At 45.2% G+C, this 72,089-nt stretch overlaps 1 protein-coding gene and 1 long non-coding RNA gene across 6 annotated transcripts; both read left to right on the top strand.

Annotated features, from left to right (window-relative positions):
* The first annotated feature begins 42,191 nt into the window (after positions 1 to 42,191).
* LOC109777223 (uncharacterized) lies at positions 42,192 to 43,163 on the top strand. Its single transcript, XM_020335864.4, has one exon. The coding sequence runs from the start codon at positions 42,351 to 42,353 to the stop codon at positions 42,798 to 42,800; it is 450 nt and encodes a 149-aa protein (XP_020191453.1). The 5' UTR covers positions 42,192 to 42,350; the 3' UTR covers positions 42,801 to 43,163.
* A 5,547-nt stretch (positions 43,164 to 48,710) lies between these two features.
* Positions 48,711 to 51,891, top strand: LOC109777224 (uncharacterized). 5 transcript variants are annotated; one of them, XR_002236248.4, is made up of 6 exons: positions 48,711 to 49,279; positions 49,466 to 49,577; positions 50,285 to 50,469; positions 50,597 to 50,670; positions 51,326 to 51,383; positions 51,546 to 51,891. It is a non-coding gene; the product is annotated as an uncharacterized lncRNA (long non-coding RNA). The 5 variants fall into 5 exon arrangements; XR_002236245.4 differs by having other exon boundaries at positions 48,724 to 49,279; positions 49,469 to 49,577; XR_002236244.4 differs by having other exon boundaries at positions 48,729 to 49,279; positions 49,419 to 49,577.
* Positions 51,892 to 72,089: the final 20,198 nt, after the last annotated feature.

Raw genomic sequence — 72,089 nt, 5'->3', positions numbered from 1 at the left:
TCCTATGGGGTTCAAATGGGGTTTTTTCCGGAAAAAGAATGAGAACAATGAGGTGGTGAGATATAAAACAAGGCTTGTGGAACATGGATTCACGCAGAGACCTGACATTGATTTCAACGAGACATGTTCTCATGTAATGAGTGGAATCACTTTTTTATACCTTATATCTTTGGCAGTGTAAAGTCGTCTAACTATGCAGTTGATGGATCTTGTGACCACATATCTTTATGGGTCACTAGATTAGGAGATATACACATGAAGGTTCCTGACGGACTCTATGTTATGAATGCAAGCGCAAAATGCAACATGTATTGTGTAAACTGAATAAGTCATTATATGACTTAAAGTAGTTGGGATGGGTGTGGTACAACCGACTCGGCGAGTTCCTTGTTCGGAAAGGTTACTCCAACAATGATGATCCCCCACGTGTCTTATCAAAAAGTCTTTTACATGATTTTGCATCATTTTAGTACACGTCAATGACCTCAACATCATTGGCAAAACACAAGACGTTGATGAAGTACACAATCACCTAAAGATGGAATTTGAGATGAAGGATTTGAACAAAGACAAATTTTGCTCAGGTCTTCAACTTGAGCACCTTTCCTGGGGAATCATGGTACACCAAGTTACCTATGTCCAGAAAATATTTGAGAAATTCAATATGGAAAAATCATATCCATCTAAAACTCCCATGATGGTTCATTTTTAGACGTAGAGAAAGATCTATTCGGGCCAAGGGATGATGGAGAAGAGATGTTGAGACCCGAGGTTCCATATTCAAGTGTCATTGGAGTGCTCATGTATCTTGCAAATTGCACAAGACCCGACCTTGCATTTGCAGTAAATCTAATTGCTAGATACACGTAGCTCCCACCAAACAGCATAGGTCATGAGTGAAGAAATTTTTTCATATCTCCAAGGCACATATGATCATGGCCTATTTTCTAGTTCTAGATAAATTAAGACTCTAATATGATTGGATTCACAGATGTTCACTATTAATTTGATCCCCATAATGGTTGATCATAGACCGACTTTGTGGTCCTACATGGTGGGACTACCATAGCATGGGAATTTTTCGAAACAAGTGGCAAAATATACCAATCATTTTGAAACAATTTCATTATATGAGGCATCACGCGAATGTGTGTGGCTTCAAAGAATGATAAACCACATACAATAGTCATGTGAAGAATCACTTGCCATTATCTATGAAGATAGTGTGGCTTGTGTTGCATAGATGCAAATAAGTTACATCAAGAGCAATATCACTAAGAATAATGCTCCTAAGTTGTTCCCCCCATGAACTCCAGAAAAGCGGGGAAATAAGAATCTTGCAAGTTAAATCATCCGAAAATCTTCCTGATTTATTTACCAAGTCTCTATCAACTTCTATATTCCAGAAATATGTTCATGGAATTTGTATACAACGACTTCGGGACTTGCAAGAATTGGAGCGAGTATCTTCCTGAACTATGTCTGTTCAAAGCATCATATTACACTCTTTCTCTTTGTGAGTTTATATTTCAGGTCCTCATCAAGGATTTGAATTGAAGAACTTTTGAAGGAGAATCCTCTTGAGGTGATGGTACAACAATGGACAATCTTTCAAGATGATGGTACTACTTGAAAAGTCGTGTGAACATGGACAAGCATATATTAGGGTTAGTGTTGTGATTAATTAGCACATACTCCTTAATCAGATGGAAATCTCCCCTTGCCCAGCCGTCATTCGGTTGCCATCCGCAACCGACACATCTTTCTATCCTCTCTCAGTCTTCGGCAACCAACGTCTCTCTGGATCGTCGTGTTCGTTCCATCCACAACGATGAAACTTTTATTGATTAGTTTCATGTTTTTTGTTTTCATTTTTTTAGTTTCGTTTATACTTTCAAAATATTGAAAATGCATATATTACAAAAGACACATTACATAAATTTTTTGAAAAAAATGCTAACCAAGCATTTGAAGTTGTTAAATGTGCATAAAGAAAATATTTCTCATGTATATGAAAAATATACAATATGTGTGAAAGAAGTTGATCATGTGTTTAAAAATTTTAGTCAACACTTGAAAAAATGTTAATCACACATTTGAAAAATGTGTATAGAAAAGGGTTGACCACGTATTAAAAAGAATGTCAAACTTGTATTTGAAAAATGTAAATCAAGCATTGTAAGCTTTCAAAATATGTATAGAAAACAATATTGACCATGTATTAAAAAATGTTACTCATTTGAAAAATGTTTAAAATGTGTATAAAAATGTTGACATTATATTAAAACATGTTAACGAGCATTTTGAAAAAAAAGTTAAATGTGTATAAAGAAAATGTTCCTGTATACCAAAAATACTTTATACAAAAAATATACAATATGTGTAATTTGATCATGTATTTAGAAAATGTTAATCAAGCATTTGAATAAATAAATAAATGTGTATTTTAAAAATATTAATCAAGCATTTGAAAAATGTTAAATGTGTATAGAAAAAGTGTTGACCATGCATTAAAAATTATTAATCTTATATATGGAAAATGCTAAGTGTGTATAGAAAAAAATGTTAACCATGTATTAAAAAATGTTAATCTTGTATGTGAAAAATATTTGTCAAGCAATTGAAAAATGTTTAAAATGAGTATAGAAAAAATGTTGACCATGTATTAAAAAATGTTAATCTTCTATTTGAAAATGTTAAATACTCCCTCTTTCCATAATTTAAGACATTTTTTGACACTACACTAGTGTCAGAAAACATCTTATATTATGGGATGGAGGGAGTATGTATTAGAAAAATATGATTAACATATATGAAAAGTGTAGAATGAAAACCAAAAGAAACAAAAGAAATAAAAACAATGAAAACCAAAAAAGAAACAAAAGAAATCAAAGAAAAAGGAAATGAAAAAAAATGAAGAAACAAGTGCAAAATGAATGGAAAACGGAAAGAAACAAAATAAAACCCAGAAGGAAAAAGTAAAACCATTGAAAAAAATTGTTGTAAAAAAGACATATTAAACTGGCCAGCCCAGAAACAACAGAGGAAAAACCTTCAACCAGATGAGAGCTATTCTCACCGTAAGCGAGATGTAGCTCTCACGTTGGTGCAGGTACATACATTAAACATTAGTAGAAGAAAAGACTTTGAAAACCCAATTCGGTGCCCAGGCTCATCTGCACCCGGTAAAAATAATATCAAAATAAATAAATAAATGTTTTCTGTGTGATAGACAAGTTTATGCATGAGGCTCGCTCAAAATTTGTACTTATTTGGACATCTAAGCAGCTCTCAGCGAAAAAACAAATTAGGTTGGAACAGTGTGTGAACAGTAAACTTTTTTACATACCCTGAATTTATATTTTTTGCTGAGAGTTGCACAAATGTCCAAATGAGTTGAAACTTGGAGCGCACCTCACACATAAACTTATCTACCACACAAAAAAAATTGGAATCTTTTGAATTTTTTTAGTATTTGTTTTGATTTTTTTCTTCAGGGTGGGTGCAGATGAGCTCGCGAGCAGAAACGCCACACCCGGTAGCCTTCGGCTAATATGAACATTGGGCTGGCCTGGATACCTTGTGCCAGATAACAGGCTTGATTTAACCCATGACCTCAAATTTGGACACACCCCGCACCTAAAAAGCAAAACCACCGCTCAAGAAAAAAGGGAGCTCCTGATCGGCGCCTTCTATGCCGATTAGGAGAAGTTGTGCCTGCAGCAAGGACTTGTAGGCTGCTTCTACTTTGGCCCAACTTACGACTGGTTCTGGAAGCGTTTTAGCGAATCGTTTTTTCCTTCGTTAAAGCGAGGTCTCGATTCGTTACTGTTTTCACGAACTGTTTTCAAGCTGGATTCTAAAGTAGATGGCAGAGAAAAAACAATTAGAATCAAAAGTAAAAAAGCTAGTGAACTAAATTGTTAATTTTGAACGAATATCATCTACAAAATATATCCTCTGAAACAATACTTGACGAGAAAAAAGCTCACAAATTTACGATAAAGTTCATTTCGAAAAAAGTTCACAAATTTGAAAAAGTTCACCGATTTGATCAAAAAGTTCACTAGTTATAAAAAGTTCATCGATTTTGAAGATAAAATCATCAAATTTGAAAAATAGTTTACAGATTTTAAAAAAAGTTCGTCGATTTAGAAAAAAGTTCATCAAACTTGAAAAAAAAGTTCATCAAAATTGGAAAAAATGTTCATTGAATTGAATAAAAAGTTCATCAATTTTGAAGAAAAAGTTCATCGAAATTGAAAAAAGTTCATCGAATTTGAAGAAGTCCTTAGAATTTAAAAAGGACTTCATCTATTTGAAGAAAACATTCACATTTGCAAACAGTTCATCTACCCGGAAGAAGAAAAGAGAAAAACAGAAAACGAAAAGGGAAAAAGGAAAAGAAAGATAAAACTAAACTGTAAGCGCCAAATAGGATCCACCGCCTAAAAGCTATATCATTGGTACTACTTATTCTGTCCCATAATATAAGAATGTTTTTTACACTATAAAATAAAATGTCCAGTTTCCAGTGGTTACAAAGTTCCATGAGAGGAACATCAATTATTTAACCGCCGAAATGAACATCAATTTGTCTTTTGACTGTGACATGAACACCAAATTAGTTGCACACGAAGTCATGATATCCCGCAGCCTCTAGAAGGTCAGGCATATTAAACAAACCATCTAGTTTCCAGGACTCTTTCGGATATGACGGTGATGGATTAGGTTGGGTTCTAGTTTATGCCGTCGTCCAAAGCTGGCATATTTTTTCATTGGAAGGCTAGCTTAGTTAATCACACGTACCAAGGGTGACCACATAATTAATTTGCCCTTCTCGGAGTATAAAATAGCGAGATAGAGAGATAGGGCGGGGGACAATAATGAAGTATGCTGCTTCCATTGCTTGAGTCGTAGGCAGTTGACGAAAATCTGGTCAGGGGAGACATTTTCCATCGGTCCGAAACTTTGAACAGTCCTTGACCAACCATGGACTAGGGACCGGGTTTGCCGCGCTGCTAAGTACTCCCTCCGTAAACTAATATAAAAGTGTTTAGAATACTAAAGTAGTGATCTAAACGCTTACAGGGGAGTACTACGTAGTAGGAGTACGTGCCACCAAGCTGGATCTGGCACCGTTTCGCGCTTCAGATTGACAAAAAGGATGTGCTCTGGCCACTTTGATTTCTCTGTCTTAGCTTGTGCGCGTACTGATCTGTGGCTGAAGGTCCTTTGTGGAAACGCATTGTTTACTGTTTACTCGGTTCCTTGCAATTCCAAGAAAAACACGCTGCTGAGCTGGGTCTCTGGAGTTTTCCCCCTTTCTTTCTCTTCAAGGTACCGATGAGTTGAGCGACTATTTTTAAGTGCTGGTTGTGGAAACGCATTGTTTCTAGGGGATCAAAAAGTTAGCTCTCAAACGCAACAATGGTTGACCTATTTGTTACTTCCTCTGTCCCATAGTATAAGAACGTTTTTCACGAAAATTGGCAATGACTCCTAGGTGCATATGTACTCATTTTCTAAATACACATTTTGAAAAGTTGAAAAATTTCAAACAAAAATCCCACGTGTATATCCAGACATTCTATATACGTGCACAAAGTTTTCGGTGAAAAACAAGGTTTTTTTGGCTTGTGTAAAAACGACAATTTCTGATGCTTCATTACAACTATTCATTTTGCATTTCTTTATCTTTTTTATAAAAAACGTTGTTTTTCACCGAAACTTTGTGCATGAATGTAGAATGTCCGGATATACCCGTGGAATTTTTGTTCCGAATTTTTCAACTTTTCAAAATATGTATTTGGACAATGGGTGCATAAGCTAACATAGTTTGAAAAATGTTCTTATATTATGGGACAGAGGGAGTAACAAATTGGAGAGGCTGAACGCGACAGACTTGGTCCAGCAAGCCAGGCAATGCATGCATGCATGTATTGTTAACCGATCAAGCTGGTTGACATGATTGCCGGGCGTTGGCTGCTGTAATCAGTGACATGATCAAACCTCACTAGGTGACAGTAGCTACATACTTAACTAGTAGGTGCGGTTGTGTTCAAATGTAAACGTGATGTTAATCAAGAACTAATCTGACCAAGCTGCACTTGTCAATATGCCAGTATTGTTTGAAGCTATCAATTCATCAGGGAACAACTTTCAGAGACTGAGTTCTTTCAGTTACGTTAAGAGCATCTTCAGTCGTTGGCCCCTCCAGGACGCATAAAAATCGCCCCCTGGGGGCGAGCCGGCGATTCGTTCGGCGCTGGGGCGGTTTTGCGCCCAGTCGTCGTCCCCAGTCGCTGACTTTGGCCCACATTTGAAGCCCCATTTCGGCGAGAAAGGCCCATATGGGCGAGAATAGGCCCATATTCGGCGTGGTTCGTCGTGGCTCGGCGTTCAATTATCAACATAAATATTTTTTTATCACATATTTCATCACAGAAAATTCAAATACTTCAACAAAATAGTTCAACAACAAATAGTTCAATACAAATTATATAATTCAACAAATAAAAACTCATATTTCATCACACGTCGCGCCCGGTGTCGCCCTTAAGCCTCCATAGGTGCTCTATCAGATCTTGCTGCAGTTGATGATGCACCTGTGGGTCTCGGATCTCCTGACGCATACTGAGGTAGGCAGTCCAGGTTGCCGGTAGCTGGTGATCAACTTCGGCAAGAGGACCCTGCCTGTGGTATGGTTCAGTGTCAAACACTGACTCTTCCTGCTCGCTCTCAATGATCATGTTGTGCAAGATGACACAGCAGGTCATGATCTCCCACATTTGATCTTTCGACCAGGTCTGAGCGGGGTACCGAACAACATCAAATCGAGATTGGAGCACACCAAATGCCCGCTCGACATCCTTCCTGCAAGCCTCCTGAATCTTCGCAAACCAGACGTTCTTACCTCCAGGCACAGGGTTTTTGATGGTCTTCACAAATGTCGACCATCTCGGATAGATGCCATCAGCTAGATAGTACCCCTTGTTGTAGTGCCGCCCATTGATCTCGAAGTTCACCGGAGGAGAATGACCTTCAACAAGCTTGGCAAAGACAGGAGAGCACTGCAGCACGTTGATGTTATTGTGAGTTCCTGGCATACCAAAGAAGGAGTGCCAAATTCAGAGGTCCTGTGTGGCCACCGCCTCAAGTACCACACTGCAACCGCCTTTGGCGCCTTTGTACATCACCTGCCAAGCAAATGGGCAATTCTTCCATTTCCAATGCATGCAGTCGATACTTCCAAGCATCCCAGGAAATCCTCTTGCTGCATTCTGTGCTAGGATCCGAGCAGTGTCTTCCGCATTTGGTGTTCTCAAGTATTGCGGTCCAAACACTGCCACCACTACCCGACAGAACTTGTAGAAACACTCTATGCTGGTGGACTCGGCCATGCGCCCATAGTCGTCATGTGAGTCACCGGGAGCTCCGTATGCAAGCATCCTCATCGCTGTCGTGCATTTCTGGATGGAGGTGAATCCAAGTTTGCCGGTGCAATCCATCTTGCATTTGAAGTAGTTGTCGAACTCCCGAATGGAATTCATAATCCTGAGGAAAAGCTTTCTGCTCATCCGATAACGGCGCCGAAATGTTCTGTCGCCGTGAAGTGGAGCATCGGCGAAGTAGTCGGAGTAGAGCATGCAGTAGCCTTCGAGACGATGCCGGTTCTTTGCTTTCACCCGCCCCGGCGCCGAGCCACCTCGCCGCGGCTTTTCATTGCTCGCCAGCAGCTGGGCGAGGGCGGCGAGCACCATGAGATGCTCTTCTTCCTGGACGTCGGCCTCGGCTTCCTCCTCCAGCAGCGCGGCGAGCACTTCCTCGTCATCCGAGTCCATCGCCGAGGCAGGCAAATCGCCGAACACCTTGCGCGCAGTAGGCGTGCACCCGCCGCTAAACTGCCCCTCCGCGGCCGGAAACGGCGGCCGGAAACGCCCAGCTGGTGTCGGAGGCGCTGCCGCGGCGAACCTCTGCTATTTTTCCGGCGGGGAATGGCTATCTACCGGTGAAGGGCGGCGGGGCGGCGCCGGGATATACCTAGTGACGGCCGAGAGCGCGGGGGGTGGGAGGCGAGTCGGGAAAGAAAATCTTGACTTTTCACCTGACGGCGTGGGCCAGCCGCGCTTTTCCCTTGTGCCGGAGCCCCCAAGCGCCCCCAGTGCGCCGGGTTCGGCCTGCGGCCGCTAGGCGGAAAAAAGGACTGAACCGACGCTTTTCGTCGTCCTGGAGACGCGACTGGGCCGTTTTTTGGCGCCGACGCCGAAAAAATCGTCTGAAGGGGCCTGTTGGGGGCGCGGCTGGAGATGCTCTAAGGCCCCGATGAGTTTGTTAATTAAGGGCCAAAACATCAATCAGCTTACATAGTCGTGGAAATTTTTGTATTTTACAGCAAGACATTGGTGACTGGAATCAATGCAACGGTTTAATAAACTTTTGCAGGAAACGTTCTTCCTGTGAAATTCTCGTGTCCCAAAGGATAGATTACGTAATGGGCCGATGTCAACTTTTTCAAGGGAAAAGCGGTTAAATAAACTAACTAATTAAAATCACTCTCTGACTAGACTAGCTAGCTACTTGACCGAGCGACGTGCAATGCAAAGAGTTGATTCCATATTGTTAAACAAAGTTTAAAACGCCACGTCATATCCTAACGATGTAGCTGATTGAGGATACATTTGACCCTCGATAAAAATGTCAAGTCGGGGCATTTTGTCTACTTCTCCACGTTATGCTTGGCACGTGGTCCACGATCGACCCTCCTGCATATCGCAAAATTTCAACTATGAATCTGGTAACTGGAAAAAGCGACGGGTGTTAGATCATCTACAACCGGACATAGCAAATATGATCCCTTATATGTCTGCGGACGCGCCCGATCAGTGATTGGGCGGGTTTATTTTGACCCCTCATTTATCTGTACACGCAGCCACACTACCGTTTTTCTCCTCGTATATCCGGTCACTTGCACGTGATTGGTGAAGACGAAAAAAGAGAAATAAAAAAAGAATAAAGAAAGAGAAAAGGTGATCCAGGGTGGGTCCGCGTCCTATGGCGGATTGTCCGGTGCGCCCGGGCACGTCCGTACACCCTCATATCCTCCTCATATTTGAGATGGATATGAGGATTTACGGACATGCTGAATTTATATGGATGATACGAGAAATTCAGTTAGATCATATTTTTCTTTCTCTCTCCACGGACCGAAAGCGTCCGCGATGTATAAGAGATGGTTTGAGGCGTCCGGCTGTAGATGCTCTTACACCTTACACTTGCACGCAAGAAGATTACAATCATACACATACAGACAAAGAAGGATACATGTGCATGGGGCGCTGTGTTCCTGGATACCTTGATGGCGGTCGGGCTGACAGGGACCTACAGCGCACCTTGACTAAGGGTGGAATTTCGGTGAGATCGCTGCCGCGAGGAAACTTCACCCGGCCTGGTCCTGGACGTCGACGAAGATCACACTGTTCCGACCAAAATGGCTGGTGGTTATTCTCCCCTGTCCATCTCCGTAGTTCCCTGTTGGGCCTTGGCGTCCGTGTCGCGCCATTGGGATCTACTCCCTCCATTTTAAAATAGATGACTCAATTTTATACTAACATCTAGAACGGAGGGAGTAGGGGTATGTAACGGCCGTCTTCTTCCCGTGCCTTCCTCCGATTCACCCCGCCCCGGTGCTCATCACTCTCTGCCTGCCTTGAGAAATGACGGGAACACGCAGGCGTCATCGATCGCGCAACACGTACGTAAGCCCGGGTGTTCAACTTCAAGTGAAAAAACTAACCGATCCGGCGATTCACTGTCTCACTGACACGCGAGTTCTACGAGTAGAAGCGTGCATTGTTGTACGTCTTCCACAAGCAATCATCCAGACACGTATCATGTTCTCCGTTGGAAGTACAAGGCCGGCGAGCTTGGGCTTTGACCACGCATCCTGCTCGTTCAGCTGATAGAAGAAGCACGCGTCTCATCAGAGATCCTATAAGTACACGGAGACAAAATCTTGGACCGGGAAAAAAATTAGTTAACCAAAATCGACAAGGACTCGACAATTTTTAGTTGGATATATACTACTCCCTCCGTCTCAAAACATTTGTCGGAAAAATAAATAAAAATAGATGTATTTACAACTAAAATACATCTAGATACATCCATTTGTCCGGTAAATATTTCCGGACGGAGGGAGTACTACTTGGATTCTTTCCACGACAGGTAGGTTAGGTGGGTTGAGCATGAGAAACCGACCAATTAGCTACTCTATGTTTTTCGAACCCAAACCGTATTGCTCCATCTAGTTAACTAGTGGCCGCTCTGCAAATTAGAACCAATTAGTAGTTCCTTACTAGTACTTGTTGAATATATTATACATGTATATTATGTCTTGGACCCACGACCTACTTTTCCTGTATAGTTGAGGTTGTGACCCTCATCCTATACATCATATATACGTGCCCAGTGCACTGATCAATGCAATTGTGTCGCACGGCCTAAACATTATCTTCTACATGGCATCTATCGCAAGTCGGTCCTAACCCTAGCCGCCGCCGCTACCTCCTCCCGCCGCTGCCACCCGCCGCCGCCAGCGCCGGCGCCGGCTCCTCTCTCGCCGCTGCTGGTCGCCACCGCCACCATCTCCCAACGCCGCCGCCGCCACGCCCTCCTCGTGCCACCGCCGCCGCCGGTCGCTGCCGCCACCCACCTCCCGCTTCCGCTCTCCTTCCCCTCCCAACCCGCACCGCCCCACCTCCACCGGCGCGCGGCCTCCCTCCCATCAGGCGTTTTACACCGCGCTGCAGCCCTATGCGGCGCCCTACGGGCCCCTCTCCTACGGACAACCGCCACAACCAGGAGGGATACTGCCGCTGCCCCTGACGGCCCCGTCCCAGTAGCCCGCGCTCCCACATGTGATGTGGGACCCGGCTCTCTTGGCGGCCCTGCACTCAGCTCCCTCTCCGTCGACCTACACCGGCGGCGGCAATTGGTATATGGACACTGGAGCTACCGCGCATATGGCTGCTCATCCCGGTAACCTCCACACCTCATATCACGTCCACACCTCCGCTCGCATCACCGTTGGTGACAGTTCCTCACTTCCCATTACTCACATAGGACATGCATCTTTTCCGCCTACTTCTACTCCATTGTCATTATCTAACATCTTAGTTTCTCCTAATCTTATTAAAAATCTTGTCTCTGTTCGTTCTTTTACACATGAAAATCATGTTACCGTTGAGTTTGACGAGTGTGATTTTTCTGTTAAGGACGCTCGCACCCGTATGGTACTCCACCGATGTGACAGCCCTGACGAGCTCTACCCGGTCCACTCCACCGCCTCCACCACCTCCGCCGACCACTTTGCCCTCGCCACCGGTGTGGATCTTTGGCATTCTTTCTTGGGTCATCCCAACCCCGCCACCCTTCGTCATATACTTCGGAGTTTTTCTTTCACGTGTAATAAGATCAACGATCACTCTTGTCATGCTTGTCGCCTCGGCAAACATGCTCATCTTCCTTTTAGGGCGTCTTCTCAAGTTGCATCGTACCCGTTTGAGTTAATTCATAGTGATGTTTGGACCTCTCCAGTTGCGAGTAATACGGGATACCTTTATTATTTTGTTATTCTTAATGATTTTTCGCACTATGTGTGGACCTTCCCGTTGTGGCGTAAGTCCGATATTATATCCACTCTGGCTGCATTCTACTCCTATGTTTTCACGCAGTTTGGCCGTCTCATTCTTGCGTTTCAAACAGATAACGGGAAGGAGTTCGACAACTTAGTTGTACGCACTCTCCTCATCACACATGGCACGACTTTTTGTCTCACATGCCCGTACAATTCGCAACAAAACGGTCGCGCTGAGCGCGTTCTTCGTACTCTTAATGACTGTGTTCGGACGCTTCTCTTCCATGCCAATGTGCCTCCGCGCTTTTGGCCTGACGCTCTTGCCACCGCATCACTCCTCATTAACATCCGCCCCTGTCGTACTCGCAGGAACTTTGCACCCCATCATTTTCTCTTCGGTGCACCACCCTCTTATGATGAGCTTCACATTTTTGGTTGTCTTTGCTATCCTAGCATCGCCGCCACTGCGCCTCATAAGCTTGCACCCTGCTCCATCGCTTGCATCTTCCTTGGCTACCCACCTAACACTAAAGGCTACCGCTGCTACGAGCCTGTCTCACATCGTGTATTCACCTCCCGACACGTTTACTTTGATGATAAGGTGTTTCCCTTTCAGCAGCAGGTAACTCTCGTCACCTCGTCGCCGCCGGTCACCGGCGGCCCTTCGGCGACCCCGTCAGGTGGACAGCCCCGCTCGGCTCATGGACCGCCTCCGGGCTTCGGTGGTCCTCGCGTCGTGCGACGAGCCTCGCCTCGCGCCCCCACACCTGAAGGAAATATGCCCTAGAGGCAATAATAAAGTTGTTATTTATATTTCCTTATATCATGATAAATATTTATCATTCATGCTAGAATTGTATTAACCGAAAACTTGATACATGTGTGAATACATAGACAAAACAAAGTGTCCCTAGTATGCCTCTACTTGACTAGCTCGTTAATCAAAGATGGTTAAGTTTCCTGACCATAGACATGTGTTGTCATTTGATGAACGGGATCACATCATTAGGAGAATGATGTGATGGAGAAGACCCACCTGTTAGCTTAGCATAATGATCGTTAAGTTTTATTGCTATTGCTTTCTTCATGACTTATACATATGCCTTTGACTATGAGATTATGCAACTCCTGAATACAGGAGGAATACCTTGTGTGTTATCAAACGTCACAACGTAACTGGGTGATCATAAAGATGCTCTACATCTATCTCTGAAGGTGTTTGATGGGTTGGCATAGATCGAGATTAGGATTTGTCACTCCGAGTATCGGAGAGGTATCTCTGGGCCCTCTCGGTAATGCACATCATGTTAAGCCTTGCAAGCAATGTGACTAATGAGTTAGTTGCAGGATGATGCATTACAGAACGAGTAAAGAGACTTGCCGGTAAGGAGATTGAACTACGTATAAAGATACCGACGACCGAATCTCGCGCAAGCAACATACCGATGGCAAAGGGAATGACGTATGTTGTCATTACGGTTTGACCGATAAAGATCTTCGTAGAATATGTAGGAACCAATATGAGCATCCAGGTTCCGTTGTTGGTTATTCATCGGAGATGTGTCTCGTTCATGTCTACATAGTTCTCGAACCCGTAGGGTCCGCACGCTTAACGTTCGATGACGATTTGTATTATGAGTGATGTGTTTTGGTGAGCGAAGATTGTTCGGAGTCTCGGATGAGATCACTGACATGACGAGTGAAAGGACATGCGGTGCCCCCATGTGTGGTTTTGGTAATTGATGACATTCTCTATGGACTAATGGTTGCATTGAGTTATATTTGAAGGAATTATCCATTGGAATTGTTTGAAGTCCATGTGTTGGTTTCAAGGAGTTTATGTGTTGACCAAGGTGCTATTAAGGAATTATCCAAGGATTGGTCATGTGCGAGTTGAGCTTATTGCAAGCATGTCTTGAAGAAGAAGATTGTGTGATAATTCATGCTAACCTTCAAGGCATCATCCAAATGAAGAGAGTTGGAAATGTTCAAGGTTGATCAAGACTAAGTCAAGAGTGAATCAAGTTGATCAACTCACAAAGCGTAGAAGATGTACTGAGAGGGATCAAGTGATCCCATCGCATGGTAAGCATTGTCCATTACGCTTTGTGTACTAACCCGGGATCTATGTGTGAGTTCTATGTGGGTTAGGTTTGTTTCCATGGGTTTGCATCAAGAGGAAGATCTCATACAACCCATGGAGGATGGCATCAAGTGGTGATCGTCATCAAGTTTGCGGTGTGCAAGTTCAAGTGGAGCATCACGAAGAGATCATCCTTGAAGCTTGCCGCTCATTGTGGTGTCAATGGACTTGTGAAGGTGTGCCGAAGAGTGACTCACCCATAGTGGAGTATGGGGGAGCAATCAACTAGCCTTCATCGAGCCAACGCAATCACAAAAGGTGGTCCAACTTGAGGGAGTCAAGATCGTCATCATCTAGCTCAAGTGGACTTCGTGCAAGGCAAATGTTTTCCCTTGATAGGTTCTCTATTTTACCGGTCTCATGATGGAGACCGGGTTATAGGGTCGATTGCCATACTATCAAGGGGGGCTCTCAAGTGAGTAGCTTGATCGGATCGTTTGTGGAGAGCTCAAACCATTCCATGCTTGCATCATCTTTCTTGGTTCTTGTTTGGTTTTCTCCTTGTGATATTTGGAGCTTATGGTCATCTTCTTGGCAAGCTCGAGTTCACCGAAAAAGGAGTTCACATGCTTCTTCTGTTGCGTTTTCGACGTTGGAGGTTTTACCAGTCTTATTCAAGGAAGGGCTCTCACCATTTTCTTATGGGCCTTTTCTAATTTACTTCTTATTTTTATTTCTGTCAAGATTGTGTTAGCCCTTGTCGCTAGCTTTCCAACAAACTTGGTTTCGCTGAATTCGGAGTCCGTTTGCAGAAGTTGTGCCAGTTTTGGTGTCCTTAAAAAGGCTGCAGCGGTACTACCGCTCATGGGAGCGGTACTACCGCTTGGAGGGGATGTAATTTTTTACTACCGCTCTTGGGGCTGTACTACCGCGGCTACTTCCATGGCTACTTCCGCTCCGGACCAAAAACTCGTCTTAAGTCTAGCGGTGGTAGGCACAGACGTATTTTTTTAGTACCGCTGCAGATTCCTTTGCCGTCAGCCGGCGGACGGCAAACTGTCCGTCTGAACACGTGCCAGCAAAGGCCTTCTTTGTCGTCCGCTTTGCAGAAACGGACGGCAAAGGATTGTGCCGTCCGCCATCCGAGGCCAACAGACGACAAAGAGAACGGACGACAGTGGTGTGGGGTGAGAGCCGTTAGGGGGTTAACGACGCTCTTTGCCGTCCGGTAACAGACGACAAAGAGCTTAGCTAGGCCAGCACTGGGAAGCTTCCACGTGGCCAGCTATACCGTCTGCCAGCAGACGACATAGATGGCCCTGTTTGCCAGGCCTATTTGGTCACTTTGCCGTCCGCTAGCAGACGGCAAATGACCAAATAGGCAGCCAGTGTTCCTGGTTTGCACAGGTGACTGCCACGTGTCCTCTTTGCCGTCTGCTAGCGGACGGCAAAGAGGCTATATATCCCCTGTTTTTATTTCAATCCAATTAATTAGACATGGTTTCAAACACAGATATACATGCATACATATCCAACATATCCAACAGCATGTCCAACAACATATTTCATCAAATCCAACAACATAATTCAACAAAGTCCAACATATCCATATATACATAACCAGAAACAAGTTTCCAACAACATATCCATATAGACATACATATCCAAACAAGTTTTCATAAACAACAAGGAAGCACCAGAAGAATAGTACACTCCATGAATCCAAGCTTCCTCATGTAAAGCAAATCTGCAAATTGGGAAAGATGAAAGTTAGAAGAAGAAGAAGAAGAAGACTAGTTAGAAGAAGAAGAAGTTTTTTTTTCTCTTTCTTTTTCTCCTCTCCTCTTCTTTAGCTTCTTTTTCTTCTAACTAAGGTAGGTAAAAATGCCATTTTATTGCTAAGCTAGGTAAAAATTCTAAGTATAGGTCATTTTAGAGCTAAGCTAGGTAAATAGGTCATTTTGAAGCTTAGTAAGGTTATTATGTCATTTTCGAGGAAAATAAGCTAAGTCTATATCATTTTGGAAGTAACAAAGATTATCATGCCATTTTGACCTAAGTATGCTAAGTATGTCATAAATGAACTGAATAAGCTAAGTATAGCTCATTTTTTAATCTAACTTAGGTAATTATGCCATTTAGGAGGAACATAAGCTAAGTATCCATTTGTAAAGCAAAACACTAGGGAAAACTTACCCTCATCACAACAAATGTGATGAAGATCGCAACTAAGGTAACCAACGGCATAATGGTACCAAGCCTCATTATCAATGGCATATTTTCTAATCTTCTTAAGCTTCAGGGCATTGCATCCATCTTCAAGTGAATCGCATTCATCTTCATCTTGTGATCATCGATGACATCGGCAACATACAACTCCAATGTCATCTTCTCTTCTTCAATTCTTTTAATTTTTTCTTTCAAATACTCATTTTCTTTTTCAACTAAATTTAACTTCTCGACAAGAGGGTCGGTTTCGAATTCCGGTTCACATACCTCCTAGATTAAAATATCTCTGTGTCAACTTGATGGCCATAATTGTCATAAATGCGAAAATGCAACAAATAGTTATGAAAGAGAATTTACCACATCCGAATCATAAAGCGGGCGAGGGCTGACGGGGACGGACATCAAGACCATGGCACTATGTATAAGAAACAATCATACAAAGTAAGAAAATTATACATACCAACTATATAAATCATACAATCATAGAAAATAACTATATAAATCAAGTGCAACATAAAAATTTGAATACCTAATAATCACTATCGGTAATGACGTGCTCATCATCATCATTAATAAATGCATCATCATCATCACTATCGGTAATGACGTGCTCATCGTCATCATTAATAAATGCATCATCATGTGGAAGGCCACCTTTACGTAATCGTTCAAGCATTGACAGGTCATTTGCAGCAGTAACTTCTTCTTCCGGCTCTTCTTGTTCCGGCTCAGGGGTGAAGTCGGATTCACTATCGTTGTCTACTTCAATGTTCTGGGGTGGAGTAGAGCGGTTCTTGAAACATTTTTTGTAAAGACGTGTTTCTTGGAAGAATTCTCCTTCGTCATATATGTCTTGGTTAATGTGAGGTTCATAATCCTCTTCATTGGGGGGAGGTGGTCTAACACATGGCGGCACTTCATAAGCGACATCCCAACCACTGAGATTTGGATCACTTTGACAGTCCCACGGTAGATAGAAAACTTGGGTTGCCTGTTGAGTCATAATATAGACATCGGGAACATCCAAATGGGTGCTTTATTTGATTTCGACTAGCCCTATATGTTCATGAGTCCTTCTAGTCTCCCTCAGCTGGAACCAATAACATCTGAAAACTACGACGTTTGGTGGGTTTTCACCATAGAATTGAAGTTCATAAATTGCTTCAACTCTTCCATAATACTCGATACCTCCTCCGCCGATAGGAGAGACACAACAATTTGTAGACTTTCGGTCGGCCATAGATAGCTCTTTGCCATAGGTACGAAAGTGATACCCGTTGATGTCGTATTTGTCAAATGAACGGACCTTATAGTCAAAACCATTAGCTACTTGTCTCAATTCGGCATCCATAATCTCTGAATTAGCCTACAAGTTTAATACGAAAGGATTGTTGCATTAGTCTCAAATTAGCCAAATAAATGAAAGCGTCTAATGGAAATTACCGTTTTTTTGAACCAAGAGATGAAACCGGGATATTCGGCTCCTTGCTTTGCCAGAAGCTCATACTCTTCGACGGAATCCTTTTGGATCACCGCTCTATACGAGAATATGGCGACGTATCGACTGCATCAAATATCCAGGAATAAGAGCAGTTCAAAGGAATTAGAAGTTGTGAAACAATGTACCGAGATCTTACCCGATGTATGGCCGCACTTCTGTTAGGTTGTTGAAGAGATACAACGAAATGGTCCACCATTCTTCAACATCCAACGATACTGGTTTCCAACCACTGGCTGGTGCGAGATTCCCTTTGAATAGGCTGAGGTTGGATTGACCCTTTTTAGGGTCGTCAGCATTGTACCAAGGCTTCGGATTATGCAAATGACGGTTTTTCGCTTCGCAGTGTGCTGTCACGAAGTTTGCCGCCTCCTCAGTGATGAATGCCTCCGCCATCAATGCTTCTATTCTACGTTTATTTTTACATTTTGCTCGAAGCGTCTTCTGCATCCTCTCAGTTGAGTACCACCAACGATTTTGCACGGGCCCCCCCAATGATGCCTCGGTCGGGAGATGCAAAATCAAGTGTTGCATTGGATTAAAGAAGCTTGGCGGAAAGATCATCTCTAACTTGCAGATCAACGCCGGCGCCAACTGTTCCATTTCTTCTAGGAGGCCAGGCGATAGTTCTTTCGCACAAATAACACGGAAGAAATAGCTCAGCTCTGCCAGTACTAGCCATTCATCCTCAGGGATGAAGCCACGCAACATCACCGGCATTATCCGCTCAATCCATATGTGCCAATCATGACTTTTTAGGACAAATATTTTCAATTTTTGAAGACTCGCTCCCCTCTTTAGATTAGCTGCATACCCATCGGGGAACATCAACTGCATTTTCACCCACAAAATAATTTCCTTCATAGCTGGCCTTCCAAGATTGAACCATGCCTTTCGCTTCGTCCAGTTCCCCTTTCCTTTCGGTTCTTTCATGTTTTGTAATGGTCTATCACATAGATCCTCTTGATCGACTCTAGCCTTAGTCTTATCCTTTGATTTCCCCTCTATGCCGAAGCCGATGGCTTCGGCGATATTCTTTTTAGTGTGCATCACGTCGATGTTGTGTGGGCAAAGGAGGTCTTTGAAGTAAGGCAGATCCCAGAAGCATGTCTTGTGAGTCCAGGCGTGTTCCTTATTATATCCCTTGAAATACCCTGGACGCTCTGGATCTGGCTCGAGAGCGTTTAACTAATCTAGGGTCTGTTGGCCTGTCAACGCAAGTGGCGCAGAGTGTTTAACAACTCTACCTTTGACGAAGTTCTTCTTGTATTTCCTGAACTTATGGCGAGGATGTAGAAACGGTCTATGCAAGTCGAAGCAACTATACTTGTGCCCTGCCGTCAGCCAACGAAACTCAAGAGCTCCCTTGCATGTGGGGCACGGGAACCTTCCATGCACACACCAGCCAACGAATAGCGCATACGCTGGCAAGTCATGCGTCGAGTACATGTACCAGGCACGCATTATGAAGTTCTCTTTGCTAAAGGCGTCGTATGTCTTGAACCCATTATCCCAAGCTTCTTGCAATTCGTCCTTAAGAGGCTGCATATACACATTCATATTCTTCCCCGGATAGTTGGGCCCTGGAATTACCAACGTCGGAAAAATGTTCTTTCTTTGCATAATCTGCCCGGGGGGGAGATTGAGTGGAATGACAAACACGGGCCAACAGTTGTATGGGGCTGCCATCTGACCAAACACACTGAACCCATCTGTGCCGACAGCGACTCGAGGATGCCTTGGATCTACCATTTTTTCCTTATGTAATGCACGAAGCGCTTCCACGCTTCACCATCCAATGTCTGCACCATCATCACATTCCCATCTGCATCTAGTTCGCTTCTTTTGCCCGTTTTGTGCCATGTCATCTGTCTGGCCATCTCTTCGACCATGAAAAGATGTTAAAGTCTTGGTACGATTGGCATATACTGAAGAACATTAACGGGTATTACTGTCTGCGTCTTCTCAGCCATACCGTTGTCTACCACAACATACCTGGAAGAATTGCAAATGGGACAATAGTTCAAGTCCTCATACTGAAGCCTAAATAAGACACATCCTTTCTCATAGGCATGTATCTTCTCATAGGGCATCTTAAGAGCATGGAGGATTTTGTCTGACTGGTACAGGTTTGGAGGTAGCACATGGCCTTTGGGTAGAAATCGTCCAAATACTGTCATCATCGCGTCGTAGCATTCTCTGCCCAAGTTGAATTGAGCCTTCAAAGCCATTATTCGTGAGATGGCATCCAGCTGACAAAGCTCAGTGTGCTCGTGGAGAGGACGTTTTGAGGACTCCAACATTTCAGTGAAGGCCTTTGCAGATTCCTCCATCTCCTCGTCCGAGTCCCGAGCATCGTCAGAGTCTTGCACCATGTCTGCGGTCTCGGTACCATGGTCGTCGGTGCGACGACGAACCACCTCGGCTCTGGCACGTTGGGCAGACTCACCATGTAATGTCCAGACCGTGTAATCAGGCGTAAAACCAAACTTCTGCAGGTCTTTACTCATTTCAAGCTCGTCCCTCTTTTTATAGTTGTCGCACCGGGCAAAGGGGCACCAGCTTAATTCCTGGCCATTTGCAAATGCGGCTCTAACAAACCCCTTGGTTTTTGTTAACCATTCCTCGGTCCAAACTTTCTGACTAGTGTAACCGGTGTACATCCACGCACGATCACTCATATTGACTTCCTACTGGACACACAAGAAATATATACATAATTAAGCAAACCATATCCATCAGTTAATGGAGTTTGTCAGTTTTATTACGTCCATGCAACCTACACGCTAATAGGTAAAGATAGGTCCTAATCCCACCCGAGTATGTGTAGATTGGGTTCGTTTTCCCATGCTCTGCTCCGAATCCGACGCAAAATTTTGGCAGCACCTCCCCGCTGTTCTCCTGATACACGTCTCGGCAATAAGCAGAGAGGATGTGTGCCCGGAGAACAATAGGGAGGCACTGACGAAATTCTGCATCGGATCCGGAGCAGGGCATATGGGAAAACGAACCCAATCTACACATACTCGGGCTGTCCATGGATAACGTTGGACAATTCGAAAGAATCACGATTATAAATATGCAAATGCATGCATAATTATAGATGTAACCCTTTCGAACGGGAGACGCATAGTGGTTATGCATACTGATGATTGACACCTATAGCTAGCAAGTTTCATTAGCACGAAGACCGGAACATAGCAAATGAAGGGGGAGGAGGAGATGTCATTTGTGCTCACCAACGAACGCAGGGGCGGAGCTCGTCGAACACTAGGCCCTCGCAGCGACAAAATAACTGCACATTTAAATCGAAAGATGAGTAACATAGCAACCCCCTAACCCGCCCGTCCCTGGGTAAACTAAATAGCAACTACCATCGGTGCAAGTTACATGAGGCGGTCGGCGTTGAACACTAGATCCACATCCCGCAAGTGAAGTCGGCGCCTGGCATCCCGCAACAATAGTTCTGGTGGCCGATGACGGTCGAACACCTTGGTGAATTTGTCTGGCAGCCTCTGCGATGAGGATTAAAGCCAAGTTTTGAAATTTCAAACAACCAAACCGACTTGAGTTAGTTTGGGTGTTTCAAGTTTCAACACTTAGATTTCAATCGTCATCTCTGAGGCTGCCAGACAAATTCGCAATGGTGTTCGACCGCCACCGACACCGAGAACTGTTGCTGCTGGACGCAGGACCCCTGTGTCACTTGTGGGATGTGGATGTAGTATTCGACACTGACGGCCACATGTACCTCGCACTGACGATACATGCTATTTAGGGTACCATCGACACCGAGGAACCCCCTAACCCGCTCGTCCCCGGGTAAACTAAATAGCAACTACCATCGGTGCAAGTTACATGAGGCGGTCGGTGTTGAACACTAGATCCACATCCCACAAATGAAGCCGGCGCCCGGCGTCCCGCAACAATAGTTCTGGTGGCCGATGACGGTCGAACACCTTGGCGAATTTAGGGTGTTCGACCGCCATTGACGCCGAGAACAGTTGCTTTGGGACGCCGGACGTCGGCGTCACTTGTGGGACGTGGATGTAGTGCTCGACTCCGACGGCCACATGTATCTCGCACCGACGATACTTGTTATTTAGGGTTCCATCGACATCGAGGAACCCCCTAACCCGCTCGTCCCCGGGCACCCTCAGGTATGGCGACGCACGGTCAGCGGGTCAGCACTCGGACCGGGGGGTTCTCGGCATGGGCGTTGGGACCGGCGGGACCCACTGGCTCCACCATCTATCCCCTCGGCAACCCTCTTCCCTTTTCCCTTTTTCCTCTTCTTCTACTTATTCTTCTTTTTTCCAAAAATTTTCTTCTTCTAATTATCTAAACCTAAATCTGGCAGTAACCTAATCCTACCACTCTAACCTAAACCTAAACACAAATAACAGTAGAAAAAAAACCTTGGCTCCGGCGGTGGTGGAGGAGGCGGCGGGCGCCGGGACAAGGCGGCTGCCGGGGCGGCGGGGGCGGGGCGCCGCCGGGGCAGCGGGGGCGGGCGCAGGGGCGGCGGGCCGATGGGACGGGGCGGCGGGGGTGGCGGCGGGGCGGTGGGGCGGCGGGGCGATGGGGCGGCGGGGTGGCAGTGGGGCGATGGGACGGGGCGGCGTGGCGGGGGGCGAGGTGGCTGGGCGGAGCGGCGGTCGAGGGCGGCGGCGCGGGTGGTGAAGGAGATCTAGAGAGAGGGGTGGGGGCGCGGGTGCGGCCCCTTTTCTGCTAGTAGGTCATAGCTCTTTGCCCCGTGTGCTAGCAGATGGCAAAGAGCGTACCTAGTGGGGTGGGGCCGGGGGAAACGTCTGTTAAAACGGCCGTTTGCTTTGCCATCCACTGGGGGACGGCAAAAAATTGTTGTCGTCCGCCAGCAGACGGCAAGGAAAATGACCGTTAGGTCGTCCTCGTAGGCCGCCACCCACCCTCTTTGCCGTCCGCTAGCGGACAGCAAAGATAGGCTGATAGCAAAGCCTTCCGTTGCCGTCTGCTGCCTCTTTGTCGTCCGTTTTCTGGTGGCTGATAGCAAAGCCTTTCTTTGCCGTCCGCTAGCAGACGGCAAATCTGCTGATTCCAGTAGTGGCAAGCAGTAGTACCGCTACACTTTAAGGTGTACCGCTACCCCTAGCGGTAGTACCGTGAGGTCGAGCGGTACTACCGCTCTATGCGGGGTGTGAGCATAACGGTTGGATTTTTCCCACCTATAAAAGGGGGTCTTCTTCCCCAATGTACCTTATCCTTTGAGCTCGTGTTCTTCCCCCATTGTTGACCTTCTTCGAGCTTGTTATCTCTCAATCCCTCCATGGATTCTTGCTAGTTTTTGGGAGATAAGAGAGAGGAGATCTAGATCTACGTTTCCACCAATCAATTTCTCCTCTAAGTGAGGGGAAACCCTTGGATCTAGATCTTGGAGTTCTTCGTGTTCTCTTCTTTGTTCTTCCTCTCATTTTCCTCCCTAGCATTAGTTGCTTTGGTGGGATTTGGGAGAGAAGGACTTGGGCACTCCATGTGCCCTTGCCATTGCATTTGGTGCATTGGTTTGAGTTCTCCACGGTGACACGTGGAAGTTACAAGTTGAGAAGCTTATTACTCTTGGGTGCTTGGTACCCTTGAGCTTGTTCATCTTGGGTGCCTTGGTGCCCTAGACGGTTGGTGGTGTTCGGAGCTCAATTATTGTGGTGTAAAGCTCCGGGCAAGCGTCGAGGTCTCCAATTAGGTTGTGGAGATCGCCCCGAGCAATTTGACGGGTTCCGGTGACCGTCCCCAAGGGTTGCCAAAGTGTATGGGTTCGGTGACCGCCCCCAAGGGTTGCTATTTGTACGGGTTTGGTGACCGCCCTTAAGGGTCCCTTAGTGGAATCACGACATCTTGCATTTTGCGAGGGCGTGAGGAGATTACGGTGGCCCTAGTGGCTTCTTGGGGAGCATTGTGCCTCCACACCACTCCAAACAGAGATTAGCATCTACAAGGGTGTGGACTTCGGGATACATCGTTGTCTCCGCGTGCCTCGGTTATCTCTTACCCGAGCCCTTTACTTTTGCACTTTACTTTGTGATAGCCATATTGTTTCTTGTTATATATCTTGCTATCACTTAGTTGTTTATCTTGCTTAGCAGAAGTTGTTGGTGCACATAGGTGAGCCTAGTGGTTGTAGGTTTTGTGCTTGACAAATTAACCGCCAGGTTTATTCCGCATTTGTTCAAGCCTAAATCGTAATTATTTTAAAGATCCTATTCACCCCCCCTCTAGGCGACATCCTCGATCTTTCAATTGGTATCAGAGCCTCGTCTCTCTTTGTTAGGCTTAACCGCCTAGAGAGTAAATATGTCGACTAGGGGATTAGGATTCTCTGACACTCTTAGTTTCGATGGCACAAATTTTGATATTTGGGTAATTCGCATGCTTAATCTCTTTAGGGTCATGGACCCAAATTTAGGGCGAATCCTCCAAAGGATCCCCAAAGATTATCTTTAGAGGATGAGAAAAACTCTTATCTCAATGCTCAAGCTTCTAATGTGCTTTTCGATGCTTTGAGCAATGTAGTTATATTTCAACTCATGTCATTCTGGGATGCTCATGTTGTGGATAAAGCTTCAAGATAAATATGGTGTGTCCAAGATTTGTGAGGATGATTGTTCTCCCTCCACCTCTGGCCGTGTTGCCTTCTCAACTTCTTCTTCTTCACCTACATGTGGATTGCCATAATGTAATGTTATGGTGAGTAGTGTTGGTCATTGCAATGATGATAGTGTGCTTATCGTTGATGACTCTTCATCACTATCTTGTTGCAATGCTCCATCTTTGGACTTTAACACTTCGTGCACCTTACATGTTTGTCATGCTTGTGTTGATAGTCCATGCATATCATGTAGAAATTGCTTGACTAAATCTCATGATGATATGCTTGCTATATCTTGTTGCCATGATAAAAATGCATGTATCTCCTCGATTTGTTATGCTAACAATGTAGAGGAAACCCAACACTCCATGGAACAAGATGTGGTCTTGAACGTTGTTTCAAGGGATCCTACATCATCATCTATTGCTTTTTGCCTTATGGCTAAGGCTTCAAAGGTATCTCCCACTTTGAACCCCAATGTGTCTCTTGATGATGATGTTAATGCTAATGATGATGAGGATAATGATGAAGGGAATGATAATGTTGCTTCCTTAAAAATTAAGGGAGAAATGATATTTAAAGATCTTCATAAGAATAAAATTGCTCGTTCAAACTTCATGGAAATCATGTCTATTTCCATTGAGGCCAAGAAATACATTGAGGAGTTGGAATCTCATCTCGAGGAGCATGAGGTCACCACTGATAAAATGGAAGGTCATGAGTGTGATTACGCTAATGAGATCACGGACCTCTCTCAAGCTCTTGAACTTGAACAAACCACCAAGGAATCTCTTGAGGAGACCTTTGCTCTAGAATTATCTAGAATGAAGGAATCTCATGATAGAGAATTTGAGGTGGCCAATGATTTCAAAACTAAAAATGCTAAGCTTGAAGTTGCTCATGCTAAACTCCTTGAGGATTTTGAGCACCTCGAAAATGGCTCAAAGGGTCATCAAGGGTGAGCTCATCAAACTCACTGAGTCTCATGCTCAACTTGAAGCTTATTATTTAAAAGAGCTTGCCAAGTTATCCTCTCCTATTGTTGTTAATGATGATGCTTGTGCTACTAACTCTATTACTTGTGAAGCATCCATTTTGAAGGAGAATGTTGAGCTACGGGCTCAACTTGAGTTGCTATCTAGCAATTATGGGAATTTGGAAGAAAGCCATGAAAAGCTCTCAAGCTCTCGTGATGATCTTCTAGTATCCCATAATGTGCTAAAGATAGCTCATGAGGCCATGATTGCTAAGGTAACATCTAGTGAGCCTCGTGTGGATACTAGCACTACTTTTAGTCAAAATGCTATATTGCCTTGTGCTAGTCCTCGTAATTCATCCATGCATAACATTGGTACATCTTGTGATGAATTGTTTTCCTTACCTTGTTGCTCTAACGATGAAGCTTATACTTCCTCTCGTGCTTGTGTTGAGACTAACCATGTAGAGGAAATCAAAGAGCTCAAGGCCCAAGTCGCTTCTTTGAAGAAATACTTGGAAAAGTGTCATGAAGGGAAGGCCACACTCAACAATATCTTGAGTGTGCAAAAATCCCCCAATGACAAAGTTGGACTTGGATTCAACTCCAATAAGAAGAAGAAGTCCAAGAGCAACAAGAAGAAGGGCCAAAAACAAGTCAAGAATTCGGCCAAGATCATTTGCTTCAAGTGCAAAATTGAAGAGCATCATGTTAGATCTTGCCCTTTGAAGAAGAAGAACATTAGTGAAAAACAAGAAGGGAAGCGGCCACAAGTTCATTCTCATGCTCAACCTCAAGTTTAAGAAAGACCTCTTCCCAAGAAAACTCAAGCTAATGCTTCTCAAGTTGAGAAATCAAGTGAGAAGAAAGTAAAGAGTAGACGTTGCTACCTATGTCGTGAGAAAGGTCACCTTGCTTCCTCATGCACTAGTGGTAACTTATCCAACCCAATTATTATTGATGATATCTATTCTCTTGGTAAGGATAAGGTTGGCAATGTGTTTGCCAAGTTTCTTGGTACTCAAAGTGGTTTCAAGCAAAGAACCATTTGGGTTGCCAAGCCTATTGTGACTATCCTCTTAGGACCCAACTTGGTTGGGGACCAACAAGTTCAAACTTGATCAATAGGTGTTGTTGGAGAGCATCGGAGACTTGGCTACATTATGAAGAATTAAGGGGACTTCATCATTCTTATTGTCTCAAGCCAAGTCAATTGGGTTATCAAGTTTCTATACTATATCCAATGTGCCTCCTTCCGGTAATTGTACTTAAATTGTTTACATTGAAAGTTACTTTCCCCTTTGCATGTTTTGGTTTTGTTCCTTGCATGTGTTTGTATATGTTGTGTCCCCAAATTGCTTATGTTAGTTTGCACATCATGTACATGTGTGTCGTATGTTGAGCCTTTGTGCATCTTATTTGTATCTTAGTTGGCTCTTGTGAGAGATTAATGGAATATCCCATTATGGGGGAGTGATGTGCTTTGTGCACCTCACAATCCTATAAATGTGTGTACGTGAGGAATACCATCTAGTATTGATATTACAAGATTATCTAGTCGCTATGTGGTATGTCTTCTCATGAGAAAGTCAAATTCTAAATAGTCCATTAATTATCTCTTGTTGGATCCTCTTATTGCCTCTTGTTAAGTTTTTATTGGTACCACATTATGGGGGAGTAATATGCTATGTGCATATTACAAGCCTAGAAAATGTGTACATTTGAGATATTGTCACCTAGAATTGATATTGTAAATTATCTTGTTCCTAGGTGGCATGTTAGTGCTACGAGTTGCAATTTGCTTGTGTTTGGTGTGAAGATGATGTTGGATATCCTTGCTATCTACCAACGGGAATTTTTTCCAAATACTTCTTGTCTTTTGACAATTTGTACTCACTTATGTGTGCTAGAAATTATTGATCATCTTTACATTGGCCTTTGATTTTATTTGCCTTATCTCTTGCCTAGGATTGTGTCAACTCCCATTGTATTCCATACCACTTGTGGATCTTGTTATTTCCTCGAGCTTGTCTAGTGTTTGTATAGATATAGTGAAAGTGGTGATCCCATCTTGTGCCTTTTGTATTCAAATGCAAATTCTCTATAATGCACAATGCATGGGTGAGCTATCCTATTTTTCTTAGAACGCTCACCTTGTGATCCTTATCAAGTGTGTGTTGGTGGAATGCAAACCGTTTCTTTTTGGTACTTTGTGCCATCAGGAAACTTTGTAGAGCACTTGGTTTGTTTGGAACCATTCTCTCTTTTGGGAGTTTGACATCTTTCTTTTTGCGTGTATCAATGGATATCTCATTCCTTGATGTATCTTTCAGTTGATATCCTCCAAGTGTTGATTTATTCATTTGGTATCTTTTCTTCACTTGGTATTTCTTTGTCAATTGGTATCGGTTCTTGAAAGTATTGAGCATGCATATTAACTTCATGTAGTCTCTTTGACATGCTTTCTTTCTTTCTTTGACCCAATATATAGGGGAAACCCCACCAAGTCTCAAATTGGATGAGATGTGCATGAAATTCATTTTCATATCTATATGCACATATTTATGTGGAGTTTGTCCTATGTATTGTTGGTTCTCTAACTCTTTGGTCCCAATGAGTTTGGGTACCATTTTGTTTGTGTTGTTGTTCTAGGAACAATTGGAGAAACATTGGATGCTCGGCTCACTCACAAGGAAGGTGGTGTCACCATGTGCTTATTGGAGTCAAGCTAGGATGTTTAATGAACTACTATCTAATACCTTCAATTGGTATCTTCTGCATCCTTCCAATGCTATCTTGGTAACAAGTATTTATTCATGGTTTCCTCTCTTGCATTCAACCTTGTGTAGGTTGCATCTTGGCATGATATTCATTTCATATCTTGTGATACTTGTTTCCTTTCTCAAATCATCCCAACGATGATCTCTTGTTGCTAGTTGTGATGTCTTTGATAGATGTGTGGTTGTACTTCATTTATAATAAGACCATATCTAGCCAAGTGCTATGCTTTCAAGCAAATATCTTATTGGTATATTTATGACTTCCTTGTCGATATCTTGTTCTTTCCTTTTTGTAACTATTTCGTGTGTACATCCTTATTTGTGGATTGATATCATCATGATCTTCATCTACCTAGAATCTTATACACTTGAGATAAGTTGCATATCTAGTTGATATCCCTTTCTTTCACGTCCACCATTTCTTTCTCATGTTATTTCTTTGGTGGCTCCGTGAAAGTGTGTGCCTTGAGTGTGGGTCATATCTCGTTGACCTTGATGCACTCTTGTGTGGTGAAGATCATTTTCCTCATGCTTGTCTTGACAAGGCTTTTTGCCATCTTAATTGGTATCCCTCGTCTTGATGAGGTTTTCGCTTTCTATCTTCACCATGGGTTGTCACAAGCTTGGTTGTTATTTCGCTTTTTAGTAAGCTTGTGTATCCATTTGATTGTTGTGTGTGTGTGGGAAGGACATGTCTTGCACCTTGTATCTCATTTATCCAAGACTATGTTGATGCTTAATGCTCATCCTTATATTAGTCTTCTCAAGTGCTTTGCCATGACTCACACACATCTTTTTGGTTGAGCCTATTCTTAAGTTGCCTCTTTTACATGTTGATCAACCATGTCTTTGTTGCAAGTGCTAGGCTTTCTTTCCTATATGCTCACTTGCACTTGTTGTAAGTTTCTATTGATTTTGGGGGAGCTATGATCCTATTTTGTGCACTTTGTATCCAAATAAAAAAATTATTATGTGTGCACAAATCATGGGGAGCTTCTATAGTTTCTTTAGAACACTCCTTTGCTCATATCGTAATATCTTTTATTCATGTGGCTCATAGGATCTTTGGTCTAGTTGGTTCAATTCATATCGTTTGATTGCTTGCTTCAATTGGTATCTTTTGATTGCTTGTGTCTCTCTTTGTTATGTCTTTGTGATATATCATTCTTTAGCAATGTTTGTGCCTCAATATAGTTTGTGTTCCTACAAGTATTTACCTTTGGATATGTGTATTTCATTCCACTCTCTTGTTGAGAAATACACAATTTATGGAGGACCACAATTTATATTGGCCTTCTAAGCTTTTCGCCCATTTTGGCAATCGATGCCAATGGGGGAGAAGTTTCAGAGAGTTTTATGGAGAATTTAAGAGAGTTATTTCTTCTTGCTTTGGTTTTTGTCTCCTTAGCATTTGCATCTCATATGCATGCATTATTGGTTGTTGCATTGCATGGTGATGCATAATTCCTTATATAAACTCTCTTGAAGTGATTGTCATCAATTACCAAAATGGGGAAGATTGAAAGGACATGCGGTGCCCCCATGTGTGGTTTTGGTAATTGATGACATTCTCTATGGACTAATGGTTGCATTGAGTTATATTTGAAGGATTTGTCCATAGGCATTTCTTGAAGTCCATGTGTTGGTTTCAAGGAGTTTATGTGTTGACCAAGGTGCTATTAAGGAATTATCCAAAGATTGGTCATGTGAGAGTTGAGCTTATTGCAAGCATGTCTTGAAGAAGAAGATTGTGTGATCATTCATGCTAACCTTCAAGGCATCATCCAAATGAAGAGAGTTGAAAAGGTTCAAGGTTGATCAAGACTAAGTCAACAGTGAATCAAGTTGATCAAGTCACAAAGCGTAGAAGATGTATCGAGAGGGATCAAGTGATCGCATGGTATGGTAAGCATTGTCCATTACGCTTTGTGTACTAACCCATGATCTACGTGTGAGTTCTATGTGGGGTTAGGTTTGTTTCCATGGGTTTGCATCAAGAGGAAGATCTCATACAACCCATGGAGGATGGCATCAAGTGGTGATCATCATCAAGTTTGCGGTGTTCAAGTTCAAGTGGAGCGTCACGAAGAGATCATCCTTTAAGCTTTCCTCCCATTGTGGTGTCAATGGACTTGTGAAGGTGTGACGAAGAGTGACTCACCCATAGTGGAGTATGGGGGAGCAATCAACTAGCCTTCATCGAGCCAACGCAATCACGAAAGGTGGTCCAACTTGAGGGAGTCAATATCGTCATCATCTAGCTCAAGTGGACTTCGTGCAAGGCAAAGGTTTGCCCTTGATAGGTTCTCTATTTTACCGGTCTCATGATGGAGACCGGGTTATAGGATCGATTGCCGTACTATCAAGGGGGGCTCTCAAGTGAGTAGCTTGATCGTATCGTTTGTAGAGAGCTCAAACCATTGCATGCTTGCATCATCTTTCTTGGTTCTTGTTTGGTTTTCTCCTTGTGATATTTGGAGCTTATGGTCATCTTCTTGAGAAGCTCGAGTTCATTGAAAACGGAGTTCACATGCTTCTTCTATTGCGTTTTCGGTGTTGGAGGTTTTACCAGTCTTATTCGAGGAAGGGCTCTCACCATTTTCTTATGGGCCTTTTCTAATTTACTTCTTATTGTTATTTCTATCGAGATTGTGTTAGCCCTTGTCTGTAGCTTTCCAACAAACTTGGTTTCGTTGAATTCAGAGTCCGTTTGCAGAAGTTGTGTCAGTTTTGGTGTCCTTAAAAAGGCTGCAGCGGTACTACCGCTCATGGGAGCGGTACTACCGCTTGGAGGGGATGTAATTTTTTACTATCGCTCTTGGAGCGGTACTACCGCTTGGAGCGGTACTACCACTTGGAGCGGTACTACCGCGGCTACTTCCGCTCCAGACCAAAAACTCGTCTTAAGTCCAACGGTGGTAGGCACGGATGTATTTTTTTTAGTACCGCTCGCAAGCAGTAGTACCGCTACCCTTTGAGGTAGAACCGCTACCTCTAGCGGTAGTACCGTGAGGAGCGGTAGTATCGCTCTGTGCGGGCTGTGAGCATAACGGTTGAATTTTTTCCCACCTATAAAAGGGGTTCTTCTTCCCCAATGAACCTTATCCTTTGAGCTCATGTTCTTCCCCCATTGTTGACCTTCTTCGAGCTTGCTATCTCTCAATCCCTCCATGGATTCTTTCTAGTTTTTTTGGGGGGGGGGGAGAGAGAGGAGATCTAGATCTACATTTCCACCAATCACTTTCTCCTCTAAGTGAGGGGAACCCCTTGGATCTAGATCTTGGAGTTCTTCGTGTTCTCTTGTTCGTTCTTCCTCTCATTTTCCTCCCTAGCATTAGTTGCTTTGGTGGGATTTGGGAGAGAAGGACTTGGGAACCCTGTGTGCCCTTTCCATTGCATTTGGTGCATCGGTTTGAGTTCTCCACGGTGATACGTGGAAGTTACAAGTTGAGAAGCTTATTACTCTTGGGTGCTTGGTACCCTTGAGCTTGTTCATCTTGGGTGCCTTGGTGCCCTAGACGGTTGGTGGTGTTTAGAGCTCAATCATTGTGGTGTAAAGCTCGGGCAAGCGTCGGGGTCTCCAATTAGGTTGTGTAGATCGCCCCGAGCAATTTGACGGGTTCCGGTGACCGCCCCCAAGGGTTGCCAAAGTGTACGGGTTCGATGACCGCCCCCAAGGGTTGCCATTTGTACGGGTTCAGTGACCGCCCTCAAGGGTCCCTTAGTGGAATCATGGCATCTTGAATTGTGGGAGGGCGTGAGGAGATTACGGTGGCCCTAGTGGCTTCTTGGGGAGCATTGTGCCTCCACACCTCTCCGAACGGAGATTAGCATCCGCAAGGGTGTGAACTTCGGGATACATTGTCGTCTCCGCGTGTCTCGATTATCTCTTACCCGAGCCCTTTACTTATGCACTTTACTTTGTGATAGCCATATTATTTCTTGTCATATATCTTGCTATCACTTAGTTTTTATCTTGCTTAGCATAAGTTGTTGGTGCACATAGGTGAGCTTAGTTGTTGTAGGTTTTGACCTTGACAAATTAACCGCTAGGTTTATTCCGCATTTGTTCAAGCCTAAACCGTAATTATTTTAAAGCGCCTATTCACCCTCCTCTAGGCGACATCCTCGATCTTTCAACGAGGAGTCTCGAAATGGTCGAGAGGTATTGATATATTGGACGATAGTATTCGGACACCGGAATGGTTTCAGAGTGTTTCAGGTATTTATCGGAGTACCGAGGGGTTACCGGAACCCCCCGGGGAAAGTAGTGGGCCTCATGGGCCATAGGGGAGAGAGAGGGCAGCCCACAAGGGGGTGGCGCGCCCCCCATGGGGAGTCCAAATTGGACAAGGGGAGGGGGCGCGACCCCCCTTTCCTTCTCCCTCTCCCTCTCCTTCCCCCTTTCCCCCTCCGAAAGAAGGAAGGGGGGCGAATAGGACTAGGAGTCCAAGTGGGATTCCTCCCCACTTGGCGCGCTCTAGGCCGGCCTCCTCCCCTCTCCCTCCTTTATATACGGGGGCAGGGGGCACCTCTAAGGACATCAATTGTTTCTTAGCCGTATGCGGTGCCCCCTCCACCGTTTACTCCTTCGGTCATATTGTCGTAGTGCTTAGGCGAAGCCCTGCGCGGATCACATCACTATCACCGTCACCACGCCATCGTGCTAACGAAACTCTCCCTCAACACTTTGCTGGATCAAGAGTTCGAGGGACGTCATCGAGCTGAACATGTGCAGAACTCAGAGGTGCCGTACGTTCGGTGCTTGATCGGTTGAATTGAGAAGACGTTCGACTACATCAACCGCGTTAAGCTCACGCTTCCGCTTCGGTCTACGAGGGTACGTGGACACACTCTCCCCCTCTCGTTGCTATGCATCTCCTGGATAGATCTTGCGTGGGCGTAGGAAAATTATTGTAATTGCATGCTACGTGTGGAATCCGAGCCAGGTCTATGCGTACATGATATGCACAAGTAGAACACAAAGAGTTGTGGGCGATCATAGTCATACTTCTTACCACCAACGTCTTATTTTAATTCGGCGGTATTGTTGGATGAAGCGGCCCGGACCAACCTTACATGACCACGTTCATGAGACCGGTTCCACCGACAGACATGCAACTTGTTTTGCATAAAGGTGGCTGGCGAGTGTCTATTTCTCCAACTTTAGTTGAACCGACTTTGACTATGGTCGGTCCTTGATGAAGGTTAAAATAGCAAACTTGACGAAACATCGTTGTGGTTTTGATGCATAGGTAAGAATGGTTCTTACTAGAAGCCCGTAGCAGCCACGTAAAACTTGCAACAACAAAGTAGAGGACGTCTAACTTGTTTTTGCAGGGCATGTTATGATGTGATATGGTCAAGACATGATGTGATATACATTATTGTATGAGATGATCATGTTCTGTAAAATTTATCGGCAACTGGCTGGAGCCTTATGGTTGTCGCTTTATTGTATGAAATGCAATCGCCATGTAATTGCTTTACTTTATCACTATGCGTTAGCGATAGTTGTAGAAGCAATAGTTGGCAAGACGACAACGACGCTACGATGGAGATCAAGGTTTCAAGCGGTGACGATGGAGATCATGACAGTGCTTTGGAGATGGAGATCAAAGGCACAAGATGATCATGGTCATATCATGTCACATATTTTGATTGCATGTGATGTTTATCTTTTATGCATCCTATTTTGCTTAGTACGGCGGTAGCATTATAAGATGATCCCTCACTAAAATTTCAAGGTATAAGTGTTCTCCCTGAGTATGCACCGTTGTGACAGTTCGTCGTGTCGAGACACCACGTGATGATCGGGTGTGATAAGCTCTACGCTCACATACAACGGATGCAAGACAATTTTGCACGTGCGGAATACTCGGGTTAAACTTGACGAGCCTAGCATGTACAGACATGGCCTCGGAACACTGAGACCGAAAGGTCGAACATGAATCATATAGTAGATATGATCAACATAGAGATGTTCACCATTGAAAACTACTCCATCTCACGTGATGATCGGACATGGTTTAGTTGATATGGATCACGTGATCATTTTGATGACTCGAGGGATGTCTATCTAAGTGGGAGTTCTTAAGTAATATGATTAATTGAACTTAAATTTATCATGAACTTAGTACTGATAGTTTTTGCATATCTATGTTGTAGATCAATGTCCCGTGCTACAGTTCCCTTGAATTTTAATGTGTTCCTAGAGAAAGCTAAGTTGAAATATGATGGTAGCAATGATGCGGACTTGGTCCATGATCTGAGGATTATCCTCATTGCTGCACAAAAGAATTATGTCCTTGATGCACCGCTATGTGACAGACCTGTTGCAGGAGCAGATGCAGACGTTATGAACATTTGGCAAGCTCGATATGATGACTACTTGATAGTTTAGTGCGCCATGCTTGACGGCTTAGAACCGGTACTTCAAAAACGTTTTGAACGCCACAGAGCATATGAGATGTTCCAAGAGCTAAAATTGGTATTTCAGATTCATGCCCGTGTTGAGAGGTATGAGACCTCTGACAAGTAATTTGCCTACAAGATGGAGGAGAATAGCTCAGCCAGTGAGCATGTACTCAGAATGTCTGGGTACTACAATCGCTTGATTCAAGTGGGAGTTAATCTTCCAGATAAGATGGTGATTGACAGAGTTCTCTAGTTACTATCACCAAGCTACTAGAACTTCGTGATGAACTATAATATGCAAGGGATGACGAAAACGATTTCCAAGCTCTTCGCGATGCTGAAATCGGTGAAGGTAGAAATCAAGAAAAAGCATCAAGTGTTGATGGTTGAGAAGACCACTAGTTTTAAGTAAAAGGCGAGGGAAAGAAAGGGAACTTCAAGAAGAATGGCAAGCAAGTTGCCACTCCCATGAAAAAGCCCAAAGCTAGACCCAAGCCTGAAACTGAGTGCTTCTACCACAAAGGAAATGGTCACTGGAACCGGAACTGCCCCAAATACTTGGCGGATAAGAAGGATGGCAAAGTGAACAAAAGGTATATAGGATATACATGTTATTTATGTGTAATTTACTAGTGTTGATAGCAACTCCTGGGTATTTGATACCGGATAAGTTGCTGAGATTAGTAACTCAAAACAGGAGTTGCAGAATGAACAGGGATTAGTTAAGAGCGAAGTGACGATGTGTGTTGGAAGTGATTCCAAGGTTGATACGATCATCATCGCACACTGCCTCTACCTTTGGGATTAGTGTTGAACCTAAAATAAATGTTATTTGGTGTTTGCGTTAAGCATGAATATGATTAGATCGTGTTTATTGCAATACGGTTATTCATTTAAGTCAGAGAATAATTGTTGTTCTATTTACATGAATAAAACCTTCTGTGATCATATACCCAAGGTGAATGGTTTATTGAATCTCGATCGTAGTGATACACATATTCATTATATTGATGCCAAAAGATGCAAAATTGATAATGATAGTGCAACATATTTATGGCACTGCCGTTTAGGGCATATTGGTGTAAAGCGCATGAAGAAACTCTATGCAGATGGACTTTTGGAATCACTTGATTATGAATCATTTGATACTTGCGAACCATGCGTCATAGGCAAGATGACTAAAACTCCGTTCTCCGGAACAATGGAGCGAGCTAATGACTTATTGGAAATAATACATACCGATGTATGCGGTCCGATGAGTGTTGAAGCTCACGGCGGGTATCGTTATTTTGTGACCTTCACAGATGATTTGAGAAGATATGGTATATCTACTTGATGAAACATATGTCTGAAACATTTGAAAAGTTCAAAGAATTTCAGAGTGAAGTGGAGAATCATCGTAACAAGAAAATAAAGTTTCTACGATCTGATCGCAGAGGCGAATATTTGAGTTACGAGTTTTTCCTTCATTTAAAACAATGTGGAATATTTCACAACTCATGCCACCTGGAACATCATAGCGTAATGGTGTGTCCGAACGGCGTAACCGTACTTTATTAGATATGGTGCGATCTATGATGTCTCTTACCGATTTACCACTATCGTTTTGGGGTTATGCATTAGAGACAGCTGCATTCACGTTAAATAGGGCACTGTCTAAATCCGTTCAGACGACACTGTATGAACTATAGTTTGGCAAGAAACCTAAGTTGTCGTTTCTTAAAGTTTGGGGTTGTGATACTTATGTAAAAAAGCTTCAGCCTGATAAGCTCGAACCCAAATCGGAGAAGTGCGTCTTCATAGGACACCCAAAAGAAACTGTTGGGTACACCTTCTATCACATATCCGAAGGCAAGATATTTGTTGCTAAGAATGGATCCTTTCTAGAGAAGGAGTTTCTCTCGAAAGAAGTGAGTGGGAGAAAGGTATAACTTGATGAGGTAATTGTACCTTCTCTTGAATTCGAAAGTAGTTCATCACAAAAAATTGTTCCCGTGATGCCTACAACAATTAGCTAATGATGATGATCATGAAACTTCAGATCAAGTTACTAAAGAACCTCGTAGGTCAACCAGGGTACGTTCCGCACCAGAGTGGTACGGTAATCCTGTTCTGGAAGTCATGTTACTAGACCATGACGAACCTACGAACTATGAGGAAGTGATGATGAGCCCAGATTTTATTGCGAAATGGCTTGAGGCCATGAAATCTGAGAAGGGATCCATGTATGAGAACAAAGTATGGACTTTGGTTGACTTGCCCGATGATCGGCAAGCCATAGAGAATAAATGGATCTTCAAGAAGACTGACGCTGATGGTAATGTTACTGTCTACAAAGCTGGACTTGTTGCGAAAGGTTTTCGACAAGTTCAAGGAGTTGACTACGATGAGACCTTCTCACCCGTAGATATGCTTAAGTCTGTCCGAATCATGGTAGCAATTGCCACATTTTACTATTTTGAAATTTGGCAAATGGACGTCAAAACTGTTGGAAATATGCCCTAGAGGCAATAATAAATTGGTTATTATTATATTTCCTTGTTCATGATAATCGTTTATTATCCATGCTAGAATTGTATTGATAGGAAACTCAGATACATGTGTGGATACATAGACAACACCATGTCCCTAGTAAGCCTCTAGTTGACTAGCTCGTTGATCAATAGATGGTTACGGTTTCCTGACCATGGACATTGGATGTCGTTGATAACGGGATCACATCATTAGGGGAATGATGTGATGGACAAGACCCAATCCTAAGCCTAGCACAAGATCGTGTAGTTCGTTTGCTCAGAGCTTTTCTAATGTCAAGTATCATTTCCTTAGACCATGAGATTGTGCAACTCCCGGATACCGTAGGAATGCTTTGGGTGTGCCAAACGTCACAACGTAACTGGGTGGCTATAAAGGTGCACTACGGGTATCTCCGAAAGTGTCTGTTGGGTTGGCACGAATCGAGACTGGGATTTGTCACTCCGTGTAAACGGAGAGGTATCTCTGGGCCCACTCGGTAGGACATCATCATAATGTGCACAATGTGACCAAGGAGTTGATCACGGGATGATGTGAGTTACGGAACGAGTAAAGAGACTTGCCGGTAACGAGATTGAACAAGGTATCGGGATACCGACGATCGAATCTCGGGCAAGTAACATACCGATAGACAAAGGGAATTGTATACGGGATTGATTGAATCCCCGACATCGTGGTTCATCCGATGAGATCATCGTGGAACATGTGGGAGCCAACATGGGTATCCAGATCCCGCTGTTGGTTATTGACCGGAGAACGTCTCGGTCATGTCTGCATGGTTCCCGAACCCGTAGGGTCTACACGCTTAAGGTTCGATGACGCTAGGGTTATAGGGAAAGTATGTACGTGGTTACCGAATGTTGTTCGGAGTCCCGGATGAGATCCCGGACGTCACGAGGAGTTCCGGAATGGTCCAGAGGTAAAGATTTATATATGGGAAGTCCTGTTTTGGTCACCGGAAAAGTTTCGGGTGAAATCGGTAATGTACCGGGACCACCGGGAGGGTCCCGGGGGTCCACCAAGTGGGGCCACCAGCCCCAGAAGGCTGCGTGGGCCAAGTGTGGGAGGGGACCAGCCCCAGGTGGGCTGGTGCTCCCCCCCACCAAGGCCCAAGGCGCATGGGAGAGTGGGAGGGGGCAAACCCTAGGTCCAGATGGGCCTTAGGGCCCATCTAGTGGGGCGCCCCCCTCTCCTCCCCTTAGCATAATGTTTGTTAAGTTTTATTGATATTGCTTTCTTTATGACTTATACATATTCCTTTGACTATGAGATTATGCAACTCTCGAATACCGGAGGAATACCTTGTGTGCTATCAAACGTCACAATGTAACTGGGTGATCATAAAAATGCTCTACAGGTATCTCCAAAGGTGTTTGTTGGGTTGGCATAGATCGAGATTAGGATTTGTCACTCCAAGTATCGGAGAGGTATCTCTGGGCCCTCTCGGTAATGCACATCATGTTAAGCCTTGCAAGTAATGTGACTAATGAGTTAGTTGCGGGATGATGCATTACGGAACGAGTAAAGAGACTTGCCGGTAACGAGATTGAACTAGGTATAAAGATACCGACGATCGAATCTCGGGCAAGTAACATACCGATGACAAAGGGAATGACGTATGTTGTCATTACAGTTTGACCGATAAAGATCTTCGTAGAATATGTAGGAACCAATATGAGTATCCAGGTTCCGCAGTTGGTTATTGATCGAAGATGTGTCTCGGTCATGTCTACATAGTTCTCGAACCCGTAGGGTCCGCATGCTTAACGTTCGATGACGATTTGTATTATGAGTGATGTGTTTTGGTGAACGGAGATGGTTCAGAGTCTCGGATGAGATCATGGACATGACGAGGAGTCTCGAAATGATCGAGAGGTAAAGATTGATATATTGGACGATAGTATTCGGACACCGGAATGGTTTCGGAGTGTTTCGGGTATTTATCGGAGTACCGAGGGGTTAACGGAACTCCCCGGGGAAAGTAATGGGCCTCATGGGCCATAGGGAGAGAGAGGGCAGCCCACAAAGGAGTGGCGCCCCCCCATGGGGAGTCCGAATTGGACAAGGTGAGGGGGGGCGACCCCCCTTTCCTTCTCCCTCTCCCTCTCCTTCCCCCTTTCCCCCTCCAAAAGAAGGAAGGGGGGCGAATAGGACTAGGAGTCCAAGTCGGATTCCTCCCCACTTGGCACACCCTAGGCCGGCCTCCTCCCCTCTCCCTCCTTTATATACGGGGGCAGGGGGCAGCTCTAAAGACATCATTTGTTTCTTAGCCGTGTGCGGTGCCTCCCTTCATCGTTTACTCCTCCGGTCATATTGTCATAGTGCTTAGGCGAAGCACTGCGCCGATCACATCACCATCACCGTCACCACGCTGTCATGCTGACGAAACTCTCCCTCGACCCTTTGCTGGATCAAGATTTCGAGGGACGTCATCGAGTTGAACGTGTGCAGAACTTGGAGGTGCCGTACGTTTGGTGCTTGATCGGTTGAATCGAGAAGGCGTTCGGCTACATCAACCGCGTTAAGCTAACGCTTCCGCTTTCGGTCTACGAGGGTACGTGGACACACTCTCCCCTCCCGTTGCTATGCATCTTTTAGATAGATCTTGCGTGGGCGTAGGAAATTTTTTGTAATTGCATGCTACGTTCCCCAACTACACCGCCCTCCCCGTCACCGTCGCCCTCGCCAGTGCATTCGCCGGCGGCCTCGCCGGCCGCCTCGCTAGCTGACTCACCGGCCGCCTCACCGGCGCCCTCCTGGGCTGCCTCGGGCGCGGCTCCTTCGCCGGCCGCCTCGCCGGCCTCGGCCGTCCCGGAGTTGCTGTCTTGCCCCCTCACTCGGGCCCGAGCCGGCGTTCACCGCCCGAGCCTGCGGTACTCCAGCAATGAGTATCTCCTCACTGCCTCCACCATAGAGTCGTCCCCGATTCCTGCGTCTGCCAGAGTAGCCCTAGGTGATCCTCACTGGCTTGCTACGATGCAGAAAGAGTTTGACGCTCTTCTGCGGAACCGTACCTGGACACTGGTTCCCAGGCCTCCTCGCGCCAACGTCATCAACGGCAAGTGGTTTTTTTTGTCATAAGACCCACTCGGATTGCACACTTGAGCGCTACAAGGCTCGCTGGGTGGTCTGTGGGTTTCGGCAGCGTCCTAGCGTTGACTTCACTGAGACGTTTGCACCGGTTGTCAAACCGGAACGATCCGCACCGTCCTTCAGCTGGCGGTCTCCCGTGGCTGGCCGGTTAATCAGATGGATGTCTCCAATGCCTTCCTTCATGGCCAACTTGAGGAGCAGGTTTACTGTGAGTAGCCCACCGATTTCGTCGACGCCTCTCATACTGGCCATGTGTGCTTGCTGTCCCGGTCTCTCTACGGTCTCAAGCAAGCACCTCACGCCTGGTACCAGCGTATCGTCGGTTTTCTTCAGACACTTGGTTTCTGCGTCACCCGCTCGGATGCCTCGTTGTTTGTCTATCACCGCGGCGACACGACGGCTTATTTGCTGCTCTACATCGACGACATCATCCTGACGGCCTCCTCCGCAACCCTTATTCAGCAGATCACTCTACGGCTTTGTGACGAGTTTGCCATCAAGGATTTGGGCGCTCTCCATTATTTCCTTGGCATTGAGGTTGTTCGGCGACCCGACGGCTTCTTTCTTCATCAACATAAGTATGTGCATGAGCTAGTTGAGCGTGCTGGCATGCTCAACTGTCATCCTGTTGCTACTCCTGTTGACACGAAGGCCAAGGTTTCTGCTCTCGAGGGCTCGCCCGCGTCGGATGCTCCATTCTACCGGTCCATCGTCGGTGCTCTCTAGTATCTGACACTCATCCGACCAGATCTACAGTACGCTGTTCAGCAAGTGTGTCTCCATAGGCACGCCCCTCGTGACTCCCATTGGACACTCGTGAAACGGATTCTCCGATATATCCATGTCACGATGTCTCTTGGACTCACTCTCACGGCGTCCACCTCTATGGATATGGTGGCTTATTCCGATGCTAATTGGGTTGGCTGCCCTGGCACACGTCGCTCCACTTCTGGCTACTGCGTCTACCTCGGTCCCTCCCTCGTCTCGTGGTCGCCCAAGCGACAACCATAGTTCCGCGCTCCAGCGCGGAGGCCGAGTACCGAGCAGTGGCTAACGCAGTCGCCGAGTGCACCTGGCTACGGAAGCTACTTCAGGAGTTGCATCATGATGTCTCCCAGGCCACGGTTGTCTACTGCGACAACGTCTCTGCGGTGTATCTTTCCACCAATCCCGTTCACCATCGCTGGACCAAGCACATCGAGCTGGACATTCGCTTTGTGCGTGAACAGGTAGCCCTTGGACGCATTCGGGTTCTCCATGTTCCGACCGCACAATAGTCGCCGATGTGATGACTAAGGGTCTGCCAACTTCCACCTTCGAGGAGTTTCGTTTCAGTCTCTGTGTCTTTGGCGATGCTTCGACTGCGCGGGGTGGAGGTGTATATTGTGTCTTGGGCCCACCTCCTAATTCTCTTGTATAGTTGAGGTTGTGGCACTCATCTTGTACATCATATATACGTGTCCAGTGCACCGATGCAATTGTGTTGCATGGCCTAAACATTGTCTTGTACACTACTGTAGCTGCCATCCTAACACAACCTCAGATCGATCAATTAAAACTGGCAGTGAGAAAATTCACACGTGTATCCCCTTGGTCTGGAAGCAGGCACTTTCCTACCACGGGAAAATTCACACCACGGATGCACGTGCATGTGGTACACACAGAGAAACAAAGAGACATCTCGATCGATGCCGATCGCCACGGCGCCAAACGCAGATTTTCTCGGTGAAGCCGTACGTGGACTGGAACAGGAAGACCACCGAGATGTTGTAGGGTTTGAACTGAAAGGCGACATGTACGCACCACACGCCTGCACCCCCTTTCAGATACACTAGCAGTACCCCTCAAAAAAAAAATTACACTAGCAGTACAAGCCTGGGCACAAGTGAACAAACGGTCACGCGCACAAAAGTAACCAGACGTCCACGTCCATGTCGACCAAGATCAATAACTCCAGCGCCCTGCTTTTCCAGGAACCTTCACCTCTCTCTCTCAAAATTATCCCGCGCCGGTCGTCCAATCAACCCACTCACCAACTTTCCCAAGCAACGGTACGATGCGCACGAAACCGTCACGCCCTATGACCGTGCGGTGCTGCGGGAGATACCGGTGTGGTGTGACCCCAAGCTCAATCAAAGCCCCATGTGCCACAATTCGCTCCGGCCGGAGCCTGCAACAAAATTATTATCCGGCGGATTCCGGGAACCTGCAGGGGCCAATCCACAGCCACAGAAGCGCAGTGGTGATATCTTGAAACAAAGATCGTCTCCCTGACCGGACCTTGTAATCTTGCGGCCGCGCAACCCTATATAAGGCCCCGCCAACAAAACCCCCCCATCACCTCCTCATCCCAAAGCAGCTTAGCTTAACCAACTTGGCTCAGCTGGTTGATCGCTCTGTCCGCTTCAACTTCATCGCAGCGAGGCGCGCGCTCTCCTTGGCTTCGTCCCATTGCTGCTGTACGTATTCGATCGAGATTGTGGGGATGGACAAGCTGAGCGTGCACCACGGGCAGCACAACGGCATCTCCAAGCCGCCGGTGCACCACCACGGCAAGGGCGGCGGGAAGGGCAAGGGTGGCGGCAAGGGGATCAAGGTCGTCTACATCTCCAGCCCCATGATGCTCACCGCCAGCGCCGAGGAGTTCCGCGCCGTCGTGCAGGAGCTCACGGGCCGCGACTCCAACGTGGCCGACCACGACGCCCCGGGCGTCTCGTCCTACTACTCGTCGTCGTCCTCATCCTCCTACTCCTCGTTCGGGCGCGCCTCTCCGACGGCGGGGGCTACGGCCGCTGCGGGCGCCCGGGCTTTGCCTCCGGCGATGGCGTCCACGGCGGACTACGCGACCGGCGCCGGAGCCATGCCTCCGCCGTTCCAGAGCATGTATGATCAAACGGGAGGCGCCGGCCTGCTTTACGGCCAAGACTACTGGTAGGATCGGAGATCGGTCACCTCGTGGCGGTCGACGGTTCGGCATGCCGTGTGAATTTGCTGTCTACAGTCATGCTTCATGTTTCTTCGATTTTCGATCGACTTGTACTGGAGATGGTAATGTCATGTTGATACGAGAGCTTAGTACATATTTTCGTTTACTTGTCTTTTGCCCTTGTTGTTCGAGATCTTCTCCCACCGTCATGGCAGCATCACCTTTCATCTATGCTCGTATATGTTTGGAATCAAGCTACTCTCTTTTGCTTTGGATCATGATAAATGTCACATGTGTGGCACAAACACATACCAACTCTGAAGGTTTTTTATGGCAAGTTTAATGACACGAGGATGACAACTTAATTGTCAAGCATGGCAACTTTTCTTTCGGATGACAAATTTCAGGATCTTTTAGGTTTACTTTTTCTTTTCGAATGACAACTTTAGTTATAGAAAACATCAGGACCGGAGTGCTTCGTGCCACACGTGTGACACTTATCATTTGAATTTGTTTTGTTACTAGGTTTCACTCAAAATACATTCCTAGTGGTTTTTTAGGTGAGGCGGGGATGTGGTTGGTTTCAAGATACTAATGGGTTTTCTGTAAATTAGAGCAGAGAAGTGGGGTTTTGTTGCAAAAATGTCACAGCTTACCTCACAGTCGTTAGATGCAGATCTGATGGTCAGAAACGATGAATGCCAGACACACAATCATCACCAACTAAGTCTTTTATAGAAGTAGAGATACGAGCCCACCAGGGGCGGACCCAGGACAAAAATGACCCGAGGTCCCATCTCTATCACATATATGTCGATCTCATGTAATTATATAGATAAAAGTAACACACTTATAACAATACAATATACCAAGAATACAAATGTAACGTTGAATATGCTTACCAGAGATCTAAAATAAAGAGTTTCACTTGAAATATTAGTTGATAGCAGGAAATTGAACGTTGAAGAAGAACCGAAGTGTCCAGATTATGGATAAAGTATAACCGATGACAAGAAAATGCAACACTTGATTGCCTACAAATCAAAAGAAGCAAATCCACTTAGAAAAATATTAATTACAGTTGTGCAATAATAAGTCTGATAAACCAAGGGATAGACAACATGTTTTCTTGTCTCCATTTTTTGAGAGAGCTCACAAATATTACTTAAACCAGAGGAGCGATCATCTTGCTCGGACACAACAATGTAAAGATGAAGGTGATGTCTAAGGTCCCTGAGTTCTCCATCATCAAAATATTTTGGATAAAATTTAGCAAGACTCATCAAATGCACTATGTTGAAATCACGAAATAATTAATTTGGGCTCAAAGTCGCCGAGCAAACAAGCAGTTCAGAATTTTTCTTTGTGAAGCTATTATCAAATTCTTGAAGCAACCAATCAATAACATCATTAGAACAATCCACTTAAGAATAAGTACAAGGTTGAGAAGGCCCATTGGCCAAATATTTCCTTCTTACCAAATCTTGCTGATTTGGACGGTACTCATCAATGCTTCTCCTTTTACCTCGATCATTTTTTTCCTTCCCAATTGATCTCTTCTTCATCTTGAAATGAATTCCTTGTATTATTGGCAGAACTCCATATCTGGAGGCATTATTTTGTCCATGTGGTGATGGCGGGGTGGGACATTAATCCCATTCATGCGGTGAGGCATTACTTTGTCCATCTGACGGTGGCGGGAAAGAGACATCATTCTGATTATGTTCGTGTGACGGACCAACATTTTCATCTTGCACTGAGGTTTTCCTCTTTTTTAGAAACCTTTCAATAAACCGAGCTTCACCTGAAATTTGCAATTTATTCAAATAATTAAAATTTGCAAGGAAGAAAAGAACTATGAATCATGTGTACGCACAGAATACTTGAATTGCAATTGCACGGTTGTAACATAAAAATTATTTGATATTGTGCTGCCGTCCTAGAGTGTTGCAATATTGGTCTCCACTCAGTGTGAAATTATTTTAAAAAGTCCAATTACCCAATACAATCAAAATCTCTAGTCCTATTCAGTAGCCCTAATTCCCTAGGGTTAGAGAAAAAAGCAATAATTAGAACCGGATATGCAATAGAGGCTGAGGCAGACCGCATTGGGTTTGGGGACTGATGCAGCGTACCTGTTCCTTCTTTTCTCCACCGATTCGACGACTCGCCGTGATATGGCGATAGGCGGCGAGTACGACGTACGGGGGGATACGGACGAAAGCCAAAGGTCAAGGGCACAAGGGCACAAAGCGCAGCGTGGAGCGGACGAATAGGAAAACACGTATGGATCTATTGATCGATCGATCCACTAATTGCATTAGACAGGTTGACTGGGCCTTCGTCACGCGCTGGGCTGCACTTGAGTTGTGCTGGGTGGAGCCTTGTACGGGTGTCCCTCTAGAAAAATTAGGGGTGTCCCAGGATACGTGGGCTCTATAGGTATAACGTAAGACATTTTTTTACCCGGTGTCCTGTGCTACCTGCTGGCACAACGTGGGCTCACCCCTGGAGCCCACTAATCCTATTTTTTAAGATATATAAAAAACAAAGCCAACTGCTCCCTCTGTTTCATAATTTTTGCCGACAAGAATTATGAAACAAAGGGAGTAACAAGTAGCATGATTATTGTGTGAAAAATCTCTCATGTTTCATATTAATTAAACAAGTTACATATGATGCCTCTTTCTCTGCGTGCAATGTTTGCATTAATAAATATCATAGTACGAGGCAGTTTTACGATCAGTAGTATGGTTAAGGTACCGGCGTATCAAAGAAAAAATTGAATTGCATTTAGACACCTCAGTGATTGTTTGGATTAGAAGAATTTAAGTTAGGTCAGGATTTAGGAGAAATTTAAGAAAAGAAAAGTTTTAGTTAGTTTTTATGTTGTCACAAGTTTATGCACTTTTTTGTTTGGATTAAAAAGGCCATTCTTATAACAGATTTGCTAATTCTCATCTAGATGAAATTTATTTATGTTTCATCTAACTTTCAAACCGTAGGATGCTTGTTACAGGAGGCGGTCTACTTGTGCACACATACGCGTTTTCGTGGGAGGTCCTTGCTAACTGCGTCAAATAGTCGACATGTCGCATAGGCAACAACCGACTGGGCGGGCCAATTAAGGATGCACATGGTGTGGCATTTATTTTGGTACTTATTTTTCATGTTTTATATTTTGCAAATATTGTTCCCGTTTTTGAAAAATTGATCGAAATTACCAAAAAATTATTCATGATTCCAAAAAATGTTCATAAAATTAGAATGTGTTCATGTTTTCAAATTTGTTTGAAATTTCAAAAACTGTTCGTGTTTTTGAATATTATTCAAAGAGTCAAAAAAGTTCTAGTGTTTTAAAAAATATACCTGTTTTTTTAAATCATAATTTCAAATTTGTACCTGTTTTTCAAAGTTGCAACATTTTCTGAAATTCCGTATACTTATTGAAAAATAACAAAATAAGATAGTATGAATAATTTTCAAAAATTCCAAACATTTTTTGGAAAAAAGGAAACAAGTGTGAACCTTTTGTTGAAAATGCAATTAGGTTTGAAACTTTTGAACATTTTTTGAAAACAGAAACATATTCAAAATTACAAACTTGGTTTGGAAACGTGAACAATTGTTTCAAAATTTCCAACTTTCTTTGAAGAATATGAACACTTTTCAAATTTGCAATTTTTTTTTAAAAATTCCCCTTTTTGATAAAAAGGGGAAAACTTCAAAACTGAGAACAATGATTTAATTTTATCGGTTTTTATTGTATTTTTGAATTCTGAATTTTTTTTTGGTGAAGATGAACAATTTGTTACAAAGACATTGGAATTTTTCGGAATTTGTTTTTAAAAACAAAAAAAGAAACAAAAGAGGAAGGACAAGAAAGAAAAAAAACTGTGCTTTTTGGCAAAAATGGACCGGCCTAGTGTACACGTCCCTGTGTATTTTGAGGACTATTTGCTGCTCACAGGATTTCCCCGTTTTCGTGCGTTTCCCTAATTCCCTTGCCGTCTTCGTTTCTTGTTGGGTTGGCAGCCCAAAAATGCTAGACTTACAGAGACTTTTTACAAGGTTTAGGCCCTGTTTGATAGCTCAGTTTTTTTGAAGTATTATGACAATACTGCAGTTTTTCAAAATACCATGGTTTAATTTACCGTGAGCTGTTTGGCAACCAAAAAAACTGTAGTATTTATACTGTGGTATTGTCAAAACCGTGGTATTTTCTCTGCATTAAAAAAAACCCAGACCTCTTTTTTTAAAATAGAGCACACGAAGAAAACGAGACTGTTCGTTATCGCCTTCCTCGCTCCCAAGCCGCCACCGCTGCCTGAAGATCGCCGGCCATGGGACAAGCCAAGAGAAGGCAATGGAAATAAAAATGGTGTCCTTCCTACTCCCACTTGCGCTTCTCTTCTCCTCATACGCGTTGTGCATCAGGTCGGCCCCCTGGACACCACATGCCCAGATTGCTCATGCCATGGTCGGGCACGCTGATGGCTACAACGCTAACTCCAAACACACTGCTGGTTGAGCCTGCGCAGGCCCTTGTGTGTGATCATAGCCACACCGGCCTTGCTTGCTGTCCATGTGCTGCTCCCCAATGTCGCCCCATGCCTCAGCGCGCCGCGTTAGCAACTGTCGGTCAAGCCGCAGCCAAGCCAGAGCAACGCCGCGCATTTCCGTGCCGTGCCGCTGATGCATAGCTTGCCGCCGGGTCTGTTTATGCACGGTTGTTCAATTTGCAACCACTGGTCAGCTAAGATCGTTCATGTCTTGCGACTGCTATGAAATGGCTAGCTAGCTAATTTACGTCGTCCTAAACATGCACCAGCCAAACACTGTCACAGTATTCCCAATACTAAAAAAATACTTTGATATGTCAAAACTGTGGTTTCTAGGACCTATAGACAAAAATACTGCAGTTTTTCAATACTACACTTTATGCAATACTTTGCTGTCAAACACACCCTCTGCCCCCCTAATTTTGAGGGAGGGGCCCGCTTCATCTTAATCGCCAATCAACACATCCCACCTCAACCCAGCCTGTAAAACTCATGTAAAACTCCCGTACGTGTAGCATTGCCGGTTGGCAGCCTGCTAGGGATCTTCTCTGTACCGTGGGATAAAGAAACCACCTTTGTTCAACACACCTTCTATCAGTTTTCAACGCACGGGTTGGTTTTCACTTTGTGCCGCTTTTTTGTTTTTCTTTCTTTCCTCTGTTTTCTCTGTTGGTTTTATCGGGTTATACTTGTTGGCGGGTTAATTTTCTTTCAACGTGATGCATGTTGTATCTGTCTAATGAGCGAGAGTTACATGTTGTATCTCTCTATTGGTTTTAGCATCAGTAGGTACTGCATATGGTTAGTACTGCTGCCTTGCGTAGCTTGTGGATGTTTAGCATCAGTTGGTACTGCATATGGTTAGTACTGCTGCCTTGCGTAGCTTGTGGATGTTATACTGCTCATGCAATCCGTGTGTGCGGCGTCAGTAGGTACTCACCTTGGTAGGTGGGGATTTGAGCCTTACTGACCGTCGTAGTACCTCAGAGTGTGTAATGCACACAGACCGATCAATTTAGTTGCAGATGTAAGAAGGGAAGGACCATCAAATTGTGTGATTACCTGCAGAAGTTCGTGCAAACGACACGAGGGAACTTAGTGCCCCATCATTCCTTCGGTGTGGGCCAACCAGCAAAATATTCCATGAGCCATCTAAATTGTGTGGAGGTCGGACAAGTAGAACTGCAGAATGTGCAAGAACTTGACAAGGGGTTGAAAGATGGTCAGTTGGAGATGATGATTAATTAAAACCATTCAGCTGCGCATCAAGGGCGCCTCCCCGCGATAGCCACGTCATCACAGGTACGACAAAAAAAACACGGTAGCGATTGGGTGAGAGAGAGGGAAAAGGAGATCGGGGGGTTACTCCCGAATTGCCACACGCAGCCTTCTCTCCCCGCCTCTCCCCCAGAAACGCCGCCGCCGCAGCCGCCGTCTCCTCATCTCGTTTCTTTCAGCCGCCGCCAGATCTGGGGAGCCACCGGGAGGAGAACAACCAGCCAGACGCCACCCCCGTCGACCTAACCCGCATCTCCCTCGCGCCCATCGTCCCCTCTTGGCGCCCCCGCCTCTCCTCTCCCCCATTCTCCTGCCGCATCCCATCCCCTGCTCTGCCCTTGCTCCTCCGCCGTTCGAGTTGAGTCGTTGCTGCAGAGAGCGCCGCCTTCACTCTCCCAGGCCTTCTCCCCATCCGCGACGTCGGCACACGGTGCGGGCAAGCTGTGGCGTGTCGTCGCCGTGCTGGGTTGGCCGGCCGGTGCCGCGCGGATCCGGTTGGACGAGGTCGTTGGCGACCTGCCGCGGGAGGGGGAAAGCGGGATCTGCGCCAGGAGGTCCAGGGCACGTTGCTGCCGCTCGTGCAGCAGAACGACGGCCTCACCGACGCGTCCGGGGAGAACTGCGTTGGCCTGGTCTTGTAATGGGCAGGTGAAGTCATTTTTATGGGATGCAATAGTTCTTCGTCCACTTCCACTGTCCCAAAAACAGTACGCCCCCATCTTTGGTGTGGTTTATGCATTATTATCATGCTGAAGTCAACAGTTCTCACTTTTGTTGAAGTCAACAGCTCTCAGTTTTGCTGATTTGGTGTGATGGAATGTAAATATCGAACAGCAGCAGCCCGCACCCGAGGTGCAGAGCAGCTAGAACCAGTGATAATCGTGAGATCCTGCGGACAACGATGGAGCTTCTTAATCAGCTGGATGGATTTTATAAGCTTAGCAAGGTAAACTGACATCATCGAGTATTTTTCTTCTCTAGATGCCTTTATGCCATATATGAAAAGGAATGGATTCAATCGAAGTAATTTACTTGCCTGAATGTGTGTGTGATATGCACTCTAGCTTTCCTAGCTCCTGGGTGAAGTATGGCAGTCTCGAGACGAATTTTGCAGATTAAAATTATTCTTCATCTTTGCTTCATTGCTTATATGAATTTTCTGGATTCTCATTTGCACAACATTTTATTTTACTCCCGTTTCTAACATTGCACCTTTTTTAGATGGAACAAAAATCGAGGACTGTAGGTTTTATTTTGTCTGATTGTTGACATGCCAACTGATTCTCTGCTAGGCTTTAATTCTTATGATTACTTTCTTACTGGGCTTTTTTTTTGGGGGGGAAACCCCATGATTTTATCCTAGCCAAAAATTGCTGAGGCAGGATAAAAGTAATGGGAATCCAATCCAAGCCTAATTCTCCATTTCAATGTACACAAAATTATTGATGCATCTCCATTTCAATGTACAGAAAATTCAGTTTGATTCAGACTCTAAATCTATGAACCATTCTTCCCACATAGAGTAGAAACAGAGCCTATCCACACATCCAGAACACATTTTTTAACTCCTAAACTTAGCAAGCAGTAACTCATGTAGTGTAATTTCTTCAGAGCTCTATCAAGCCCGACATCTAAGTGAGTTGCTTACTGCAGATTTTTGGAAGGTTGAAGGTGGAATCGAACTCCGAGCTCGAGGTTGCGCTGGTGCAGTGGTGGCTGCGATCGGGCCCGATCTAGGAAAAATCTTCCTCGTTTTTGGTCTGCATGGCGATGATCTGTTTCTTCAGGATCCGCTCGTTGCCAGAGCCGGCTCGGGACGCCTCCTAGACGACGACACAGTGAGTGGGTTTTAAATCTTTTGTTGCGCCGATCAGGTCGCATTCGATACGTATATGGTAGTGATGGACAGCTGACTGCTTGATTTGGTGTTTCTTCTGTGTGGTGTGGCGTGCGTGCTGATTTCAGAGCTTGAAGCGAGCGGAACACTGAAGGAGGATCTCGGGGATGAAGGAAGCGTCAGCGACGACCTCAGGCGAGAGGTATCGAGACTGCAAATCACTTTCCTATTTCTGCATTTCTTACTGTATGCAACTCCATTGGTATTCATATCTATAGCCTGTGGGGAGCAGCAAAAAAATGAATTTGTTGGTGCTTAAAATTTAGACTGGTCTGTTTGATACATCTGCACTGTTGAGGCGGTCTTTTTGAATAGACTATGGGTGTTTTAGCCTAAATGGATTATTCAATGTTACGTATTATCAGTTCTAGATGAACTCTGTAGTTCGAAACGAGTTCCGAAATTGCCTGGGGGGCATGTTTAGTTTAATGTAGGGTGTGCTGCAGACCTAGAAGGAATATGTTGAAAATCTATAACTTTCTCCGCTCGTGCTTTCTTTGGTTGTGAGGATGTATATGACAATTGATTTTTGTGTATTTTCAGTTTTAAATCTAAAGTTTATCTCCTGAGTATGCTTGAACAATGCATCTATTATGTAATCGGTGTGATGATAGAACTGACAATATGTAGTATAGCTTGTTGGAGTATAACATGGTCTCTTGATTTTATTTATCAAAAATCCTGGTTCATTGCATGCTTTTGTTATAGAACTCTGCTTTGCATGTTTTATTATTCTGAAAGTTATATGAGGTTTTAGCCAAGCTGTTTTCGAATTTATGATCAGGCATGTAATGCAGGTAATACTAGAGCTGGCGTGGGAACATCAGTAAGGGCTTGGAGCCTGTCAAAGAGGAGGTACAACCTACTACTATCTGTTGAACTGAGCTGGGCCTCTGCTTTGCGTTGGCTGCGACTAACTTTGCAGCTCTAATGTGTACCCTTGACTATGAGAACATGATCTAGCAGGCACCATACTTTTCTGCTTGTTAATTTGGCTAGCATTTTTGCATGTTTCAGGCAAAGAGGACACTGCTGATGAAACATGAGGCCGAGACAAAAACAAATGCCTATTGGCTCAGTTTGCTAACCCATATGCAGTCTGCATTCGTGCCGAGAAAGGTATTCTATATGTGAGGCTTATAAGTGCATATTCTATGGGAAACTAGAACAGTAATAAACCAACTCTCCAAGCCCTGGTTTCATGGACACTCCGTGTGCATTGTCCGTGTGCCACTTCTACCGTGGTGAACTATACGTAGTTACTCTGACTAGATTTTCTTGATGCAAGTTTTCTAGACGAACTTTTGAAAGCCTGCTGACCCACGACCATCTCGATGATAGTTATGATCACGTAATTCTGGTTTGAGAAGTTTGTTGTTATATCAAAAAGTTCCAGGGGTTGCCAACGATCTTTTTTGAATGATCATGTGAAATGCGCGGATGTAGTAGGCAACGATCTTTTTTGAATGAAATGTATTTTAGATTGTAAAGCTGACCAAAAAGGGCTGTTGAATGGGCGTTATCCTACCTGGCACCGCACAAACTTCCTCTCAGAGGCGCGCCACAGGTGGCGCTCCAACCATTAGTACAGTAGAAGGAAAGACAGCGGACTAGCTGTGTCTGCTTTAATCGATTGGAAAATGGACCTTCAAACATCCAGCTGGACGAAGACGTATGTGCGCTTACTCAACGAAATCATGGCAGTCTGTTCGGTTTATGTTTTTTTATGGAAACCGGTTTATGTTGTTAGAGCATCTACAGCCGAAGACATCAAATGCAGCCCCTCAAACGCCCACGTCCGCATGTATCCCCGCAAAAAAACACATGCACGTATGAAAATGAACTTATGTAGATCAACGAACTAGCACCAAATCTAGTAAAATCGTGCATAATTGTAGCATAAACGATCACCGGTCAACCAAAAGATGCAGTTTCAATTGGACAATACCCTAAACATACGATAAAAAAACTTAATAAAACGGCGAAGGGTGGAGGAAATCACCATTTCCTCGCCGCCCCCATCCCCTTGCAGTCGGTGGTGCTGCTTTGGCCTTCGGTGTAGGCATCAGCCGCTGGAGGGTTGTCATCGTCGTCGTCGGAGCTTTGATCTGTCATCGGAGTCGTCCAACAGCTCCATGTGACCCCGGCAAGCCTCCGGAGCAAGGGTTCTCGCTCCTCGGTGTGCCTCCTCGCCTTCGCCTTCGCTGACGCCTCGCGCTCCGACAGCTCGATAGCGACCCAGAGCGCTTTGGCATTCTTCCGTCGCAGCCTCCGTGCACCCATCTTCGCCGTTGCCAAGGAGCGTTGGAGGACGGATGCAATGAGTGCGTCCTCGAGATCGACAGGCGCGCGCAAGTGTCTGGCGCCTCGCCGACGCACCGCCCGCCGCCATGGCATCCCTCACGCAGTGCGGCCCACGTCTCCGACTCGGGCGCCCTCAAGCGGCCCAGCGCCGACGAGGATACAAGCACCCAACGGTGCCCGTGGATGCCCTTCGGAGGTAGAATGGACGTGGTGGCGGTGGCGTGGCGTACTTGGAGTGGGTGTCGCTCCCACCAGTGCTGCGCTGCACGGGGCGGCCTGACACGTCGCCCGCACTGCGAAGACAGACGAAGGGGGACGACGCGTTGCTCTGTGAGCCGTTGATACGTCTCCAACATATCTATAATTTTCTATTGCTCCATGCTACTATAGTATCAATCTTGGATGTTTTATATGCAACTAAATGCAATATTATATCATTTCTTGAGACTACCCTATTAACTTAGTGCCAAGTGTCAACTGTTGTTTTTTTGTCTATTTTTGGTTTTCCAGGAAATCAGTACCAAACGAAGACCAAATGCCACGAAATTTTTAACGATTACTGATACGCGTCAGTGCTATACAAACGGTTTTTAACCCCTTTCCACGACGGCATTTGGAACCGTCGCCTAGTGAGTGACGGCGATAGGGGGTCCTTCCCACATAACCCAGAAACCGTTGGGGATAGGGAGCCAAGATGCATATACAGTACTTCTACTCGTTTGTGCTCACATTGCCATCGCAGTTGGTATTCTGTGGTGCTACGTTTACGATGTGCGGCCCATCACAAACGGTTCACTATTATAAAACGTGTATGATAAGCATAAAATCACACACATTCGCTTTTCCCAAACCGTATGCGATAACTAATTAAGAAGATTAGCTAATCGTCGTACGAGTGTCGGACAGGATTTCGAACCGTCGTAACATCGTCGTACACGACAACTATCGCACACGCTATTCTGTGGTGCAACGTTACGATGCATACTTCATCAGAAACAGTTTATGGTTGCGAATCGTGCACGATAAGGCAACTAACACAAACGTTTAGTTTGCCCACATCGTTTGTGATATGGTCTGACATCGCACACGCTTTGCAAACGGCAACTGTGTGCATGCGTTTCCTCTCTGTGAACCGTCTCAGATTATGGTGTATATCGCAAACGTACCAACCATGTGTGCCGTAACAACCCGAAGAGCGTAATTTCACCGTAATTTAATTGCTGCTATTTCAAATTGTACCGGATTTGAATTTGAATTTGAATGCATGCTATAGCTTTATTCATATCCATCAGGTTTAAACAACCAATGCATTATTCGATTCATGGGTACATATGTTCAAGAATTACATAAGAACCAAATAAAGAATGATCAACCACAGTTGTATACTTGTACAATTAAAGACGATAAAGAAAGATGCGAAATACATTCTAGTTGCTGAACAAGGTGAAGCGGAATGCCCATATTGTGCCCTCCTCCATGCAGAAAGCACGCACGACTCTAGTCTAACCCCTTGTGATGGCCGACCGCCCATCGTTCACGGTCTTCATGAAAACTTCTAGATAATCATCGTGTTCTGGTAGAAATAATTTAACCTTTGCATGCCCAGCAATCATGTAGTTTGAGAGGTAATCTTGAGTAAACTGCTTTGGCAATCACTGGAAAGGAAAAAGATTCAGACATTGTCATCTAACACAACTCATTATGGGCAGTAAAAAGAAAGCTGCAAATTTCTTACTTACCATCCTGTAGTTCGCTGTTGTCTTGGATAAAGTGTAAACAAATAGTTTAATTGCCATCTTTGGACCCATTTTACTAACAATCTTTATCATCTTCCCCACTTGGTGCTGGTTCATCGAAAGCTCATTGCCCCATACGCAGAAAGGGTCGAAGCGCGGATCTTTACCAATTACATATGTACCTAAAAGCACCAAGTAAATATTAGAAGCTAAACAACAATTGCACAATGATGTAGTACAACACTATTTTACAATATCTTATAACATCCAATATACTCACATATTAGATGAATTAACATCTTATATTATGGGCCGGAAGGAGTTTATTGCATTCTTACAAATTACCGGCTGATTAACTGCTGCTCTATCCATGGGTTACAGTTAGTTTGACCTAGTTCGAGCTCAAATAGCCCTAAAGTATATCTAAACATGAGGGCTAGTTTGAGCTAGTTGCATCTATAACCCACCCAAAAAGACTATCCAACCAAGAGGTGCTAATTGGAGCTAGTTCTCCTAGTGCATTTATTGTCAATCTAACCATGCCATCCAAACAACTCTTTGGATGTAGTTAGTTCAGGGTTAGTCATGAGCTAGAAAATAACTCTAACCTCTAGCTAAGTTGAGTATCCAAACAGGGCTATGTTGTTGTTGTTGTTGTTGCTGCTGCTCTTCTACGTATATCTAGACATCATCAAAACATTAATGTAACCTCTTCCTTGTTGCTATGTAGCCTAGGATTGCATATTTAGACATTAAGTATAGTGCATGTTGCTATGTAGCCTCAGATATATTACATATGGCTCTAGTTAACCTAACGATAAATGAGTTGCAGATATATTTAGTTAAAAGTCCGATTCACCGGTTAGTCCCTTATCAACCCCGGCCTATATGGTACCAGCTACCGATATCCTGAACAGTGAGCATATATAAGCCATGGGATGAAACTAACCTCGATGGAAAACAGCAGTCGTTCCCAAAATTGTCATGTGTAGGTACAACGAGAAGCATGTTAAGCACAACAAGCTAAACATCAACCAAAATTATCCATGGCACACAAAATAATCTCCAAAAGATAGCTTCAGTGTGCAGGTTTAAGCATGCTAGTAAAGCAAAACAAGTGGAAAGGTGTGTTAACTGCAACAGGCCTAACATTTAACAACAAGCAAACATAGTCATTCAAACTGGTATTGTGCCGGTCTAAGTACATTGGTTATTGTTAAATAAAAATGGAAAGGCGTGTTAACTACAAGATGCAGCAACCAAATGTAGTCATTCATAGTGGTATTGTTGAAACTGGTACTGATGAAATTAAACAGCACAGTCCATACTTGCACATATAGAACATCACGTTGTGAATAACTGGAATAAACAAGGCATACTACGAACAACCAAAGATAGCAATTGAAACTGGACATATGCTAACTACAAACAACCGAATAATCATAAAACTTTAAAAGAGGCATATGCTAGCTATAACAGGCTTAACGGCAAGCAAATATATGCATTCCTATCGGTATGTTTAAACAGGATTGATGAAATGTACTGCACAGTAAATAATTGCACATATAGAGCACCACATTATGGACAACTAAAATAAACAAGGCATACTGCAAACAACCAGATATAGCAATTAACACTGGACATATTCTCACTACACTACAAAAGGGACTCGACAAAACAAATCATGGGTTTCCCCCTGTGAAGAGGCACGGCAAAACAAATCATGGGTTTCCTCACTTGTCACAGATGGGCTCGTTCCCGTGGGAAGAGCACGGACCCTGGATGCGCTCCATGTTGTTGCAGATGGGCTCCTTCCCCTTGGAAGAGCATGGCTGTAGGGTGCCCTCCCTGATGTCGCAGACGGGCGCTTTCCCCTTGGAAGAGCAGATGGGCTCTTTCCCCTTGGAAGAGATGGAGAGGGTGCCCTCCTCGTGGTCGCCGTCGATGAGGTCTGACTGGGCAGTTGTGGATCCCAAGCCAGCGTCGCAGAACGTGTCCTTCAGAAATGACAAAAGGGGCTCGATGGCGATGTAGGATGGCAAATTGTTGATAGCGAGCCAGAGGAGATCAGCGGCGGGGCCATGGATGATATCGACGGCGGTTGAACCCGAGGGGTTGGGGGTGGGCCACTTAACCTGTGACATAGCCCACCTCATCTCATCGCTGTCGATGACCTCGATGTCGTAGCCGGTGGCCGAGACATGCCCGCATACTCTAGCCCGCTGCTTGAGTGCCTGCCGCCAGTAATGGTCGTCAGCTTCCTCGACGACGTCGGGCGAAGAGACCACGATACACCTATTTTGGGCCAGTCGCTCCACGGGAAGCGTAGCTGGGCTTAGGCTGCGACGCTCTGGAGTGGGGGATGGGGATGGGGATCTGTGGGAAAGGGGGTGTTTGGCAGGCGTCATCTAAGAAACTCAGGTCGGCCTGGGTATGGAGATCGGTGGGTAAGATGCATGGGCAACCGGCAGATGTTGACAATGGAGGCCTTGCGGCGGTGGCAGCCGGGACCTTGCTAGGGTTTCGAACGAGGGAGGGTGTGTGTGTGTGTGCGCACGCCGGAGGAGGTTTTGGTGTGTGTGTGTGTGGAGTTGGAGGGGCAGGGGGTGTGTTTGAGGAAATGACGCGGGTACGGAAAATTTTACTACGCGGGAGTCAAACGCGGGAGTGAAATGCCGGGGCTATTGAAAATTTTGATGATGGTGCATCGCGCACGGTCCGGAGATAACAACCGTGTGTTATGAAACAGAAAAACCCTCGAGGCAGGCTGCTATTTTCGAGGGATGCAGGCGGGATTGGGAACAAGAAACATCACACGCGGTCGAAACACAATAACCGTGTGTTACCAAACAGAAAAAAGCTACATGCGGGTAGATATTTATGAGAGGGGAAGCCTCGTGGAGCCCAATGAAAATGGTTAGTTTGAGTGAACCGTGTCTGTTCCGTCATCCGACTTGTCTAATGTTCATAAATTTGGCGAAAAATGACGCGCGAGAGGGTCAGAACACGGACACACTTGCATGTGGACCAAATTTATGTATGAAAAGGGTGGTTTGATTTTCAAATACCAAATGCAACTTCGATGTGGCACCTATCTCGCAAAGCGCACGGTATTGCTTGCCCCCCTCGTGTCGGCACGAAGGGAATCTTAAGCTATGAATGCATGCCCCCTCCCCCCAACCAAGGTTCACCTAGCAAAGTGCGAAGTAGCTAGCAGCCCCCCCTCGTGTCGGCACGAAGGGAATCCTATGCTATGAATGCATGCCCCCTCCCCCACAACCGAGGTTCACCTAGCAAAGTGCGAAGTAGCTAGCAGCCCCCTCCCTCATGTCGGCACGAAGGGAATCCTAAGCTATGAATGCATGACCCCCAACCGAGGTTCACCTAGCAAAGTGCAAAGTAGCTGGCAGCCCCCCTCCCTCGTGTCGGCACGAAGGGAATCCTAAGCTATGAATGCATGCCCTAAAGGAAATATGCCCTAGAGGCAATAATAAAGTTGTTATTTATATTTCCTTATATCATGATAAATGTTTATTATTCATGCTAGAATTGTATTAACCGGAAACTTAGTACATGTGTGAATACATAGACAAACAGTGTGTCCCTAGTATGCCTCTGCTTGACTAGCTTGTTAATCAAAGATGGTTAAGTTTCCTGACCATAGACATGTGTTGTCATTTGATGAACGAGATCACATCACTTGAGAATGATGTGATGGACAAGACCCATCCATTAACTTATCATTATGACCGTTTAGTTTTATTGCTATTGCTCTCTTCATGACTTATACATATTACTCTGACTATGAGATTATGCAACTCTCGAATACCGGAGGAACACCTTGTGTGCTATCAAACGTCACAACGTAACTGGGTGATTATAAAGATGCTCTACAGGTGTCTTCGATGGTGTTTGTTGAGTTGGCATAGATCGAGATTAGGATTTGTCACTCCGAATATCGGAGAGGTATCTCTAGGCCCTCTCGGTAATGCACATCACTATAAGCCTTGCAAGCAATGTGACTAAAGAGTTAGTTACGGGATGATGCATTATAGAACGAGTAAAGAGACTTGTCGGTAACGAGATTGAACTAGGTATGATGATACCGACGATCGAATCTCGGGCAAGTAACATACCGATGACAAAGGGAATGACGTATGTTGTTATGCGGGTTGACCGATAAAGATCTTCGTAGAATATGTAGGATCCAATATGAGCATCTAGGTTCCGCTATTGGTTATTGACCGGAGATGTGTCTCGGTCATGTCTACATAGTTCTCGAACCCGTAGGATCCGCATGCTTAACGTTCGATGATGATTTGTATTATGAGTTATGTGTTTTGGTGACCGAAGTTTGTTCGGAGTCCCGGATGAGATCACGGACATGACGAGGAGTCTCGAAATGGCCGAGAGGTAAAGATGATATATTGGAAGGTTATATACGGACACCGGAATGGTTCCGATAAGGTTCGGGGAATTATCGTAGTACCGGGAGGCTATCGGAACCCCCCGGGAAAGTTAATGGGCCTCATGGGCCATAGTGGAGAGGAGGAGGCAGCCACAGGAGGTGGCGCGCCCCCCCAAACCCAATCCGAATTGGACAAGGGGTGGGGGGTGCGGCCCCCCTTTCCTTCTCCCTCTCCACCTCTTTCCCATTTCCCCCTCCGTTGGAAGGAAGGAGGGGGGGCCGAATCCTACTTGGACTAGGAGTCCAAGTAGGACTCCCCCTTGGCGCGCCCCTCCTAGGCCGCCAGCCTCCTCCTCCCCCTTTATATACGGGGGCATGGGGCACCCCCAAAGGCACATCAATTGTCCCTTAGCCGTGTGCGGTGCCCCCCTCCACAGTTTACCACCTCAGTCATATTGCCGTAGTGCTTAGGCGAAGCCCTGCGCGGATCACATCACCAACACCATGCCACGCCATCGTGCTGATGGAACTCTCCCTCGACCCTCTACTGGATCAAGAGCTCGAGGGACGTCATCGTGCTGAACGTGTGCTGAACACGGAGGTGTCGTACATTCGGTAGTTGGATCGGTTGGATCGTGAAGACGTTCGACTACATCAACCGCGTTACATAACGCTTCCGCTTTCGGTCTACGAGGGTACGTGGACACACTCTCCCGTCTTGTTGCTATGCTTCTCCTAGATAGATCTCGCGTGATTGTATGATTTTTTTTGAATTACTACGTTCCCCAACAGTGGCATCCGAGCCAGGTCTATGCGTAGATGATATGCACGAGTAGAACACAATGAGTTATGGGCAATAATAGTCATACTGATTACCACCAACGTCTTACTTTGATTCGGCGGTATTGTTGGTGAAGTGGCCCGGACCGACATTACATGGCCGCGTTCATGAGATTGGTTCTACCGACGTGCTTTGCACACAGGTGGCTGGCGGGTGTCTGTTTCTCCAACTTTAGTTGAGTCGAGTTTGACTACGGACGGTCCTTGTTGAAGGTTAAAACAACACACTTGACGAAAAATCGTTGTGGTTTTTGATGAGTAGGTAAGAACGGTTCTTGCTAGAAGCCCGTAGCAGCCACGTAAAACTTGCAAAAACAAAGCAGAGGACGTCTAACTTGTTTTTGCAGGGCATGTTGTGATGTGATATGGTCAAGACGCGATGAGATATAAATTGTTGTATGAGATGATCATGTTTTGTAAAAGTTATCGGCAACTGGCTGGAGCCTTATGGTTGTCGTTTTATTGTGTGAAATGCAATCGCCATGTAATTGCTTTACATTATCACTAAGCGGTAGCAATAGTCGTGGAAGCAACAATTGGCGAGACGACAATGATGCTACGATGGAGATCAAGGTGTCAAGCCGGTGACGATGGAGATCATGACAGTGCTTTGGAGATGGAGATCAAAGGCACAAGATGATGATGGCCATATCATGTCACACATTTTGATTGCATGTGATGTTTATCCTTTATGCATCTTATTTTGCTTAGTATGGCGGTAGCATTATAAGATGAACCCTCACTAAATTTCAAGGTATAAGTGTTCTCCCTGAGTATGCACTGTTGCTACAGTTTGTTGTGCTGAGACACCATGTGATGATCGGGTGTGATAAGCTCTACGTTCACATACAACGGGTGCAAGCCAGTTTTGCACGTGCAGAATACTCGGGTTAAACTTGACGAGCCTAGCATATGCAGATATGGCCTCGGAACACTGAGACCGAAAGGTCGAGCGTGAATCATATAGTAGATATGATCAACATAGGCTCACCATTGAAAACTAGTTCATCTCACGTGATGATCGGACATGGTTTAGTTGATATGGATCACGTGATCATTTAGATGACTAGAGAGATGTCTATCTAAGTGGGAGTTCTTAAGTAATATGATTAGTTGAACTTTAATTTATCATGAACTTAGTACCTGATAGTTTTTGCATGTCTATGTTGTTGTAGATCAATGGCCCGTGCTACCGTTCCCTTGAATTTTAGTGCGTTCCTAGAGAAAGCTAAGTTGAAAGATGATTGTAGCAACTACACGGACGGGGTCCGTAACTTGAGGATTATCTTCATTGCTGCAAAGAAGAATTACGTCCTGGAAGCACCGCTAGGTGCATGACCCACTGCAGGAGCAACTCCGGACGTTATGAACGTCTGGCAGAGCAAAGCTGATGACTACTCGATAGTTCAGTGTGCCATGCTTTACGGCTTAGAATCGGGACTTCAAAGACGTTTTGAACGTCATGGAGCATATGAGATGTTCCAGGAGTTGAAGTTAATATTTCAAGCAAATGCCCGAGTTGAGAGATATGAAGTCTCCAACAAGTTCTATAGCTGCAAAACGGAGGAGAATAGTTCTATCAGTGAACACATACTCAGAATGTCTGGGTACCACAACCACTTGACTCAACTGGGAGTTAATCTTGCTGATGGTAGTGTCATTGACAGAGTTCTTCAATCACTGCCACCAAGCTATAAAGGCTTCGTGATGAACTATAATATGCAAGGGATGGAAAAGACAATTCCCGAGCTCTTCGCGATGCTAAAGGCTGCGGAGGTAGAAATCAAGAAGGAGCATCAAGTGTTGATGGTTAACAAGACCGCTAGTTTCAAGAAAAAGGGCAAAGGGAAGAAGGGGAACTTCAAGAAGAATAGCAAGCAAGTTGCTGCTCAAGGGAAGAAATCCAAGTCTGGACCTAAACCCGAGACTGAGTGCTTCCAATGCAAAGGGACTGGTCACTGGAAGCGGAACTGCCCCAAGTATTTGGCGGATAAGAAGGATGGCAAAGTGAAAGGTATATTTGATATACATGTTATTGATGTGTACCTTACTAATGCTCGTAGTAGCGCATGGGTATTTGATACTAGTTCTATTGCTAATATTTGCAACTCGAAACAGGGGCTACGTATTAAATGAAGATTGGCTAAGGACGAGGTGACGATGCGCGTGGGAAATGGTTCCAAGGTTGATGTGATCGCCGTCGGCACTCTACCTCTACCTCTACCGTCGGGATTAGTTTTAGACCTGAATAATTGTTATTTGGTGCCAGCGTTGAGCATGAACATTATATCTGGATATTGTTTGACGCGAGACGGTTATTCATTTAAATCAGAGAATAATGGTTGTTCTATTTATATGAGTAATATCTTTTATGGTCATGCACCCTTGATGAGTGGTTTATTTTTGTTGAATCTCCATTGTAGTGATACACATATTCATAATATTGAAGCCAAAAGATGCAAAGTTAATAATGATAGTGCAACTTATTTGTGGCACTGCCGTTTATGTCATATTGGTGTAAAGCGCATGAAGAAACTCTATGCCGATGGGCTTTTGGAATCACTTGATGCTTGCGAACCATGCCTCATGGGCAAGATGACTAAGACTCTGTTCTCTGGAACAATGGAGCGAGCAACTGACTTATTGGAAATAATACATACTGATGTATGCGGTCACATGAGTGTTGAGGCTCGCGGCGGGTATCGTTATTTTCTGACCTTCACATATGATTTGGGCAGATATGGGTATATCTACTTAATGAAACATAAGTCTGAAACATTTGAAAAGTTTAAAGAATTTTAGAGTGAAGTGGAAAATCATCATAACAAGAAAATAAAGTTTCTACGATTTGATCGTGGAGGTGAATTTTTTAGTTATGAGTTTGGTCTTCATTTGAAACAATGCGGAATAGTTTCGCAACTTACGCCACCTGGAACACCACAGCGTAATGGTGTGTCCGAACATCGTAACCGTACTTTATTAGATATGGTGCGATCTATGATGTTTCTTACCGATTTACCGCTATCATTTTGGGGTTATGCTTTAGAGACGGCTGCATTCATGTTAAATAGGGCACCATCTAAATCCGTTGAGACGACACCATATGAATTGTAGTTTAGCAAGAAACCTAAGCTGTCGTTTCTTAAAGTTTGAGGCTGCGATGCTTATGTGAAAAAACATCAACCTGATAAGCTCGAATCCAAATCGGAGAAATGTTTCTTCATAGGATACCCAAAGGAAACTGTTGGGTACACCTTCTATCACAGATCCGAAGGCAAGATATTCGTTGCTAAGAATGGATCCTTTCTACAGAAGGAGTTTCTCTCGAAAGAAGTGAGTGGGAGGAAAGTAGAACTTGATGAGGTAATGTACCTTCTCCCGAATTGGAAAGTAGTTCATCACATAAATCAGTTCCAGTGATTCCTACACCAATTAGTGAGGAAGCTAATGATGATGATCATGAAACTTCAGATCAAGTTACTACCGAACCTCGTAGGTCAACCAGAGTAAGGTCCGCACCAGAGTGGTACGGTAACCTTGTTCTGGAGGTCATGTTACTTGACCATGACGAACCTACAAACTATGAGGAAGCGATGCTGAGCCCAGATTCCGCGAAATGGCTTGAGGCCATGAAATCTGAGAAGGGATCCATGTATGAGAACAAAGTGTGGACTTTGGTTGACTTGCCCGATGATCGGCAAGCCATAGAGAATAAATGGATCTTCAAGAAGAAGAGTGACGCTGACGGTAATGTTACTGTCTACAAAGCTCGACTTGTTGCGAAAGGTTTTTGACAAGTTCAAAGAGTTGACTACGGTGAGACCTTCTCACCTGTAGCGATGCTTAAGTCTGTCCGAATCATGTTAGCAATTGCTGCATTTTATGATTATGAAATTTGGCAAATGGATGTCAAAACTGCATTCCTTAATGGATATCTTAAAGAAGAGTTATATATGATGCAACCAGAAGGTTTTGTTGATCCTAAAGGTGCTAACAAAATGTGCAAGCTCCAGCGATCGATTTATGGACTGGTGCAAGCCTCTCGGAGTTGGAATATACGCTTTGATACTGTGATTAAAGCATATGGTTATATACAGACTTTTGGAGAAGCCTGTATTTACAAGAAAGTGAGTGGGAGCTCTGTAGCATTTCTAATATTATATGTGGATAACATATTGTTGATTGGAAATAATACAGAATTTCTGGAGAGCATAAAAGGATACTTGAATAAGAATTTTTCAATGAAAGACCTTGGTGAAGCTGCTTATATATTGGGCATCAAGATCTATAGAGATAGATCAAGACGTTTAATTGGACTTTCACAAAGCACATAGCTTGATAAAGTTTTGAAAAAGTTCAAAATGGATCAGTCAAAGAAAGGGTTCTTGCCTGTGTTACAAGGTGTGAAGTTGAGTCAGACTCAATGCCCGACCACTGCAGAAGATAGAGAGAAAATGAAAGTCATTCCCTATGCCTCAGCCATAGGTTCTATCATGTATGCAATGCTGAGTACCAAACCTGATGTGTGCCTTGCTATAAGTTTAGCAGGGAGGTACTAAAGTAATCCAGGAGTGGATCACTGGACAACGGTCAAGAACATCCTGAAATACCTGAAAAGGACTAATGATATGTTTCTCGTTTATGGAGGTGACAAAGAGCTTGTCGTAAATGGTTACGTCGATGCAAGTTTTGACACTGATCCGGATGACTCTAAGTCACAAACCGGATACGTATTTATATTGAATGATGGAGCTGTAAGTTGGTGCAGTTCCAAGCAGAGCGTCATGGCAGGATCTACGTGTGAAGCGGAGTACATAGCTGCTTCGGAAGCAACAAATGAAGGAGTCTGGATGAAGGAGTTCATATCCGATCTAGGTGTAATACCTAGTGCATCGAGTCCAATGAAAATCTTTTGTGACAATACTGGAGCAATTGCCTTTGCGAAGGAATCCAGATTTCACAAGAGAACCAAACACATCAAGAGATGCTTCAATTCCATCCGCGATCAAGTCAAGCAGGGAGACATAGAGATTTGCAAGATACATACGGATCTGAATGTTGCAGACCCGTTGACTAAGCCTCTTCCACGAGCAAAACATGATCATCACGAAGACTCCATGGGTGTTAGAATTATTACTATATAATCTAGATTATTGACTCTAGTGCAAGTGGGAGACTGAAGGAAATATGCCCTAGAGGCAATTTTACTTATATCATGATAAATGTTTATTATTCATGCTAGAATTGTATTAACCGGAAACTTAGTACATGTGTGAATACATAGACAAACAGAGTGTCCCTAGTATGCCCCTACTTGACTAGCTCGTTAATGAAAGATGGTTAAGTTTCCTAACCATAGACATGTCTTGTTATTTGATGAACGGGATCACATCATTAGAGAATGATGTGATGGAAAAACCCATCTGTTAGCTTAGCATTATGATCGTTTAGTTTTATTGCTATTGCTCTCTTCATGACTTATACATATTCCTGTGACTATCAGGACATAGGACCCAACTCGGTGTCAAATATATGCAATTTCCAAGTGTTCTGTGAGGTCTACCTTGGAGAAGAACCCAGCCTGCTGCTCTTCAGAGAGCTCTTCTACCTGAACCGTCAGAACGAGTGCGCCAACGGGCCAAGCTTGGAACTTGGTGGCATCTCCATCCAGCGACGGAGGGACTGCCTTTTCCCTTATGCCGAGCCGCCAAGTCACCCAAAAGACTGGAACCAGACGTGGTTCTATTGCCAAGACACGTCGCCGGCTGACGAGAGTCCGCTGCCCGGCTTTCGCCCCTCGCGTCTGGAACCAACACACCCACTGTCAGACAAGCTGACTCAAGCGGAGCGCCAACCTCTCCTCCCCACTATTAACAAGATCAAGGCTCTCCTGGGCAATGGTCTCAATGGAATTGATCTAGTCCGGGTCTGGATCTCGTGGCGGGTGATCCCCTTGAGCCGCCGCCCCGGCTTAATGTGTGAGTACACAGGCCGGAAAGATGACCCCCTGCGACACAGCCGCAACGATCTTCCTGAAGACGTTGCCGAGGACATGACCAAGGCTCTCTTGAACGAGAGCTTGGCAGACTGCGGGAGGACCGGGCTAGCCCCCTTCTGCAAGACCAACCCAGCCCCAGCGGTAAGCCGCTGATCTGAACATTTCATCTTCTTTTGTAGATATCCTTCACCTGAATCTTTAAGAAATCATCATTGTATTTTTCAGGCTGATGACAAATTTTGGAAGGTCAAATATGACCATGAGGCGGCTAAGAAGGCCAGGAAGGCTAAGAAAGCCGCCAACAGAGCCGCCCCTCACAAGAAAGGAAGTAGGCCTACTGCTTCAGAGCTGATGCAACTAAGCGACAGCTCCGAGTCAGAGGTAACCCCTGAGCCTGTAAGCTCTTGTTGTATTTGTTGTTTTATTTTTGTCCACCTTATCAAACTTGTTCATCAATAGGACGACACCGGAGTAAGTAACCCGGTGGTTGAAGAGGTAATGATACTTTCCTCCGACTCGGAGCCCTTGCCAAGGCTGAAAATCTGAAGGGTAACCCGGAAAGTAAGCTTTTCACATCCTTTAGCTTATCAAGATCCTCAATTTATTTTGAAGCGACAGGTTCATGAGAGCCGGCGTCACACCCGGACCAACAAAGACGCTGACCTCTCCTCCGGGTTACCTGACGCATCGAGGAAACGCCGAACTGAGGTTATCTCCAACTTGTACCCTTTTCATCCTTTGGCGGGTGTTATACGTCAACCGCTCAATTCTTCTGACGACTCTATGCAGTCGAACCTGCTGGCTTTCAAGACCGTGCCCTGGTAATGATGATCATCTCATGTTGTACTTTGTCTTTACTTACACTTTTGTGCTTAACCTTTCTGTCTTTTCAGTGCCCAGGCAAAACTCAGCAAAAGGGCGAAGAAGAACAAGCCGGTCGAAGAGCCGGACTTGCCTGAACCGGAGGTAGCCGCTCAAGAACCGCCAGCTGCCTCTGCTCCTGAAGCCACTGCTCCAACCGACAAGCCAATAGCAGAAGCTTCTGCTAACCCGGAGGCCTCCAGCTCGGCTCAACCAGCAGATGACCCGGATGTGGTAATCACCCGGACGGAATTTGTTGAGCCGGGGAGACCTACTGCGCTAGCCAAGTGCTCCGCTAAGGAGGAGCTGTTAGGGCGCCACCGGGCCAATCTGGACCTCACCGACTATGGCAATCTGAGCATCGGAGAGATCATCTCCGGCTATATCAGCCAGGTGCACAAGAGCCGGGACTTAGAGATTGCCATGGTGAACTAGATTCAGCAGAAGTCTGAGGTATCACTCTTCTTTCTTCTTACTTACTGCATAGTTATCTTGTTATTCTTACCATGCTCTAGCCCCCAAGTCTACTACGTATGAGAGAATATGTTGTAGACTTAAGTTCCGGCTTACTCGTTTGAACCGGTAACTTGTAAATAGAAACGTTCGATATGCATTAGCCCCCAAGTGCCAAGTGTCTTTGCTTGGAAAGTGCTTGGGACTTTTAAAATTGCATAGTAACTGTTCATCCTATGACCCGGAAATTATGTAGGCTGCTGGCAAGAAGTTTGAAGCTGACATCTCCGATCTCAAGACCCGTCTGAAGACGCAAGAAACTGAGACCCGGAAAGCAAATGCTAAATTTGTGTCCAGTATTGCTGCGCAAGAAAAGCTGAAGACGGACTTTGACGCTGAACGGAAGGCTTGCGCCGAAGAAAAGGCTACTCTGGTGAACCGGGCTGAACAGGCGGAGAAGGCTCTGACAGAGAAGACCGCCGAACTCTCTGGCTTAAAGCACCAAGTGTCCCAGATGGCTGCCGCAATCTTCGGTAAGTCATTTCACCGGCTTTCATCAAGTTTATAATCTTTATATCTCATAACTCATCCTTGTCGGCGGCTTATCTTATTCTGTTAAACAGGTCCCAGAAGCGCCAACCTCAACCAAAGTGTGGTAACCAAGCTGAAGGCCGTGTACACCCTGGTGGAGCAGCTCTACACCGGGTCACAGCGTGCTTTGGCTGTGGTGGCCCTATCCAATGAGGTGCCGACTCATCTGGCGGAAGTTCTTTGCCGGCTTGCCGTTCTTCCCCAACGTGTCCAAGAGCTGCGGAGGGCCTCTGCAAGAGCCGGAGCTATCGCCGCTCTGAGCCGGGCCAAGGCGTTCCTTCCAGAGTTAGACCCGGCGGACATTGCCCTCGGCTATCCCAGTTTGAAGGAAGAAGGCACACCCTTCGACCAAAGGGACTTTGCAGCCTGCGTGAAGATCATGCGCCCGGTGGCCACCCTCATTGGAAACGACACAGATCTGACCAAGTACCAGCCGGGTTACAATGCAGAAAATCAGAGGATCCCCACTCCGCGTTATGAAGCTATCAGCTTAGTCCCGCCAGCTCGTAAGCACACATTCGCCCCGGAGATTGACCCGGCCGGGTTAATTGACGAGGAAGCTCAATTTGAAGCTTTGAGCGGCATTGACTGGAAGTCGTCAACTTTCCAGGTCTTGGGAACAGCCGGAGGAGAGGAGAGGGATGAGCCGGAGACTTCAACCCAGCAAGCGTCGTAACTCTGTAGACGGTTTATGTGAAACAATGCTTCACCCTTTTGGAATCAATGAGTCTTGTAATAGAATAGGATCAACACTTTAACTGTGCCGTTCCATCGTGCACGTGCTGAATGCTGAATTCTTATGAAGGTTGCTTCCTTATATGTCTCCGGGTTATAGTTGATCAGTCATGTTCCTTAAGCTTAAATAGTTGTCTTTAACTATCCTGCATAGAAAGACAAATGACAAGTCCCGAGGCGGCTTACCGCACGGAGAATCATAGTTTTATGCATATAACCCGGAATATGATTCACCAAAGATTGGTCCTCAATTATGTCCTTGATATAACCGTAATAACACACTTACCAGCCTGCAAGCACACTTCCGGCTTATATAACCCGGGTAATAAGGTTGGTACCTCAACTCCGGTTTACCAGTCGTAATAACACCGATTGTATTCGACTAGTACTGTAAGTCAAAGTTAAGCCGGCAAAGGGAGACCCGCCGTGCATACTTGAGATAATCAGAAGAACTTGCTATAAATCAGAAAAACGTAGGGGCTTCCGGTTCGAATACGACCAGAGACCCGTCCCAAAGGGGTTACGCTAGGATTCGAATGCAATCATATAGCCCCCAGTGGGTGTGGCGATGCCAATCAAGAGGGTACCGACAACTATGTTCTCTTTGGTTCGAATACGACCCATGTTTGAACATGAATTGTTTAACGACAATCAAGAAGCCCCCAAATGACTTTAAGAATTGTTTAACGACGCTGATTCGAATACGATCCACGTCGGTTCCCAAAGGGGTTAAACTATGATTCACATATGATCAAAGAAAACTCCCTAATGAGCTCGGCACTTTGCCAATCAAATGGGTATCGACAGCTATGTTCTCTTTGGTTCGAATACGACCTATGTTTGAATAGGAAGCCCCCAAGTGACTATATTTGTGTACGGCTAGATTCGAATACGATCATAAGCCGGATCCTCCTTCAAGTTATCACATGATCTTGTAATGAAAGCAACACATTTATCTTTGGAGGAGAAAAAAGGACAGAGGTCCTGCTTTATTGCTTATCATAATATATACATGGCTTAGAGAAATATGTACATTATGAGAGCCGGTGGCTCAAGTGTAATAAGGCCGAAGCTGAGCTATGTTCCACGGCCGATGGGTCTCTTCCTCCGGCTTACGTGAATCTTTGTGCTCCCAAATGTCAATGAGGTAATATGACCCGTTGTGCAAATTCTTGCTGACCACAAAGGGCCCTTCCCAAGGCGGGGATAGCTTGTGCGCATCTGTTTGATCTTGGATGAGCCAGAGCACCAGATCGCCTTCCTGGAAGACCCGGGAGTTAACCCGACGACTGTGATAACGGCGCAGGTCTTGTTGGTAAATCGCTGAGCGAGCTGCTGCCACGTCACGCTGTTCGTCCAACAAGTCAAGAGCATCTTGGCGCGCCTGTTCATTATCCGCCTCAACATAAGCCGCCACTCGAGGCTAATCATGACGGATGTCACTGGGGAGGACTGCTTCCGCTCCATAAACCATGAAGAAAGGCGTGTAACCCGTAGACCTGTTAGGAGTAGTATTGATACTCCATAACACGGAGGGCAACTCCTCCACCCAACAACCCGGCGTCCGTTGCAAAGGGACCAAAAGCCGGGGCTTGATGCCCTTCAGAATCTCCTGATTAGCTCTCTCAGCTTGACCATTGGATTGAGGATGAGCCACTGATGAAACATCAAGTCGAATATGCTCTCGTTGACAAAACTCCTCCATGGCGCCTTTGGATAGATTGGTACCATTGTCAGTTATAATGCTGTGTGGAAAGCCAAAGCAAAAGATCACCTTTTTCATAAACTGAACCGCCGTGGTTGCGTCACACTTGCTAACTGGCTCTGCTTCAACCCACTTTGTAAATTTGTCAACTGCCACCAAGAGGTGGGTCTTCTTATCCTTGGACCTTTTAAAAGGCCCAACCATATCAAGCCCCCAGACCGCAAAGGGCCAAGTAATTGGGATCATCCTCAGCTCCTGAGCCGGCACATGAGCCCGTCGCGAGAACCTTTGGCAACCATCACATTTACTGACCAAGTCCTCCGCATCAGCATGAGCCGTCAGCCAATAAAAACCATGACGAAAAGCCTTGGCCACAAGGGACTTTGAGCCGGCATGATGACCACAATCCCCTTCGTGGATCTCATGCAAGATCTCTTGACCTTCCCCAGGGGAGACACAACGCTGGAACGCTCCCGTAACACTGCGGCGATGCAGCTCACCATTGATAACCACCATTGACTTAGACCGCCGGGTTATTTGTCTGGCCAAAGTTTCATCCTCAGGCAACTCTCCCCGGGTCATGTAAGCCAGATAAGGCACTGTACAGTCCGGGATGATGTGGAGAGCCGCCACCAATTGTGCCTCCGGGTCAGGGACAGCCAAGTCTTCCTCTGTAGGCAACTTAACAGAAGGGTTATGCAAGACATCCAAGAAAGTATCAGGCGGCACCGGCTTACGCTGAGAGCCCAGCCGGCTTAAAGCATCAGCCGCCTCGTTCTTCCTGCGATCGATGTGCTCTACTTGGTAACCCTGAAAGTGCCCAGCAATGGCATCAACTTCACGGCGGTAAGCCGCCATGAGAGGGTCTTTGGAGTCCCACTTTCCTGATACTTGTTGAGCCACCAAGTCTGAGTCACCGAAACACCTTACCCGGCTCAAGCTCATCTCCTTAGCCATCCGAAGACCGTGGAGCAAGGCCTCGTACTCAGCTGCATTGTTGGTGCAAGGAAACATCAATTGTAGCACATAATGGAACTTGTCACCTTTAGGGGAAGCCAATACGACTCCAGCCCCCGAGCCCTCCAATTGCTTGGACCCATCGAAGTGAATAGTCCAATATGTGTTATCCGGCTTTTGTTCAGGTACTTGTAGCTCTGTCCAATCATTGATGAAATCCACCAAGGCCTGAGATTTAACAGCAGTGCGTGGCACATACTTCAGACCATGAGGTCCGAGCTTTATAGCCCACTTAGCCACTCTCCCTGTGGCCTCTCTGTTTTGAATGATATCTCCAAGGGGGGCAGAACTGACCACAATAATGGGGTGACCTTGGAAATAATGCTTAAGCTTCCGGCTCGCCATGAACACACCATAAACAAGCTTCTGCCAATGCGGATACCGCTGCTTGGACTCAATGAGTACTTCGCTGACATAATAAACCGGCCTCTGAACCGGATGCTCCTTACCCTCTTCCTTGCGCTCCACCACCACGGCCACACTGACCGCTCGGGTGTTAGCAGCCACATACAGCAATAAAGGCTCCTTATCAACCGGAGCAGCAAGGACTGGGGGCTCGGCCAGCTGTCTCTTCAAATCTTCAAAAGCAGTATTAGCTGCATCATTCCAGACAAAGTCATCAGTTTTCTTCATCAATTGATATAATGGCATGGCCTTCTCACCCAAACGGCTTATGAACCGGCTTAAAGCAGCGATACGACCCGCCAAGCGCTGGACGTCGTTTATACACGCCGGCTTAGCCAGGGAGGTGATGGCCTTGATCTTCTCCGGGTTAGCTTCAATGCCTCTGTTAGAAACCAAGAAACCCAAGAGCTTGCCTGCATGAACACCAAAAAACACATTTGGCCGGGTTAAGCATCATCTTGTAGACCCGGAGATTATCAAAGGTTTCCTTCAGATCATCTATCAAGGT

This window comes from Aegilops tauschii, chromosome 4 (assembly GCF_002575655.3).
Source record: "Aegilops tauschii subsp. strangulata cultivar AL8/78 chromosome 4, Aet v6.0, whole genome shotgun sequence".
NCBI classification, from domain to species: Eukaryota; Viridiplantae; Streptophyta; class Magnoliopsida; order Poales; family Poaceae; genus Aegilops; species Aegilops tauschii.
This window is presented reverse-complemented; position numbering and strand designations above follow the sequence as displayed.

Bases quoted from the DNA above. Each gene is read 5' to 3' on its own strand.
- LOC109777223 (XM_020335864.4), top strand. From the start codon at position 42,351: ATGGACAAGCTGAGCGTGCACCACGGGCAGCACAACGGCATCTCCAAG.